Here is a 72,089-nt window from a genome sequence, read left to right as displayed (position 1 = left end):
AGTGCTTAATAAATACCATTGAATGAATGAATGAATGATTCCCCTGCCCTTGCCGACCTCTTCCATTTACACATGGTGGAGTGGGCATCACTGCAAAAGAGACCGAGAAAAGAGAGGAATTTCCAGGCATACTCTCCCAAGCATCATCATCATCAATCGTATTTATTGAGCGCTTACTGTGTGCAGAGCACTGTATTAAGCGCTTGGGAAGTACAAGTTGGCAACATATAGAGACAGTCCCTACCCAACAGTGGGCTCACAGTCTAAAAGTAGTCTAAAAGTGGTACAGTGCTCTGCCCACAGTAACTACTCAGTAAATACAATTGATGGATTGAATGGTAAGAGTATTGGAAGGAGCACACTGGAGTCATGTGATCCTTTTCCTCCCCTCCATCCTGTGGATACCCAGAATCCTCTAGGAGCAGAAGGGACCCAGCCTAACTGTCTCTGAGGGAGCCTCATCTGAACTTCACACTCCTCAGGATTTCAATCAGTGTGTCTGGCTTTGTGGTCTACCATCCCCAATCCCTCGATTCTGGAAAGATTCCCTTCACTCTGACTGCCTCTGGATTTGTATCTCAGACAGCTTTCCCCTGGTGACTTCTGTGGTTAGAATAGTTTTTGGAGAAAACAAGAGGGAGAAGAGCCACTCTCACCAAGGAACAGAGTCCAGACTGGGCCCTCAAAGGTACTAGAAAAAGTTAGGAGCTCTGTGTGACTGGACAATGACTGGAACAGAAAATTTAATTTTGGAGTGAACATAGGAAGAACGTACCTAAAGTACGTTCATTTTCATTAATTTAAGTAATCTATGCACATCTGTTTACTTTCAGGATGGGTTTTTCCTGATCAATCAATCAGTTGGATTTATTGAGCCTTACTGTGTGAAAAGCACTGAGCTAAGTGCTTGGGAGACTACAATATAACTTCATTGGTAGACAAAAGCAGCATAGCAAAGAGAAGCAGTGTGGTTCAGTGGATAGAGCACGGGCCTAGGAGTCAGAAGGACCTGGGTTCCAACCCCAGCTCCGCCACATGTCTGGTGTGTGACCTTGGGCAAGTCACTGGAGAAGCAGCATGGCTCAGTGGAAAGAGCACAGGCTTTGGAGTCAGAGGTCATTCGTTCAAATCCTGGCTCTGCCAATTGTCAGCTGTGTGACTTTGGGCAAGTCACTTAACTTCTCTGTGCCTCAGTTACCTCACCTGTAAAATGGAGATTAAGACTGTGAGCCCCACCGTGGGACAACCTGATCACCTTGTAACCTCCCCAGCACTTAAACAGTGCATTGCACATAGTAAGCACTTAATAAATGCCATTATTATTATTATTATATTATTATTATTCAAGTTCTCTGACCTCAGCTACCTCATCTGTAAAATGGGGATTAAGAGTGTGAGCCCATGGGGGGCAGGGACTTTGTCCAACCTGATGAACTTGTATCTTCCCCAGTGCTTAGAACAGTGTTTGGCACATAGTAAGCACTTAACAAATACCATAATTATTATTATTATCATTAGACACATTCCCTGCCCACAACAAGTTTTTCCCCCTTTTTTTAGATATTTGTTAAGCACACACCATGTATCAGGCATTGTAATACTGATTGCAGTATTTGTTAAGTACATACCATGTGTCAAGCACTGTACTAGGCTCTGGGGTAGATACAAGATAATCTGGTCAGGCATAGTCCACATCCCACCTGGGGCTCACAGTTTCAGTACAAGGGAGAATGGGTGTCAATTCCCCATTTGATTGTTGAAGAAACTGTGGCAAAGAGAAGTGAAGTGACATGCCCAAGGTCACACAGGAGACAAGTGGTAGAGTTAGGATTAGAACCTAGGTCCTGCTGACCAGCCCAGTGCTCTTTCCCCTAGGCCATACTACTTCTCTTGCAGTCTAGAGGAGGAGACAGACCTTAATATGAATAAATAAATTATAGATTTTTTATGTTATTTGTTAAGTGCTTATTATGTACCAAACACTGTACTAAACTCTTGGATAGATACAAGGTTATCAGGTTGGACACAGTCCCTGTCTGACATAGAGCTCACAGTCTTAATCCCCATTTTACAGATGAGTGAACTGAGGCACAGGAAAGTTAACTTACTTGCCCCAAGTCACACAGCAGGTACATGGTGGAGCTGGGATTAGAATATAATAAATACATAAGTGCTGTGGGACCGAAGGAGAGGTGAATGAAGAGTACAAATCCAAGAATAAATGTGACACAGAAGGGAGTGGGGGAAAAAGAAATGAGGGCCTAGTTGGGAAAGTGAGCCCATTGTTGGGTAGGGATTGTCTCTTTCTGTTGCTGAATTGTACTTTCCAACTGCTTAGTACAGTGCTCGGCACACACTAAGCGTTCAATAAATACAATTGAATAAATGAAAGGACCTTTGGAGGAGATGTGCCTTCAGTAAAGCTTTGAAGGTGAGCATAGTGATTGTCCATTGAGTTTGAAGAAGAGGGGTGTTTCAGGCCAGAGGCAAGATGTGGGTGGGAGCTAGGCAGTGAGATAGATGAGATTGAGGTGCAGTGACTAGGTTGGCATTAGAGGAGCAGAGTGTGATATAGGTTGTAGTAGGAAATTGGGGAGGTAAGGTAGGGCCAAGGTGATTGAGAGCTTTGAAGAAGATGGTAAGGAGTTTCTGTTTAATATGCAGGTGGATGGGCAACCACTGGAGGTTCTTGAGGTTCTGGTGAAACGTGGACTAAAAGTTGTAGAAAAATGATCAAAGCAGCAGAGTGAAGTATGGATTGGAGTGGGGAGAGACTGAAGGCAAGGAATCAGCAAGGAGGCTGATGCAGTAGTCAAGGTAGGAAAGGATAAGTGCTTGGATTAATGTGGTGGCAGTTTAGAGGAAAGAGAGGATTTTAATGATGTGAAGGTTGAGCCAGGAGGATTTGGTGATAGATTGAATATGTGGGTTGAATGATAGAAATGAGTCAAAGATAATGCCAACATTATGGGCTTGTGAGAGAAGGAGGTTGGTGGTGAGATCTGCAGGGACAGGAAAGTCAAGGGTAGGACAGGGTTTGGGTTCATTCATGGTATTGACTTATTCTGGACAAGGACCAGTGTCCCCATCCCTGCTGAGGGTCCTCCACTTCAGACAGACCAGGATGGCTGTAGCCAAAGGTTTTAATTCATTTTATATATCTTTGCCCTGATCAAGCCAATTTTGACTAGTTTGATGTGAGTCAGCTCCAAGTGAGGAGGACTACCTGGATTGACTCTCAAGAGAGTTGGCACCATGATGCATTGCACTAAGCGTTGTGAAGAATTTTTCTTTAATCCCAAGACAATCATTTTTTATTGGCATGGATTATTTCCCTACTAATCAGTTAGAAGCCAAACTAGATTGCAAAATGATAGGCATTCATTAAGACACCTACCCAAGGGCAGAGAACATTTTTGAGGATGAATTAATTGTACACATGTAGAGACATGATCCCAACTTGTCCCAAGACATGCTGAGAGAAGCCAGGAGCCCTAGACATTCCACAAATATGCATATGTTTCACCATCTAAGGTCTGGGGTGGAATACTCTCAAGGCCATGGAATATGGAATCTAATGCATGAACGGTGCAATTGGACAATCCTAGGGACAGCAGAATAATAATAATGCTGATGATGATTATAATAGTAATAATAATGTGTTTATTAAGCACTTACTCTGTGCCCAGCACTGTACAAAACACTGAGGTAGATACAAGATCGTCAAGTTGAACACAGTCCCTGTCCCACATGGGGCTCACAGTCTAACTAGGAGGGTTTAGGATTTAATATCCATTTTATAGATGAGGAAATTGAAGCACAGAGGAAGTGACTTGCCCAAGGTCACACAGCAGAGAAGTGGCAGTGCTGGAATTAGAACCTAGATCCTCTGACTCGCAGGCTTGTGCTCTTTCCACTAAGCCATGCTCCTTCCCAATGAAATGTACAGAGATAACTTGTAGAAGCCCGATGTTCTCCTTTAACCCCAACTCAGGATTATAGTTATATGGGACCAGTGAGAGATTTATGTCAGCCAGTCATTCAATCGTATTCATTGAGTGCTTACCATGTGCAGAGCTAAGGTAAGCTACTAGGCACTTGGCACCAGACTATGTTATTTTATGTCAGCCATGTCAGGTGGTTGGTGTCATTGACCCCATTTGGAAACAAGGCTGGTGGGGGTAAGGGAATCTTTGCCCAGCGCTCCAGTCATAGAGTTGCTCCCACTTTGCCTACCTGAAGCTCTCAATATCCAGGAATAGCAAGAGATTGTGACGGGTGATCCAAGGAATGGCATTGTGGAATTGGCAAGTCATCCCACTCTATAAACAATGCCCTCTCTCCCCTCAGAAATGAGCCTTGACATATATAATATCCTCCCCAACCCCTGGGAAACAAGCACAAAAGAAAGTGCTCTGCCAGGACCCCCCAACTCACTAGATTCAATCCCTGCTTGGATCAGACACTATTAACCTCAAATGATCTAAGAATATTTGAAGACACAAGTGAAAAGAAATCACCACATCCACCTCTTTCAAGGTGACTAATGTTGTAGTCAGAAAGAAAACAGAGGTTATCTAAGAGGAAAACCAAGCAACTTGGCTAGGAGATCTGGCTAGACTCCAGAATATCCCTGTTTGGATAAGGTTTATTTCTTTGGAATTTACAAGGGATCCTTTGTTTTCTGTTTAGTCCCACTAGGTCATATGCCTATGAATCATTAGAGGTTACATGAGGAGTAAATTCTGCACATATTGCCTTCTGTTGGATTGCCAGTCCTTTGTGCTGTTGGTCATTTTGGGCATTGCTGATCATTTAACCTGATACAGGGACATGAGGTACCTGTTCAGGTTCCTGTTGACATTCTGTAAGTTTTTCCTCTTCCGGATTCCTCTCTTTTCTACTCAGATGGCTAGCACTCTGGCCCAGGCACTTATTATGTTCAGGTTTGACTTCTGCATTTGCCTCCTTTCTTTTAATCAATGGTATTTGTTAAGCACTTACTGTGTGCCAGACACTGTACTAAGAGCCGGGGTAGATACAAGATAATTATGTCCCTTGTGGGGCTTACAGCTTGAATCCCCATTTTACAGATGGGGTAACTGAGGCACAGAGAAGTTAAGTGACTTGCCCAAGGTCACACGGCAGACAAGTTACAGAGCCAGGTTTAGATCCTAGGTCCTCTGACTCGCAGGCCCATGCTCTTTTCACTATGCCACGATGCTTCTTCTCACTGCTCTCCCTGCCTCCAGTCTTTCTCCTCTCCAGTCTATATGTCACTCTACTGTCTGGATCATTTATCTAAAAAGTAATTCTGCAATAAGTTTCCCCACTCCTGTACTGCCAACCCATTTCTCTTTCAATCAAGCAGAAAATCTTAACCGTTGACTTTAAAACACTCTCTCAGTCTCTTCCTCCTACTTATCCTCTTTCTTCTCTCACTACACTTACCTCCTCTCAGGCTCCCCTCCTCACAGTCTCATTCTCATCTTTGTGGCCACCAACCCCTTGGATTTTCTCCTCTTCTTGTCAGTAAAATTTGCAGATCTTCCAGTAATCCCCCCCATCTTCAAAGCTCTGCTGAAATCACATTTTCTTCAGAAGGCCTTCTCTGGTTAATCTCTTAACTCCCCAAGCTCTAGCCCCCAACTTCTGCTCCATCACTTCTCTCTTGGCTTAGGCTGTCGAGTCGTCTCCGACCCATAGCGACCCCATGGACACGTCTCTCCCAGAATGCCTCACCTCCATCTGCAATCATTCTGGTAGTGTATCCATACAGTTTTCCTGGTAAAAATACATAAGTGGTTTACTATTGTCTCCTTTCGCGCAGTAAACTTGAGTCTCCACCCATGACTCTCTCCCATGCTGCTGCTGCTGCCAAGCACAGGGCAGTTTTGACTTGTATCATATTGCCATCCACTCGTTAGCCACTGGCCAAGCTAGGAATGGAATGGGTATGTCTCTGCTTGACTCTCCCTCCTGTAGGTGAGACGGGTAGAGTAGTGGAAACTCTCCAGGCGCGACCCTGAGAGGGGCCATCACTTCTGTGCCACCTGGGAAATTGCAATAATAAATAATAATTATGATATCTATGAAGGATTACTCTGAGCCAAGTACTGTCCTAAATGTTGGGGTAGATAAAAGATAATCAGGTCAGAAACAGTTCCTCTCCCACATGGAGTCACAGTCCAAATAGAATGGAGAACAAGTATGGAATCCCCATTTTACAGATGAGGAGACTGAGGTACTGAGAAGTATGGTGATTTGCCCAAGGACACACAGCATGAAAGTGTCAGAGATAGGATTAGAATCCTGGTCCTCTGACCCCCAGGCCCTTGTTCTTTCCACCAGGCCACGCTGTGAACTCACAACCTCTTGTAGTACTTAGGTACAAATCTCTTGTACCCTAATTCTCAAGTACTAACTTAGGTATAATAATAATGATAATGATGGCATTTGTTAAGTGCTTACTATGTGCAAAGCACTGTTCAAAGAGATAGGGAGGATACAAGATGATCAGGTTGTCCCATGTGAGGCTCGCACTCTTAATCCCCATTTTACAGATGAGGTAACTGAGGCACAGAGAAGTGAAGTGACTTGCTCAAAGTCACACAGCTGACAATTGGCGGAGCTGGGATTAGAACCCATGACCTCTGACTCCCAAGCCTAGGCTCTTTCCACTGAGCCACACTGCTTCTCCTGTCTTTCCCTGTTACCCACCCCTTGTCTTTCTTCCTCATATTGGTAAATTATTCTAGTGTCTCTTTCTCCCCACAAAGACTGTAAGCACTCTGAGGTATCATTGTAGGCAGGGAACATGTCTACCAACTCTTTTGTATCGTACCCTCCCAAGCACTTAGTACAGTGTTCTGCACACAGTGATCACTGAACAGATAACATTGATCTGGGCACTTCTTGGGGGTGAAAGAGATGGGGAAAGAGCATAAGATCATATACAATGCCATTACTGACTGATCTCTTCAACTTTCCTGATGAGGGCATTTCATCAACCACCTCAGCCCTCAATTTTATTTATGTATTTATTTCTACCAATTTTATTTATCCTATTGTGAATAGTATCCTTGTTTTCTCCCATTTTTAACTATTGAGTCTTGATCTCTCTTATCTCTTTGATCTCTTTTCCCCATAGCAGCCTTCTACAAAAGCTGGAGGTTGGCATGTGGAATTTCATTAGCTCTTTCCTGTTTCTCATCCTCCACTTCATCTTCTAGCATGGCCATTATGCTGCCAGCTGGCAGGGAAGTGGCATTAGGGAAAGTTCCACCAATAACAACGGCTAAGTCAAGGGAAGCTCCTTGAGGGCAGGGATCATGTCTAGTTACTCTGTAGTATTCTCCCAAGTGCTAACTACAGTGGTCTGCACAACATAAGCACTTAATAAATGCTACTATGGATTGATTATCATGATGTAAAAATGTAGCCTATTTGCTCACTCGGAAAGTGGAAGGGATTTGATGGAAAAAGCACTCAGGGAAAGAGAGGAGACCAGGTCTTGCCTTACTTGTTACAGACCTGTCTTGGTGCTGAACTGTGGACGTCTTAGGGTTCAAATCCAGTTCAGTTTAGAGGGCAGTATGGCATAATGGAAAGAGCATGGGCCTGGGAGTCAGAAGGACTTGGGTTCTAATTGTGGCTCCTCCACTTGCCTGCTGTGTGACCTTGGGCAAGTCACTTCACTTCTCTGTGACTCAGTTCCCTCATTAGTAAAATGGGGATTTAAGACTGTGAGCCCCATGCAGGATATGGACTGTGTCCGACCTGAGTAATTTATAGATATCCCTGCACTTAGTACAGTGCCTGGCACATAATAAGCACTTAAATACCATAAGGAGCTGGGGGAGGGTACCGTACCTGTAGTCCCTCTCATTGTGGCAGTGACATGCTTCAATAACAAATCTTTACACAATGCAATCTAGAGCAAATTTTCATTCATTCATTCAATCTTATTTATTGAGCGATTACTATGTGCAGAGCACTGTACCACCAACACCTATCCTTCCTGGTGCCCTCTCTCTTTCATATGCCAAAATCATCTCTGTTCATATTCTGGTAAGGAGAGACTCACCCCTCTTTCCTAGCTTTGCTCATTTGGACATAACTTTCTTCACCTTTTATCTTCTAAGCTTCCTGTTGTGGAAAGCTGCGGGCAAAATTCAAAGAGATAATGGGTATTTCATTAGTGGGTGTGTCCACACCCTCATTCGGAGACACACGTTCAGCACATCTGTGGGACAGAAGAAATATTGCCTAATTTCCCTTAAATCCAATACCATGTCCTTGCATCAGATGTTTTAAACCAACTCAATAAAGCTGATCCCCAAATATCTCACCCAGAGAAATAATCCAAACAAATTACATTCAAAGTTCTGATGACTAATTAGTTCTTGAAGTGCTGCAGAAGCTTGGGCTGTTACACAGTCTCCTTGAGGAAACAGTGAGAAAACAATTATTGACAGCAATTCTCTTTTAGCCCCCTGGCTTTGGTTGCCCACTGAGTGTATTCTATTAGCTTCAGAAGCCCCCCTTCTCATGCAATGGTTTGCTCCATCCCTGGCACCCACAATCAGTTTGGGCTTCTGTAGTTTGGAAATGAGGTTTAGTATTGTGGATTAGAATTTGAGTGTTAAATGTACTGTTTGAATTTCTTTCTGAAATTAAGAGGATTAAACTTTTTGCTGTCATATTGTCTTGTTCTGGTTACACCTGCCTAATGGACTTTGACCATTCTCTTTTCAAGACTAGAGAACGCTTGGGTTATTACTAAACTATCTGTGACTGATTAAACATAAAACAAGAAACGTCTAGCAGCTGGGGTATTAATCCCTTAAAAGTACTTGGCTGAGAAACTCCAAACCCAGGAAAGTAAAATTTCTATGACTAAATGATTTAGCTACATGTCCTTTCTAATAGCTTTAAACTATTAGATCATTATACTGAGAGGAAGGTGGTAAGACAAAAGAAGAGAATTTACATCACTGATTTGAATACCTGACTAAAAATTCTAGGAAAGTTGCTGTTAGAGAGCTGTCGCTTCGTTATGGGCAAGGAACACATCTGATAATTCTGTTGTATTGTAATAATAGTAATAATAAGAAAATAATAATTGTGGTATTTGTTTAGTGCTTACTATATGCCAGAAATTGATATAAGCACTGGGGTAGTTACAAGATGATCAGATTGGACACAGTCCCTGTCCCGCATAGGGCTCACAGTCTTAATCCCCATTTTACAGATGAGGGAACTGAGGCATAGAGAAGTATAGTGACTGCCCAAGATCACACAGCAGGTAAGTGGCGGAGCCAGGACTAGAACCCGGGCTGACAGCCAGGACTAGAACCCGGGCTGACTCCCAGGCTTGTGCTCTATCCATTATGCCAAGCTACTTCCCATATTGTACTCCAAATGCTTAGTACAGTGCTCTGTACACAGTACTCAATAAATATGTTTTATTTAAAAGATCACTCCAAGTCAAAATCCTTGTTCTGATGAGAGACCTCTTCAAGGCAACAACATAAGGCTTCACCAAGTTGTGTGGTATCGATTCCACTCCCAGCCAACCAGTTACTATCGGGAGCCACTCTCTTTCTGGCAATGACCGTTCTCATCTTCATGTAACGCCCAATCAGAGAGGTACAATTTGGGAGTGACAATTGTATATAGTAGAGGAGTCGGATTGAAAATGTTAAAAAAACCTATTGCTAGAAATTAGAAGGGATTCAGTAATGGAAGTATCTGTTTGTGAGTCCCCTTACTTGCAAAGTATTTTATATCTGTCTCCAGTTAGATTGTAAGCTGCTTGTTTGGCAGCCATTGTGTCTTTATCTTTTGCATGTTCCCAAACACTTAGTACAGAGCTCTGCAAACAGTTGGTGATTAGTAAATAGTACTGATTGACTGATAGTATTGATACATTGATGAGCCCCAAAGACACCTTCATATTTTTTTCCTCCATGCTAGCCAGAAGCATGGGTCAGCCGAGCCACAATTTCCCACAATTCCCCTACCTTTTCCTGGGCTACATGAAGAGACATGATGGGCCTTAGAACAAGAAGCATGGAGAGTAAAGTGGCTTACCCTGTTTGGTGCCCTCTTGCTGTATTTAGCTGGGTCTCTTACCTATATAATAATAATAATAGTGACATTTTTAAGCATTTATTTTGTGTCATGATAAGCCCTGGGGTAAATACAATCTGAGCAGACCCAGTTTTTATCTTCATTAGCTTTCAGTCTAGTAGGGAGAAAGAACATGTATTTAACCCCCATTTTACAGATGTGGAAACAGGTGCAGAGAGGTTAAGATCCAGGACAGGAAAGTAGAAGAGCCAGCACTAGTTGAAAAAGGTGTATTTTTTCAGGTACAGCTATCTGTACCCATACTCAAAAAGGATAGATAAGTCTTTGACTAAATAAAAGATGGGAAAATTTAATTTCTCCCACCACTGATGAAGGTGCTAGACTGTAAGCTCATCCTCTAGACTGTAAGCTTGTTGAGGGCAGGGAATGTGTCTCATATTGTTATATTGTACTTTCCCAAGCAAGTAGTGCAATGCTCTACACACACTAAGTGCTCAATAAATATGATTGAATGATTTATGAAGGCTTAAGAAAGTATCATTGGAGGCAACAATCAGATAGTAATGGAGAAAAACCAGTGATGATTTTTCACAAATTGAGATCCTTCTAGATTTTCCATTAAGACCCAATTACAGAGTGAAGTAGCTGAGTCACTGTTTTGTCAATCTTAAAGCCTTTCAAATGAAATTGGACTAAGGTACACTGTATGCTGAATCAGATATCGACCACACCATGAAAAGAGAACTTCCTTTCTGCTCTCAAAATCTGCCATGATGAGGAGCTTCAAAGATGAATTGGGTAATAAAATTTCATATTTGCATACCATAATATCACTCTCACAATATTCACCTTCTTCCCCCTACCACTGTGACTCTGCCTGCTGCCAGCTCTGCAGCATTTGTCAAGGGAAATGTCTGGAGAAAAAATTTTCATCCAAGAACAAGAACTCCAGCTAGCTGTTCTGCCTCCTGTTCTGTGCATTCTGGTATTTTCCTTTACAACCAGAATGAGTTGCAACTTGTTCAAGTAAATGTTGTTTTCCTATTGGCCCAGCCAATAATGTGCTGGCTCTTAGATAGCACTAGTGAACCCTTTCCTTGTTTAGCGGACCACATACCCACTGGTCACTCCAGCCTACTTTCAAAACTCCTTGATCCGGGACCACTGGTAATAATAATAATTGTGGTATTCGTACTATGTGCTGTGGTGGACACAACCAAATTGGGTTGGACATAGTCCCTGTCCTATATTGGGCTCATAATCTCAATCCCCATTTTACAGATGAAGTAACTTAACCAAGGTCACACAGCAGGCAAGTGGCAGAGCTGGAATTAGAACTCATTACCTTCTGACTCCCAGGCTTGTGCTCTATCCATTAACCCACATCGCTTCTCAGCCGTTGATATGCCCAGAGGCTTTTTAAGTAACATAGTGGACACTCAATCTGCTATGTTATTCATTTCCAGTTCCACTATAAATTTAGATTCTTGAACAACTGAGAACATTGCAAAGCCTTTTGCCTAGTGAATATATAATACCAACCAATCTGTATTTGTGCAACATACAAAACCTTACTTCTCAGACCTGGAGAAGGAAGGGGTGGTAGACCAGCTCCATTTTGCATCCTGCAATTCAGTAATTATTTGTTATTACTGAGTAACAAATTAGGGGTAATAGAGTACTAATCCTGATTCGTGGGAGCAAATGAAAAAGAAATGATTAAATCTTTATCTGCACCTCATAAGGAATCCTGAACTTATCATAGAATGAAAGTTAATGTCAGAGTCAAACAAATGTGCAGGTTGGAGGATCAATTTGAGGTTTTCCAACCATGATTTTGAGCATCCCCACTTAATATTTGCTTTCCATTTTACCTAATCCAGGATGTGGCTGTGGGTAGCCACATTTTTTCCATGACGTGCACCAACCTGCCCTTTCAAGTCATCCATGCTTCTGCTCGTCATGATAGGGCTCCCATTTTGAACATTGGCTGGATGCCTGGGGAAGACCCAGCCTATGCCGATATAATCCACTTGTAATGCTCTGCATTTTCCTTCTTATTCCTTTGAAATTTTTGCCCCTATTCATGGCCTCTAAGGCCAAATTGAGCAAACAGTGTCGTTGGAGACCTAGGGGAGTTCATTTGTTTAACAGCAAATATACTACCATTTCTCCGGAGTAATTTCTACTTTCATTATGCATGCAAATAATTATTTGTAGTTGATATATGCTCTTTTATTAGTCAGATTTGTTTTGCTTAGAGCAGGCACAAAATGTTTACCTTTGATATGCCTTCTCAAATTTTGCCCAGTGTGGCTTAAAAATAATAATAATTATTATTATTATTGTTATGGTACTCGTTAAGTGCTTACTATGTGCCAAGCACTGTTCTAAGCACTGGGGTAGATACAAGTTAATCAGGTTGGGCAAAGTCCCTGTCCCACATGGGGCTCACACTTTTAATCCCCATTTTATAGATGAGGTAAGTGAGGCCCAGAGAAGTTAGGTGACTTGTCCAAGATCCCACAGCAGACATATGGCAGAGTAACCCAGGTCCTTCCTACTCCCAGGCCTGTGCTCTACCCACTAAGCCACACTTCTCCCCCCTCTATTATTAGTTGATCAGTCTTTAATCTTCCAGGGCTTGGCAAACCACAGGAAATTTCAGGAACCCCCATGGTTGGTGAGGAGGAAACTGTCTGTTAATGTGAAGCCAAGGAAAGCACTGAATTATGGCTGAGGCAAAAACCAATGAATTAATCAATGGGAGTCAGAAGGACCTGTCTCCTGTGTGACTTTGGGCAAGTCACTTAACTTCTCTGTGCCTGTTATCTCATCTGTAAAATGGAGATTAAAACTGAGAGCTCCATTTGGGACATGGACTGTGTCCAATCTGATTAGTTTATATTATACTGTTACATTGTGCTCTCCCAAGCACTTAGTACAGTGCTCTGCCCACAGTAAGCACTCAATAAATACAACTGACAGACTTACATATATATCTACCCCAATGCTTAGTCCAGTGACTGGCACATAGTAAGTGCCTAATATATACTATTTTAAAATAATATGTATTAAGCACTTTGTGCGGAGTATTGCATTTAAATGCTTAGGAGAGGACAATACAATAAAGTTGGAGACCAAATCCCTGCCCACAACAAGCTCACAAACTTGAGAAGTCTTTTATAGTCTGTTGGAAGATGTTACCCTTGATTTAGAAAATAATGTAGATGCCATTAGAGGGTTATTTCATAGTGGATACCTCAGATTCCAAATGACCCTAGGGGTTTTTAAATTACTGCATATGAAATTACTCACATTTTCATGTATTTGTGATTAACATGGCTTTTAATGACTATAATTTTTAGTGCACGAGCAATTTATGTTGCCATAAGCATGACGAATTAAAGTAGTTCCATTTGATCATGGTTTGCAATATTGTTAATATTTGAGATGGTTTAAAAAGCTGGCATGTTTCTTCAAGTTTTCAAAATCTCAATCATTCACTTTTTTTCATTTAAGACAGCTTTATGATGATAATTTGTGGTGGGGATACATTGACCCCATGTCATTGAACATGAAATTATTTAAATGGAACCTCCTCTGGGTTTTGAAGGATGCCAAGTTACTGAAGGTTAGGTAGAACATTCAACAAAATAACTGGGAGGTCAGACATCTGCCCTTATCCAATTCTGCCACCTACTGCCTTTTTGATTAGAGCATTATTGTGTTGGCCTAAGAAGCAGCATTCAAATGGGGCTGGGGAAGGTGTAGCCAGAATGCTTTCCCCACTCCATTTCTACCCTTTTTCCTCGTTTTTATAAACTTATTTCTTTAACTGAATATAAACTTCTTGTGAAGAAGAATGGAATTACAGCTGTCAGTTATGATAAATTGTCTTTCTCCTGGGTTGCTTTTGTTTGGATTTCAGAGGTTTGTTGGGTGTTCAGATTAGAGCTGAGTGAATTCCAAGGTGTGTTTGTTTGGACATTTCTTACCAAGGAGATTGATGATTGAAGGGAAGACCATGGGAGCCACTGCATTCCAACATGTCTGAAGAGAACTTGATACTCTGACTTGGTTGCCCCTCCAAACTCTCTTCTTAAAATGAGAGGACATCTTGAATTTCTTCTTTGTGGTGAAATCACCTTTACACTTGGAGAGAAAATGGGCAGCAGGCCATTATGGGAATTACATCTAATGCTTTTAAAGGCAAATTAAAGGTGGGCCAGAGTTCCTTGGGCCACTTCTAGTGATTAGGAAGAGGGCTTCTGGCCTAGAAGTCAGTTACTGAGCCAGGGATATTCAGAATATTGAACTAGTTTAAACTTTTTGGGTTTTTTTTTTTGGGAGGGGGGTTCGGGGGTGCTGGGGTGGGGGGGGAGTTGTGTTTGTTTATTTTCCACCCAGCACTCCATATGTGTTTGAGAAGATGCTCAGACATCCCATGCATTTCTTGTGCCCAAACTTATCAACTTGTACCTACTCCAGAGCTTAGAACAGTGCCTGATACACTGTAAACACTTAACAAATACCATTATCATTATTATTACAATGTGCCATAAAGTGACTGAAAGAGACCAACATGATTTTACTATAACAAATTAGAGAGTGGTTGTTTGATTTCCTGGAATATTAATCTTTGGAATGATTTCTGAAGTGAATTCCCAAACTCTTAGTTCTTTGCACACTGTAAATACACAATAAATACTAACTAATAAATAAAAACTCTTCACCCTGGGCTTCAAGGTTCTCCATCACCTCGCCCCCTCCTACCTCACCTCCCTTCTCTCCTCCTACAGCCCACCCCGCACCCTCCGCTCCTCTGCTGCTAATCTCTTCACCGTACCTCGTTCTCGCCTGTCCCGCCATCGACCCCCGGCCCACGTCATCCCCCGGGCCAGGAATGCCCTCCCTCTGCCCATCCGCCAAGCTAGCTCTCTTCCTCCCTTCAAGGCCCTACTGAGAGCTCACCTCCTCCAGGAGGCCTTCCCAGACTGAGCCCTTTCCTTCCTCTCCCCCTCGTCCCCCTCTCCATCCCCCACATCTCACCTCCTTCCCTTCCCCACTGCACCTGTATATATGTATATATGTTTGTACATATTTATTACTCTATTTATTTATTTTACTTGTACATATCTATTCTATTTATTTTATTTTGTTAGTATGTTTGGTTTTGTTCTCTGTCTCCCCCTTTTAGACTGTGAGCCCACTGTTGGGTAGGGACTGTCTCTATATGTTACCAACTTGTACTTCCCAAGCGCTTAGTACAGTGCTCTGCACACAGTAAGCGCTCAATAAATACAATTGATGATGATGATACTATTGATTGACTGAATTCTTGCACTACATATGATGGTGGTGAAGCCCAGTCAAATTATAGGTAGTACTGTTACCTCAAATCAAGACTTTCAAAGATAACACCCACAAGACTTGGCTCAAACAATTTGTACTTTTTTCCCCAAAGTGTGTACATGGGGGTAGAAAAGGACAGCAGAGAACTGTCCTTCATGTCTGAAGGTGACACAACTGACCAGTAATGAGATTAGAGCTTCTTGGTCTAATTATCACAATCACCTGAGAAGGTCTAGGTAGGCTTATTCTACAATAGAGTCCTGATGGGCTTCAAACAGGACTAGGGCTGCCTTGACCCACATCCCTCCATTCTCGCCCTCTGTGTGCTCTCATATATTCCCCTTTTTCAGATGCACAAAATGAAGAAGATGGAAAGATTTTCCAAGGCCTCTCAGTGAATTAATAGAAGAGGCAAGGATAGAAATCTGTTCTCTCACCTTGAATACCACGGTTTTCATCACCTTTCTCTATGGGGAAATGTTTAAAATGAATTTCACCAAAAATAACTTTTGGATGAATAACATACCAGCTGGATCCAAAAATGAGACTTGCCTAGTACTGTCAGAGATGTCCACCACAGAGCTGTGCTTTGCATAGGAAAAAGATACCAATTCTGAAATTCACCCAGAGTGGGTATGTGTGACTGAAAAGGGTAGTCCTTACCAACACACACTCTTTTTTTTTTTCTCTCTCTCTCTCTTTCTCCCCCCCCCCCCTTTCTCTCTCCCTCTCCCTCCCTCCCTCCACATGCTGCTATGTTTGTGGTTTGCAGCTTCTGGAGCTATTTTTGCACTTGCCTTCTTGTCTCCTGGTCCTAACAGAGCTTGCTCAAAAAGAGCTACTGCTTTTTTGTTTTCAGTGTGCCAGAGCCTAATGTTTTCATTAGCATAAGAAAAAGTAGCAGCTGAGACAGCTGATATTTTAATGACTTGACTCCTCTCTGCATTTATATCCAAAAATGAGTAAAGGGAATTAGAAATTGTTACCAAAGAACAAAGAAAACCTTAATTTTTTTCCCCGACTAGGTTTCTAGATTAAAAAAGCAGTTTAAATGTGTAAAGGAGAAGCGAGAGGGGAGCAGAGAGGAATATTAGTAAGGGAAGAAATGAAATAAAGGAGATTATTTGGTTACACCTTTAATCTTTCACTCCTTTCCAACCACGTGACTCTAACAAAGGATATTGAGACCCAAATTTACTATTTCCTTCTTGTTCAGCCAATCAAACAATCTTATTCACTGGGCTCTTACTATATGCAGAACACTATACTAAGAATTTAGCACTGTACTAAAATCATTCATTCTTAATGGAATGAGGCCTAATGTTTGACAAACTCCAAGGACAGTTTTCTTCTGACAAATGTGACTAAAACTCCTAAAGTGTTTCAGCATTTCTCGGAAAACCTCCAGCCTTCAGAAATTCTCTCCAGGTTTCTTTGCATTTCATGATATCTGGTTGCTTGCAGACTGGAGTCAGTGAATTGATGTCTCTTGGAGGAATGATCCCTTTCAGGATCACACCTGGAGAGTTTCCAGGACTGTACCAGTCTTGACTATGGGAGGGAGAGTCAAGCAGAGGCATATCCATTCCATTCCTAGAAAGAAAGGGGCTCATGGTTACGATTACTACTATTACTACTACCACTATACTACTACAATACTAAAAATAATAACAGTAATAGTAATGATGATATGTAGAAATTTTAGAGCACTTTCATAGTTCTAAAGCTATTTTTTCTCAATTATCTTACAACACCCCTGTGATGTAGGAAAGCACAGGCATTCCAATCTCCATTCCTGAGACAAGGAAACCAAGCTACAAGGAGGTTAAGTGACTTGCTGGAAATTCATTCAATGGTATTTATTGAGTGCTTACTATGTGCAGAGCACTGTACTAAGCACTTGGGAAGTACAAATTGGCAACATATAGAGATGGTCCCTACCCAACAATGGGCTGGAGGTCATAAGCAGAGGCTAGGGTTGGAACCCAGGTGTCCTGGTCTCAGGCAGATGCCTCTTTCTGCTAGGCCATACTATCTCTTGCTTGGGGTTGGGGTGGCAATCACAGAACATAAGGGAACAAAGGAACGAGGAATACACTTTTGTTCTCCAGCAACAGCACATCATCTGACTGAGAAGCAGTGTGGCTGAGTGGAAAGAGCACAGACTTGGGAGTCAGAGGTCGTGGGTTCTAATCCCACCTCCACCACTGATCAGCTGTGTGACTTTGGGCAAGTTACTTGACTTCTCTGTGCCTATTACCTCATCTGTAAAATGGGGATTAAGACTCTGAGCCCCACGTGGGACAACCTGATTACCTTGTATCTACCCCAGCACTTAGAACAGTGCTCGGCACATAGTAAGCACTTAACAAAAACTATTGATACTATTATTATTAGGGAGATGGTTGGGTCTTTTGGAAGTTATTATTATGATATTTGTTAAGTGTTTACTACATGTCAGGTACTGTTCTAATCACTGGGAAGTGAATAATATCTCCCCATGCCAACAATCAAGTTGGTGGTATCCAACCAATGCCCTCTGGTGGTATTCATCCTGCATTTCCTTCAAATATTTATGAAAATGCATTTTGGAGAGTAGAAGATCCACAAATAGTTTCCAAGTTGGTCACTAAAATGAAAATACCCCTGAAAACAGGACTAGATTTCCAAGCTTCCCAGTGGCCGACCATTGTTCACTTTTGCTAAGCTGATGTCGGAACTTTCACTGGGCAGATAGTAGACCCAAACAAAATGATGCAGATCTAGAAGTGCATTATTAGCCTAGTTCAACTCTGGCCTTGCTGTGAACTTTTGTGGATTGGTGACGCAGACAGTGAGGGGGTGAAAACCGATTGCTTAGTGTCAGTGATCCTTGACTTCTTTTTGTGGATTATGGTTTTACATTATATCCTTCCTGTAACAAAGCCATTTGGGTCACTGTAACTTCAATACTATTGCAAGTATTTGATTGGATAAAGTTTGAGACTCTAGGCTTTTTCTTGTGTTTGCATAGCAGCTGCAATGAGATTTCCTTAGGAGGCCAATGACAAGATTAGCATTTGCCAAATCTTCACGGATCTGTCAAGAAATTGGGCATCAATCAGATTACTGGGAGTTCAAGTTCTAATCCATGCTTCTAGCATTTAGTCATGAGCCTGCCAGCAACTGTCACCCTTAGGGAATATTGGCAGTTGAGACTGAGACAAATACTTCACAGTAAGAAATATTAAAGAAAAAACAACTTTTTCCAAATTTCATTTTTTTTTGGTTAGGGGTTAATAATGATGGCATTTGTTAAGCGCTTCCTATGTGTGAAGCACTGTTCTAAGCACTGAAGCACTGCTCTAAACGTGGGATGATTATTTAAATATCATGGTTATTGTATTGATTCATCCATTCAGTCATATTTATTGAGCACTTACTGTGTGCAGAGCACTGTACTAAACGCTTGGGAAAAGCGCTTAAAGAGAAACAGTGTGGCTCAGTGGAAAGAGCCCAGGCTTTGGAGTCAGAGGTCATGGGTTCAAATCCTGGCTCCACCAATTGTCAGCTGTGTGACTTTGGGCAAGTCACTTAACTTCTCTGTTCCTCAGTTACCTCATCTGTAAAATGGGGATTAAGACTGTGAGCCCCCCATGGGACAGCCTGATCACCTTGTAGCCTCCCCAGTGCTTAGAACAGTGCTTTGCACATAGTAAGAGCTTAACAAATGCCATCATTATTATTATTATTATTGGGAAGTACAAGTCGGCAACATATACAGACAGTCCCTACCCAACAACAGGCTCACAGTCTAGAAGGGGGAGACAGATAACAAAACAAAACATGTAGGCAGGTGTCAAAATCATCAGAACAAATAGAATTAAAGCTATATGCACATCATTAACAAAATAGAATAGTAAATATGTACAAGTAAAATAAATAGAGTAATAAATCTGCAAAATATATATATATACAAGTGCCGTGGGGAGGGGAAGGAGGTAGGGCGGGAGGGATGGGGGGGAGGAGAGGAAAAAGGGAGCTCAGTCTGGGAAGGCCTCCTGGAGGAGATGAGCTCTTGGTAGGGCTTTGAAGGGAGGAAGAGAGCTAGCTTGGCAGATGTGTGGACGAAGGGCATTCCAAGCCAGGGGGAGGACATGGGCTAGGGGTTGATGGTGTTACAGGTGAGAATGAGGTACAGTGAGGAGGTTAGCAGCAGTGGAGCATAGGGTGTGGGCTGGGCTATAGAAGGAGAGAAGGGAGGTGAGGTAGGAGGGGGTGGGGTGATGGAGAGCCTTGAAGCCGAGAGGGAAGAGGTTTTCCTTGATTCGTAGGTTGACGGGCAGCCACTGGAGATTTTTGAGGAAGGGAGTAACATGCCCAGAGTGTTTCTGCACAAAGGTAATCCAGGCAGCAGAGTGAAGTATAGACTGAAGATGGGGACAGGAGGATGAGATATCAGAGAGGAGACTGATGCAGTAATCCAGTCGGGATAGGATGAGAGATTGAACAGCAAGGTAGCGTTTTGGATGGAGAGGAAAGGGTGGATCTTGGCGATGTTGCGGAGGTGAGACCGGCAGGTTTTGGTGATGGATTGGATGTGTGGGGTGAACGAGAGAGGGGAGTCGAGGATGACACCAAGGTTGTGGGCTTGTGAGATGGGAAGGATGGTATTGCCGTCTACAGTGATGGGAAAGTCAGGGAGAGGGCAGGGTTTGGGAGGGAAGATAAGGAATTCAGTCTTGGACATATTGAGTTTTAGGTGGTGGGCAGACATCCAGATGGAGATGTCCTGAAGGCAGGAGAAGATACGAGCCTGAAGGGAGGGAGAGAGAGGAGGGGCAGAGATGTAGATTTGGGTGATGGTATTGATGAACCAACTTGTTTTAGAATGAGCTTTTATGTGTCAATATCAAATTCAGATTTCTTTTGGCGTCATCACCGGTACGGATTAAGAGACTATTCTGTGTAGAGCATATTCCTAGGTGTTCTGAAGAACAATTCCCCTTCTCAAGGAGCTTATAGTACAATGACATCTTCAGTGAGAACAGTATTTCAACGGTATTAGTGGTACACCAGGTGGAGAGCCAAAGTTTAGAGATGGGGTGGAAATGATCCGAAATTAATGTGTGCAGGGCCAGAGCTGAAGGAAGACCCCTTCTTTTCCATCTCTTAGAAAATCTGCAAGGCAGATGCTACCTATGCTTTGAAAGCATGCATGCAAAGAACATGTTTTTTGGAGGACCACTCTTTCATGGACCTATGTGGTAGAGACAATAAAGGGATTCCTTCTTACTTAGTTTTTTTAAAATCCTCCTGACTCTTCTGCAATATATAGAGAGTGGATACCTCCCTTATTTGACCTTTAGAGTTTAAATCAATTGAGATTGCCCCCACAGTAGTCGGCTTCCATGGCTTACTTAAAATTAACAAGGCGATTCAGAATACTTTTATTATAAAAAGTTCTGAAGAGACATTCTGGGAAGACAATGCTGTTCCAACATATGGAAGAAAGGAGGGTTTTTTTACTGGGAACAATAGGACCAGGTGACCTCTATTTCCACTGACAACCAATGAGAGGAACAGGATTTGAATTGCCACAAGAGGGAATTTGGTTAGATACAAATAAGAACTTTTGGGCTGCCAGGGTGTTTGAAGCAACATGGTCAAGTTACAAGAGCCCGGGCTTGGGAGTCAGAGGGCATGTGTTCTAATCCCAGCTCCACCACTGTCTGCTGTGTGACTTTGGGCAAGTCACTTAACTTCGCTGTGCCTCAGTTACCTCATCTGTAAAACAGGGATTAAGACTGTGACACCATGTGGGAAAAACTGATTACTTTGTATCTACCCCAGTGCTTAGAACAGTATTTGGCACATAGTAAGCGCTTGAACATGTACCATAATTATTATAATTTATTATTGGGAAATTACACTTTGTATTTGTTATTTATTTAAAAGGTTCAGGCACCCTTCTCTTACAGACGAGAGAGTTTTCTTTAAAGTTTAAGCCTTATTCTGCCTCAAGGCAGGGGGCTGGACCAGGTGACCCCTTTCAAAGGTATTTTCAACTCTTTAATTCTTTGATCAATGGATCCACTTTTAGACTGGAAGTTAGCTTCCCTGACCTGCTTGATTGACTCACTATGGAATTTTGAGTAAATCTTTTTAATCCTCTGTTTTTTTGTCTGCAAATTATGAGTAATACTGCAGCCTACCTGCCTGCCAGTCTGTTATATCCTAAAGATTAATCCTGTGGTGTCTGCAAAATTCCGGGATTGAGTCAGAGGAGGTTGCTCTTGATACACTATTTCAAGAATCATTGATGGCTTAATGGTCAAAGACTGGGACTTCATATTGGCAAGGACAAACAAGAAGGTACATCTTTCTGACTTTTTCATCTCCTTCCAGGCCTTTCCAATCCCTGATCCCAGTCCATTCCAAACCACTCAATTCCAATCCAGTTCATTGAATAAATTTGTTTTGTGGTAAGCTTCCTTTTGGCCAAGACATGGATCAATGTTTAGGGATGGGTGAGATTTGTATGAAATAGAGAAGTATCATGACCTAGTGCATAGACCATGGGCCTGGAAGTAAGAAGGTCCTGGTGTCTCATCCTGGCTTTACCATTTGTCTGCTAGGCGACCTTGGACAAGTCATTTAACTTATCTGCGCCACAGTTCTCATCTGTAAAATGATTATTAAGACTGTGAGCCCCACGTGGGACATGGACTGTGTCCAACCTGATTATCTTGTATCTACCCCAGTGTTAGTACAGTGACTGACACATAGTAAATGCTCAACAAATACCATTAAGAAAAAAATACATACAGGGCGATTGGGTATGATGAAATAACAAGTTCACCTGCAAGGAAGGAAACTGCAAGTCTGTCTATGATCTTTGTGAGATCACCATCGTGCATTCTAAATGATATTTTGCAAAGGTAGACAGAAAAGGCACTGCAGAAGCCTTTAGGACTGTCTTCCTTGAATTCCCATCTCAGTCTCTGCTTAGTGAACAAGGTTAAATGTTTGTCTCCCCCTACTGAGCCATTAGAGAGAGTCTCGTCATGCCGGCCAGCTCTGCACCTACAGATCTGTGTGCATATTTGGTTAAAAACTCAGCTGATGGTGTAGGACTTGAAATGTGCCATTTATAGACAATTTTTGATGAGGAAGGGTATGTCTGGAAAGGACCTGGATATGTCGATGGAGGGAGGTGTTGTAAGTCTGTTGGTTCTAAAGGAGCAAGTAAAACATACCGGTGAGCAGACACCCCCTTTATCACCCCCCACCCTCATCTCCTTTCCCTGTCTCTTCCACACTTTCTCTCCCTGAGCGAGCACCCTATAATCTTGGAGAACTCTAATTACATCTTGTTACATTGATCAGATGGAAACACATTCACAGTTCGGTTATTTGCTTCAACCTGAACAGAAAATTAACACAAAAAGACATAGCCTCGGTAAACTGTTGCATAAATGCAGAAAAAAAAATCTCTGGATTTACAAGCCGGGAAAATCCCAGAAGAGACAAGGAGCCAGAGAACCAGCTTTCTCACCCTTGACAATAACCTGAGGATGGGAGGATATGGCTGGGACATCTTGCAAGTTGGCAGCAAATCAAAACAGTATGATACATGCTGAGAATATCAAATCAGGGGAGGAATTAGTCTTAAACACTGGGCAAGCTGCTAGGGGATGGAAGAAGAATAAAATTTTGCCAGCCATTGTTATACACTGTCTACAGCTTAGTGTCAAATGTGCCAATCCCATCGGCATCTACGGCGCTGATATTTCTTTTGTAGAAAAATCATGCCAAGCCAGTTGGATCCAGTTGCACCTACCACTGGTGATGGACCACAGACAGACTACAGCTGGCCTCAGAGTGGCACTTTGACATTTTTATGAGGTTGGGTGTCAGTGTTTATCTTTCACAGCGAGTTATTAAGAAGGCAGGGCTGAAGGAGCAACCTGCTGGGTAGCTCCAGATCTGAACCTCTGTGATTAATTGCAAGACAGCCACCTCCAGGCTAAGAGTGGTTTAGCCTTGCTATCTTCATTCGCGTTAAAGATGCGTCTACGTCACGTTCATGGTCCACCATCCTGCTAGGCCAAGAGTTTGTCTCAGAATGGAGTGATGTCCGAGACTTAATGGGGTCAGGTGGCTTGGAGCAGCCATAGGTGATTTGGAGGATATGGGATCCCAGTCCTCTTCCCATCTGACCTCCTAGAAACATGAAAACATTATTTGATCTTGACCCAGAATGCAATTTATCTAGGTGCTTTTCAATCAGGCTAAAAGTAGCCAGAGGGAAAGAGAGTAGTCTTCTGAACACCAAAGTGCAAAAACCAGGAAGATGATAAATTATTAGGCAGCATACCAATCAATCAATCAATCAATCGTATTTATTGAGCGCTTACTATGTGCAGAGCACTGTACTAAGCGCTTGGGAAGTACAAATTGGCATCACATAGAGACAGTCCCTACCCGATAGTGGGCTCACAGTCTAAAAGGGGGAGACAGAGAACAGAACCAAACATACCAACAAAATAAAATAAGTAGGATAGAAATGTACAAGTAAAATAAATAAATAAATAAATAAACAGAGTAATACCAATTCCAAGTGGATTGAAAACATAGATTTGACATAATTATACTAACCACAAGAGACATGGTCTTTTAATGAGACTTGAATTTCTGCAATCCTATCACCATTTTCTTGCCTAGTGCCAATTTTCATGTATTTAAGCATGTTCTGTCCACATCTGATAGGTATTTTTTCTCTAAACGATGAGGTTAGGGCAGGGAGAGATGGATAATTCTGGAGGGATGTTTTCCTTTGGTGTTGGACGTTCTCTCTGGCTCCTGATCCTGTTGATGTCGGTCTTGCTGTCAGAGGAAAGTGCATCAGGCTTTGGGGGTTTGGTGTGCTGAACATTTTTATTCCAGCATTTCAGCATCAGTAGCAAACAGAAATTGTGAAGGGTGACTCAGGATCTGGAAACTGGATCCTGAGAATTCTAGATTTTGATTCAGAGAAGCATGCATGGCCTAGTAAAAGGACCACAGACCTAGGAGTCAGGAGACTTGGGTTCTAATCCTGACCACCACTTGCCTGCTGTGTGACCATGGGCAAGTCACTTAACTTCTCTGTGCCTCATCTTTCTTAAGTGATAAATGGGGATTAAACACCTGGTCTCCCCCAGCTCCATGTGGGACAGGGATTGGGTTTAATAAGCTTATATGGTTTCTAGTCCAGCACTTAGTACGGTGCTTGAAATATAGTGTTTAACAAACACCACAGTGATTATTATTATTGATCCATCAGGCAGGTGGTAAACAGGTACTTTTGATGTCTCACTGTTGCATTGCAGAGGATAAAAAAGCAGTGAGGGTGAAGCAGGGATTTGGTTGTCATGGCATTTGTCATTACAGTATATTTTGATTTGAACAGATTTTGGGAGAGCCTAGATTGCAATTTACTAATCTGAAATCTTGTTGTAATGGAATTCTAGCTTTATAGAGACAAGCAGGTTGTGGGTAGGGAATGTGTATGCCTTTTGTTATAGTGCACTGTCCCAAGTGCTTAGTACAGTGCTCTGCACACAGAAAGTTCTCAGTAAGTATTATTGAATGAATGAATAAATGCACATGTAGAGCCCAATTCCTCTACTTCTGGAGTGTTCTGTCCAGTCGCATATTCAGTACCCTCAAAGAGCATTTTCTCTTTCCTGTCATTCCAGATCAGCGTGGCAGTAACTGCCGGAGCATGCAGAAATGGGCAAAATTGGTCCTCAGGTGTTTTTAAAATTTTCAGACTTCTCCCACAGCATTTAATTGTTCCTGGGAAAATTGCTCCCCACTAAAAACTGTAAAACTCTTCTTGAAATAGAAAGGCTTTGTTACTATGGTGTTTGGTAAAAGGTGAAGTGACCTCAGAATCTTTCATTTTGCTTGCACATACCTAGTAATAGACCGTTGAAAATGGCACCCGACCAGCGGGGACTAGAGTGTAAGTGGCAATTGTGCACTCCTCAAACACCGCAATGAATTCCTGTGCTCAGTTTCTTAATTCTGAAAGGGCTCAGGCTTAACTGTCTTCCCTAAGGGCACACTCCATTATCCTTATCACAGTTTTAAAATGTCAGCTCAATTTTCCCGTTCTCAAACATATATGAGAAAAAAGCAGAAGGAGCAGGAAAATCATTGCTCCACTTAGCTCCAGGCAGAATATTCATTCAGTGGTACTTATTGAGTGCTTGATGCTTGCAGAGCACTGTACTAAGTGCTTGGGAGAGTACAATATAACAGCAAACATTCTAGACTGTGAGCCCGTAGTTGGGGATGGACCATCTCTATATGTTGACAATTTGTATTTCCCAAGTGCTTAGTACAGTGCTCTGCACACAGTAAGCACTCAATAAATATGACTGAATGACTGAATGAACAGACATATTCCCTGTCCACGGCTAGTTTACAGTCGAGAAGACAAGTATGTAGTCACAGCTACAATCACATTAGGGGTTTGCCCCAACCTTGAAGATGTTCTGGATGGATAAAACATTTCTAAAACATTTTGTAGCCCCTGGAAGTCTCTCTTCCCCCATTGTCCACCTTCTGTGCTTCCCCACAGTCTTCCCCATTCCAAACACAGAGATACCTTTGAACAGCTTTACTTTTTCCTGTGAGGTGCCTACAAAGGTTAGGAGAAATATGCCATAAACACCCACAGAAATATTCCAGAAACAACTTCAAGGAAATTGTTCCTGTCACAGATTCGCCAGATGCCATGAGGTGGGGGTGGCAGTAGGGGAGGATGCAGTTGGTTGGCCTGTCTGGCATTAAAATCCCTCAAGTGCCAGCGCTGAGTCTCCCACAATGTCCCTGCATGGGCTTGCTCTGCCACATGCTGTCGATGCCTGGCAAATATATTCAGGTGTTGGTTCCATCCGCTTCCCCACCTCTCTTCTGGGTGGATTGTCTTTCTTTATTGCAATATTGTACTTTCCAAGTGCTTAGTACAGTGCTCTGCACGTAGTAAGCACTCAGTAAATGCAATTTGAATGAATGAATGGAGAGGGCTATTGCATTTGGGAGAGAGTCCTGGCCACCAAACCTTTTTTGGAGTTTTCACCATACCCTGCGAATTGGGTATAGATGGTCAGGGTTTCAGGTCAAGCGGAAGCTCACTGCCACAGTAGATGTCAGGGCCCCACTTGGGTGGAAAGTACAGAAGGCTGGGGGCTCCAGGAAAGGATTTGAACCTGGGTTTTAATCCTGGCTCCACCTCTTGTCTGCTGTGTGAACTTTGACAAGTCACTTCACTGCTCTGTGACTCATTTTCCTCATCTGTGAAATGGAGGTTAAGATTGTGAGTCCTATGTGGGACAGGGACTGTGTCCAACCTGATTAGCTTGTACCTACCTCAGTGTTTAGTACAGTTCCTGGCACATAGGAAGAGCTTAACAAATACCATGAAAAAATATATGGTTTTGATAAGTAAGGAATGAATTGTTCCCTTCCTAACCTGCCCCAGTTGCCCAGACACCCTGGAACACTCCGCTCCTCTCAGTGGCACCTACCTGATGAGCCAATAGACCAATTTAAACCTGCTTGCAACCTGTTATTGGGGCTTGCAGCTCTGCTGGGATTACTGGGAATCCCCAATTTCACCCTGGGGAATCAGACTGAATCCCCCTGAGGCCTCTGGAGGTAGGGATTGGAGAGTCCATGGGGATCCTGATTGCTGCCCTAGTGTCATGGGAGTGGTCAGCTTTAGGAAATGGGATGAGGGGAATTTATCTTAATTGCCCCAGACATATCTTTTGTTGATCTGCTTTGTCCCATCTGTAGGCACCTCAACCATAAGACAAGTCAGAATCACGGATAATCACAGGCTCTGCTTCAAATAGTCCATGTGATGGGGTTGACGTGGTGTGGAATGTGAGAGAGTGCAGCATCTAATGCATGTCCTGTAACAAACCCTAGACCCTCTTGCTCCCCACTCTACCCTGCACCCCGGCTATAAGGAGAAGAATTGTAAAGTTTGCATTTTTCATTGATATATATAATATCATCTGTCACACAAAAGTTAAGAATAGCACATCTTTGCCCTGTGATGAAAAGAGGACACAGATGTTGCTATGGTGATTTATCATTCCCAGGAATCAGAGGACCAGAGGGATGAAGTGGCTTTGCCAATTTCACTGTGAGCATTGGTAGGGAAAAATGTGGAGTGTTAATCAGTCAATCAATCATATTTATTGAGCGCTTACTGTGTGCAAAGCACTGTACTAAGTGCTTTGGAGCATACAATATAACATAGAGGTAGGGTATAACCCTAACTGTTATGTCCAGCCTCATGTCTTTAGCTCAGAGTTCATGTGAATGGCACATTTCCTTACTGGAGTCATTTGCAGAAATCAGACTGGGACTATTAGGTATTAATTAATTGTAATAGCACCTACCATGTGCTATGTATTAGGCATTATGTAAAGTAAAAAAAAAAATAATCAGGAAGTCCATTGAATATACTGTTTTCAGATTGTGACCCTCCAGAGGACAGGGACCATGGCCACCTCTATGCTCCTTCTCAGCGCTTAATTCAGTGCTCTACACACACAGTAAGTGCTTAATAAATACTGTTAATCCTACTATTTTACTTTGTGATGTTTAAGAAGAACAGCCTACTAAACAAGTGCTTTCCAAGATGTACCTTTTTTTTTTACAGCATTTGTTAAGCATTTGTTATTTGTCAGGCACTGTACTAAGCGCTGGGTTGGATACAACTTAATCATATCTGAGAGGCCTTCCCAGACTATGCCCCACTTTTCCTCATCTCCCACTCCCTTCTGCATCACCCTGACTTGCTCCTAGGGCTCTTCCTCCCTCCCATCCCCACAGAACTTATGCATGTATCTGCTATTTTATTTATTTCTATTGATGTCTGCTTCCCACTCTAAACTATAAGACCGTTGTGGGCTGGGAATGCAACTGTTTACTGGTGTATTGTACTCTCCCAAGCACTTAGTATAGTGCTTTGCACACAGTAAGCTTTTATTAAATATGATTGAAAGAATGAATACTGAACACAGTCCATGTCCCACGTGGGACTCACAGTCTTAATCCCATTTTTACAGGTGAGGTAACTGAGGCACAGAGATGTTGTGACTTGCCCAAGGTCACACAGCAGACAAGTGGCAGAGTTAGGATTTGAACTCAGGCTCTCTGACTCCCAGGCCTTAGCTCTTCCCACTAGGCTGCTTAGCAACCTCTTTGTAACTAGCGCTTTGCAGATCATATCTGGAGAATGAGCTCTTATGCTCAGGAGTAGTAATAGTTGTTTTAGTAGTAGAAGTAGGAGTGGCAGTAATAGTAGTACTACTAGTAGTAGTAGTGACACTTATTGTTCACCCACTTGGTGTGGAACACTTTATTAGACACTTGGGATGTACAAAATGAAGAAGTGACACATTTCCCGCCTACAACCAGCTTCAATCAATCATATTTATTGAGGGCACTGTAATATGTGTTAGCACTGTAATAGAGGCACAAGGTCCCAGGTATCTCTTAGCAACTAGCAAAATTTAAGCAGTAGATTTTTTTTCTTGAATTTCTACACCGACAGTCAATTTATGGCCTGTCTCAGCATATTTTAATTTAGACTCTTCTGGTTTTCAATAAAATAGACAGTTTCTTGCCTCAGGAGGGATAAAATACATCATAAAAGGAGCCCATAAGTTGCATTTGAAATGTCATACATTTGCAGTTCACTGCCCTATATTCAAGGGATAAGCAAGGATTGATAAAGGCATGGTTTTGCCCTGAGGCAAAATAGGTCTAAAAACTTTCAAGCTGCATTTCCCTAAAAGAACACCAGAAAAAAGCCGGCAATCTATCATCTTTACAGCTTCTAAAGGTCCTGCTAACTGAACATAATCACTAATTGTTTAGAGGTTTCTGCGAAATTGTCCTCCCATCCATCCCACTAAGTTGTTATTCCGGTTGGAACTGAGTCTGTTTTTGAAAACGTTTAGCACGAAGGGCGGACAAGTTAAAGGATTCTTCCCCTTACCATCCTTTATCCATCAACGTTGTCGACTATGTGCAGAGCAGTGTACGAAGTGCTTCGAGCAAGATGTTGTTTTATTGGCTTTAGGGAAGCTGCATGGCTTAGTGAATAGAGCATGGGCCTAGGAGTCAGAAGCACCTGGCTTCTAATCATTCATTCATTCATTCATTCAATCGTATTTATTGAGCGCTTACTGTGTGCAGAGCACTGTACTAAGCGCTTGGGAAGTACAAGTTGGCAACATATAGAGAAGGTCCCTACCCAACAGTGGGCTCACAGTCTAGAAGTGGGAGAGATATCCTGGCTCCACCATTTGTCTGCTGTGGGATCTTGGGCAAGTCACTTCACTTCTCTCTGTCTCAATTACCTCATCTCTAAAATAGGGATAAAGACTGTAAGCCCAATGTGGTACAGGGACTGCGTCCAAACCAATTACTTTGTATCTACCTCAGTGCCTGGCACATAGTAAGCACGTAACATATACCACAGTTATTATTATTATTTCTCCTCATGTTTGTAGGGAGCTCCCCCTCCATGGAAGTTCAGCTACCCCCATAATCCCTTGGGGAAACCTCTCAATGGGTTTTCATGGAATGGAAGATGTAAATATATTCCTTCTTCTGTTTTAAAGTAATTCTGCCTTCTAGATCAGGGGCTGAGGGTGTGCAGGGTGAAATTAGATGTAGTTTCCAGATGGTTTATAAAAAGGCATGAGTGAGAGTCCATGAAATACTGCTAGAGAGAAAGTCAGTGATTTAGAAGGTGAACCTGGTGTAACATGTTAGATGGTGTATCCCACCTGTTAGTTCATTCAATTGTATTTACTTAGCACTTACTGTGTGAAGAGCACTCTACTTAGCACTTAGTTGGTACATTCTTTGCTGTTAGGCCCAGGAGAACAACTGTCACCTTTGTTTTTCCAAGGATCTTCCCACTGCTGCTGAAGACAGAATCCTGGAATCCCTTCTGCATTGCTCTGACTTGCTCCCTTTGCTTTTCCCTCCTCCCAGCCCCTTAGCACTTACGTACATAACTGTAATTTTTATTTATTTGTTTCAATGTCTGTCTCCCACTTCTCTGGTCTGTAAGTTTCTTGTGGGTAGGGAATGTCATTGTTTACTGTTGTTTTGTACTATCCCAAGCGCTTAGTACAGTGCTCGGCATACAGTAAATGCTCAATAAATATGATTGAATGAATGAGTGAATGAATGGAGTGGACAGGCCTGGTACTGTCCAGCCCTGGCATTGCTTATGACCATATGGAGGTGTAAATTGGAGAATTTGGGAGATTATTAATCAATAAGCAGTGTGGCCTAATGGATAGAGCACAGGATTGGGAGTCAGAAGGACCTGGGTTCTAATTCCAGCTTCACCACTTGTCTGCTGTGTGACTTTAGGCAAGTCACTTAACTTCTCTGGACCTCAGTTACTTCATCTGTAAAATGGGGATTAAGACTGTGAGCCCCACATCAGACATGGACCGTGTCCATCAGGCCATCAATCGATCATATTTAATTGTACAATTCCTGTGTGCAGAGCACTGTACTAAGTGCTTGGGAGAGTACAGTATTTCAGACACATTCCCTGTGTCCAACTTGATCAGCTTGTATCTCCCCCAGCACTTAGTACTGTGCCTGGTACATAATAATCACTTAAATACCGTAAAAAAGAAAAACATTTTACATGAATATTCATAGCCAATATATTGTTCAATTGCTGTGATTGGATTCTACTAGAATAACTTGCTTTTAAAAGCTCCCAAGTCCCACCTCCAATATGTCACCTAAACTATGACATCTTTTAAGATAAAGTTAGCCACAGATCACTGGTTAGAAACAAGTGTAATGATTGTTACGTATCCTACCCGAAATTTTACAGGTAGTAGGAAATTTTATTTTAATGCCTCCTCCAACTGTATTTCCTCAGCAGTTTGGGTCCTCTCTGAAAAGAAATAAGAAAAATAGAAATAACTTGATTGTAAACTCCGTGGGAGCATAGATCATGTCTTCTTTAATCTGTGCTCCTAAATGTTTATTACAATATTTTGCCTATAGGAAATGCTCAATAAATACCAATGATAATGGAGTTAATCTCTGGCTATAGGGCCCTACCTATCTTTGATGGCTTTTCTGCATTTAGACCCTGAAGTCTTTCCCAGAACTATTCACTCATTCATTCAGTCGAATTTATTGAGCACTGACTGTGTGCAGAGCACTGTACTAAGCTCTTGGGAGAGTACAATGCAACAATAAACAGACACATTCCCTGCCCACAGTGAGCTCACAGTCTAGAGCAGGGGAGACAGACATTAATATAAATAATAAATTACAGATATGTACATAAGTGCCATGGGGCTAGGAAGGGGGATGAATGAAGGGAGCAAGTCAGGGTGATGCAGAAAGCAGTGAGAGAAGAGGAAAAGGGGGCATAGTCAGGGAAGTCCTCTTGAAAGAGTTGTGCCCTCAATAAGGTTTTATTTTCCAGGGCTATAGACACATTATTAAAAAAAATCCCCCAAATTTCTAATAATGTTTGCTCCCTGCCCTCAGGGACTGGTAATTTAACAGATTAAAGGGTTTTTTTTTTTCTTTTTTTCTTCAAAACTCACACATGGATTTAGTGTTTAGTTCTTATTCAGCAGCTCCATACTAACAGTGCTTAGCTGCTGATCACCCTCTCTAGACTGTAAGCTCATTATGGACAGGGAACATGTATGCTAATTCTGTTATATTGTATCAATCAATCAATGGTATTTATTGAGCACTTACTATGTGCAGAGCACCATATTAAGCACTTGGGAGAGAACAATATAACTGAATTGGCAGACAAGTTCCCTGCCCATAATGAGTTGATAGTTTCAAGGGGGATACACATATTGATATGAATAAACTGTACTCTCCCGAGAGTTTAATTCAGGGTTCTGCACATAGTAAGCTCTCAATAAATACCACTGATTGATGGATCAGTTCCTTCAATGAATAGAGGGATTGATGGAATGCCCTTACTGAGTGCCCCTGGCACCTGTGAAACTGACAGATAATTATCAGATAATTGCTCTCTCCCACTTCAAAGCCTTATTGGAGGCACATCTCCTCCAAGAAGCCTTCCATAACTAAGCCCTCCTCTCCTCTTCCACTTTGGGAAGCAGCATGGCTCAGTGGAAAGAGCACGGGCTTAGGAGTCAGAGGTCATGGGTTCAAATCCTGACTCCGCCGCTTGTCAGCTCTGTGACTTTGGGCAAGTCACTTAACTTCTCTGTGCCTCAGTTCCCTCATCTGTAAAATAGGGTTTAAGATTGTGAGCCCCACATGGGACAACCTGATCACCTTGTACCCTCCCCCAGTGCTTAGAACAGTGCTTTGCACATAGTAAGCACTTAAATACCAAAATTATTATTCCTTCTGCCACTGCTTTTACTTGCTCCTTCATTCATCCTCCCTCCCATCCCCACGGCACATATGTGCATACACATATGTAATTTATTTATTAATTTCTATATATTAATGTCTATCTTCTCCTCCAGACTGTGAGCTTGTTGTGGGCAGAATGTAACTATTTGTTGTTATACTCTCCCAAGCATTAGTATGGTGCTTTGCACATAATAAGCACTCAATAAAATTGATTGAATGAATGAATGCATTTATTTATCTATGTATTTAGGTTAATGTCTATCTTCCCCTCTAGACTGTGAGCTCACTGTGGGCAGGAATGTATCTGTTGTTATATTGTATTCTCATTCATTCATTCATTCAATCGTATTTATTGAGCGCTTACTGTGTGCAGAGCACTGTACTAAGCGCTTGGGAAGTACTTGTCAGATAGAGAAGGTCCCTACCCAACAATGGGTTCACAGTCTAGAAGAGGGAGACAGACAACAAAACAAAACTTGTAGACAGGTGTCAAAACCATTAGAATAAATAGAATTATAGCTATATGCACATCAACTATTCTCCCAAGCACTTAGTACAATGCTTTGCACACAGTAAGCACTCAATAAATATGATTGAATGAATGAATGAATGAGCTGTTCCTTAGCATGGGTCAGCAGTACCCTCAGCAAATCCCTGGTTTTGGTGTCCCGGTCACCTGGGTGGTAACCATCAGCCTCTGTGGCAGCAACACAGACCTAGCCTGAATTTGGCTTGTGTCAGTCAGTGAGTCAGTCATATTTACTGAGCCCCTACTGTGTGCAGAGCACTTCACTAAGTGCTTGGGAGAGTACAGTATTCATTCATTCATTCAATCGTATTTATTGAGCACTTACTGTGTGCAGAACACTGTACTAAACGCTTGGGAAGTACAAGTTGGCGACATATAGAAACGGTCCCTACCCAACAACGGGCTCACAGTCTACAATATAACAATATAACAGACACATTCCCCTCCCACATTGAGCTAGCCAGATTAAATCATGTTTGGCAGGCAAAATTCAGTCCATGGGCAGTAAATTGCCTAGAGAAGCCTGATGGAAAGAGCCAGGCCCTGGAAGGCAGTGGATGTGGGTTCTAATCCCAGCTCTGTCACTTGCCTGCTGTGTGACCTAAGTCAAGTCAGTTAACTGCTCTGTGCCTCAGTTCCATGATCTGTAAAATGAGGATTCAATACCTACTGTCCTTCCTCCTTAGACTGTAAGCCCCGTGTGGGACCGGAAGTATTTCTAATCTGGTTGTATTGTATATGTCCTAGCATTTAGCTTGGTGTTTGGCACATAGTAAGCGCTTAACAAACATCCCAATTCATAATCCTATTCCCAGAGAAATTGAACTAAATCATTCCTGTTCTTGCCCCAGCCCATCAACACAGTTGAGCCACTTAAGATTTAGACTTTTGGTTTTATAAAAAATGACATCAGAATTATTCAATTATATTTTTTTCCTACCTAAATAACTTTATAGCCCATTGCTTTCTCTAAACCGTATGTTGTTCCTTCCTCTAAAGAGCAGACTAGAATCAGAAGCCACATGCTCCCTTACATGCCCTGGTGGGTGGGAAGTACTCCAGGATAATTAACATGAACTCCCACAAGAGTCAGAAGTAGGTTAGGAAAAAAAAATCATTTATAGAGTATGTGTTACTGAGGATAATGGATCTTTTGTCCTTTGACTATTGTTCCCACTCCCCGGGATGAATTTTCCACCCTGACAGTAGAGTTTTGAGGTGTCGTAAACCATCCAATGATGAAAAGCGCCCAGCAAAAGAGCACTAAACCTTGCTTGTCAGGATGGCAAGGAATCTAACCCCTCAGCATTGGAGCAAGCCCAGGAGTCCTTCAGAACTGAGATAACATCAAGGTTGGATTTTAGAGGGTTGGGAGGAACACCTGAGAGACAACTGGTGTAACCTGCCCAGCCCTGCAGGCAGACTCCTGCTCTAAAGAAAAGAAATGAGTAGTGCTGACAACTTCTCATTACCCCAACCCAGCTGCTCCTTCAAACTTTCTTGACTAATTCTCAGGCCTCACAGCCCAAGGCCCATTTTCATCTCAGTGAACTGCTAAGTCTAGACCATCCATGTGGCTTTATGATGTCTCAGAGCATAGGACTAGCTAGGCCTAAAACAAGAGCTTGGAAAACAAGAGAGTTGTGCTTTCTTGGTGAATCATAGGCTATCTGGCTCTCCCTTCACCAAATAGCAATGGCCACTTCTGATGGTTTTTGCTTTTTTCTTTAAAGTATTTTTTAAGTGCTTACTATGTGCCAGGCGCTTTAGTAAGCCCTGGGGTAGATACAAGCTAAACAGGTTGGACACAGTCCATATTCCACATGGGGCTTGGAGTCTCAATCCCCATTTTACAGATGAGGTAACTGTGGCACACAAAAAAATAAGGATGGTATGTGCTAAGCACTTACTATGTGTCAAGTGCTCTTCTGAGTGCTGGGGTAGATACAAGCTAATCAGGCTGGACACAGACCCTGTCCCACGTGGGGCTCGCAGTCTGAATCCCCATTTTACAAAGGAGGTAACTGAGGCTCAGAAGTGAAATGACTTACCCAAAGTCACACAGCGCAGAAAAGTGGCGGAGCCGGAATTAGAACCCAGGTCCTTCTGATTCCCAGGCCTCTGCTCTATCCACTCTGCCACTCTGCTTTGCTTTTGTGAAAGCACACCCACCTGGACCCAGACATTCTAATTCCTATGAGTTTCTACCTCCTCTGACATCATGAAGCCTACATCTACCCCCAATCTCACACTCAGTTTGGGGACTACAGAGCGATTGAGTATTGAGGATGGTGGTAGTCAGGCATGTCTGGCTAACCAGAGCCAGTTCTAGGTTGACTGAGGCCTGGAGTAGGCACTATCATAAAAACCCTCTCCTCCATGTGCCAACACAGAATGACAATAGTGGCAGCCAGGGGCTCCCTCTACTCAACCACTTAAGATCCTTGCTTCCCCCTGATGAGGCAGTGGACACTACTGATTTTTCAGTCCATCAGTACCCTGGCCAGCAGGACAGAGGCTGGGCTCTGCCTGAGGCATCAATAAGGCCCAGAGGGACCTGCTAGCTAGCTGGGTACCTTCTTTGCTGGCCATTTAGTCTAAACAGCACAAGCATCCCACTTAGCATTGGGTCCATGAAAGTGTACAGTGTACTTCCCTCGTGGTCCAGCCTTACACTCACCACAAATTAACTGTTGGTCATTGAGCATATGGTAAACGTACCTCTGGGGTGTTACTCAAACCTGTTGCCATTGTGTTGATTTGGTCTATTCCATATTCTTCTGTTTCTATAAGGGTCTCTCATGCCTGTAGAATAAGGAAAATATGAATCTCCCTTTCTGCTGCACTTTAGTGCCAAAGAGTATCTATCACCCAGGAAAACAGTCATTGTAGGAAACTGAGTGGCAAACCTAAAGAGAATCAGGGAGCAGGCTCCATGAGAAATGTAATATAGTTTGTCTCTACTTTCTATTCCCTTTAAATTTGTTTTTCAGGGGATTCTGCAGTGGGATAAAAGCAGTGCTCTAGGTATATTTGTTGAGGCATATACTGGCCAGTATGACAGCAATGCCACGACTGAGACCAAAACAAATTTTGTGTTCTAAAACTTACTTTTGAGAGACTTATGGTTTTTCAAAACTACTTGCAATGAAGTCCCTGACATCATTTTGCGTCTAGTTTTACTAGATGCAATGTGTTAAAATGTGTTAAAATAATTCAGATATCTTACTAGCCAGTTTCAAATCATGAAGAAAATGTGCTCCTAAATGTCATCTAACAGAAATGCTATCTGTCTAGCATGCTACACAGTCTACGATAGGATACTGCACTTAACTTTTTTTTTCATTTTCAAACGGAGATAGAAATAATTCCAGCTACTACCTCTCATAAGGCCATGAAGTCTGACAAAATGCAACAGGCTAAAACAGTAGAGGAAAACAAGAGGCTGCCATTTGGGAAATGAATGATCACCAAACTTTTTGGCTGACACTCAGAAAGGACCACACTCATCTCACTTCTGACCTCTCTCCTGGAACACCCTCTCTTTTCATATATGACAGAACATTACTCTCCCTACCTTCAAAGCCTTATTGAAGGCACATCTCCAAGAGGCCTTCCCTGACTTAGTATGTATATAGGCTAGGCCAATTCTTATCTATATCCACTGAAGATCAAATAAGAGTGAATAGTCTTAGAGATAAATATGTTGTAATTATGTTGTAATGTTGTAATCTCTCAGCACTGTAAATTACCTGTCTAGCTGTGCCCATGCATTGTAGTCAGGAATGGCAATACAATCCCAAATGGTGTTCAGCAAAAATCTTGGTTTAATGATTCTAAGGACAGGGAGTTGCTGAAGAAACATTAATTCCCAGGGGCCCAAAATCCAAGTCAGTATCCAAGAAAAGCAAAATGCATCGACAAAGTTCAGAGGTAAAGGCAAGAAGTAAGAGGCTTCATGTACTCACACGACTACCCTAAACACCAAACTTGGTCCAGGTCCACCCAAGCTGGGTCTCGTTTACTATGCAATTAATCAATCAGTGGTATTCATTCAATCATATTTATTGAGCGCTTACTGTGTGCAGAGCACTGTACTAAGCGCTTGGGAAGTACAAGTTGGCAACATGTAGAGACGGTCCCTACCCAACAGTGGGCTCACAGTCTAGAAGTATTAATTGCTTTTCTACAAAAATGTTCAATCCATGTTTCCCCACTCCTCAAGAACATGCATCCACCTCTGTATCAAATAGAAACTCCAAACTATGAGCTCCTTGTGGACAGGGATTGTCTCTATTGCTGTATTGTACTTTCCCAAGCCTTAAGTACAGTGCCTTGTACACAGTAAGCACTCAGTAAATGATTGAATGAATAAATGAATAGAACACTCAATAGCCTTGCTCCCTCCTACCTCACCTAGCTACTCTCTTACTACAACCCAGCCTTCACATTTCACTCCTTTAATACCAACTTACTTAATTGTACCTCAGTCTTTCAATCTCACCTCCTACCTCTCACCCATGCCCTGCCTCTGGGCTGGAATGCCCCTCTCTTTTCATATTTGACCTTCCTCACCTTCCCTAAGAGGCCTTCCCTGACTATGCCCTCATTTCCTCTTTTCCCACTCCCTTCTGCCTCCCTCTGACTTGCTCCCTTTATTCACCACCCCTGCTCCCAGCCCCACAGCACTTATGTACATATCTGTAATTTATTTATTTATATTGATGTGTGTCTCCCTCTCTAGACTGTAAGCTCATTGTGGGTAAGGAATGTGCCCGTTATATTGTTAAGTTGTACTCTCCTAAACTCTTAATACAGTAATCTGTACACAATAAGCATTCAATAAATACAATCGATTGATTTATTGAGCATTTACTGTGTACAGAGCACTGTACATTTCGGTGAGTACAATGCAGTGGAGTTGGGAGGCAAATTTTCTGCCCACAAGTAGCTTACAGCAACCAAGCTGTGTGGTTGCTATATATACTTGCCAGTATGACAGCAATGCCACGACTGAGACCAAAACAAATTTTGTGTTCTAAAACTTACTTTTGAGAGACTTATGGTTTTTCAAAACTACTTGCAATGCAGTCCCTGACATCATTTTGCATCTAATTTTACTAGATGCAATGTGTTAAAATGTGTTAAAATAATTCAGATATCTTACTAGCCAGTTTCAAATCATGAAGAAAATGTGCTCCTAAATGTCATCTAACAGAAATGCTATCTGTCTAGCATGCTACACAGTCTATGATAGGATACTGCACTTAACTTTTTTTTTCATTTTCAAACAGAGATAGGAATAATTCCAGCTATTACCTCTCATAAGTCCATGAAATCTGACAAAATGCAGCAGGCTAAAACAGTAGAGGAAAACAAGAGGCTGCCATTTGGGAAATGAATGATCACCAAACTTTTTGGCTGACACTCAGAAAGGACCACACTCATCTCACCTCTGACCTCTCTCCTGGAACACCCTCTCTTTTCATATATGACAGACCATTACTCTCCCTACCTTCAAAGCCTTATTGAAGGCACATCTCCAAGAGGCCTTCCCTGACAAGTATGTATATAGGCTAGGCCAATTCTTATCTATATCCACTGAAGATCAATTAAAAGTGAATAGTCTTAGAGATAAATATGTTGTAATTATGTTGTAATGTAATCTCTCAGCACTGTAAATTACCTGTCTAGCTGTGCCCATGCATTGTAGTCAGGAATGGCAATACAATCCCAAATGGTGTTCAGCAAAAATCTTGGTTTAATGATTCTAAGGACAGGGAGTTGCTGAAGAAACATTAATTCCCAGGGGCCCAAAATCCAAGTCGGTATCCAAGAAAAGCAAAATGCATCGACAAAGTTCAGAGGTAAAGGCAAGAAGTAAGAGGCTTCGTGTACTCACACGACTACCCTAAACACCCAACTAGGTCCAGGTCACACAAGCTGGGTCTCATTTACTATGCAATTAATCAATCAATGGTATTCATTCAATCATATTTGTTGAGCGCTTATTGTGTGCAGAGCACTATACTAAGCACTTGGGAAGTACAAGTTGGCAACATGTAGAGGCGGTCCCTATCCAACAGTGGGCTCACAGTCTAGAAGTATTAATTGCTTTTCTACAAAAATGTTCAATCCATGTTTCCCCACTCCTCAAGAACATGCATCCACCTCCGTTTCAAATAGAAACTCCAGACTGTGAGCTCCTTGTGGACAGGGATTGTCTCTATTGTTGTATTGTACTTTCCCAAGCCCTAAGTACACTGCCTTGTACACAGTAAGCACTCAGTAAATGATTGAATGAATAAATGAATAGAACGCTCAATAGCCTTGCTCCCTCCTACCTCACCTAGCTACTCTCTTACTACAACCCAGCCTTCACATTTCACTCCTTTAATACCAACTTACTTAATTGTACCTCAATCTTTCAATCTCACCTCCTACCTCTCACCCATGCCCTGCCTCTGGGCTGGAATGTCCTCCCTTTTCATATTCGACCTTCCTCACCTTCCCTAAGAGGCCTTCCCTGACTATGCCCTCATTTCCTCTTTTCCCACTCCCTTCTGCCTCCCTCTGACTTGCTCCCTTTATTCACCACCCCTGCTCCCAGCCCCACAGCACTTATGTACATATCTGTAATTTATTTATTTATATTGATGTCTGTCTCCCTCTCTAGACTGTAAGCTCATTTTGGGTAGGGAATGTGCCTGTTATATTGTTAAGTTGTACTCCCCTAAACTCTTAATACAGTAATCTGTACACAGTAAGCATTCAATAAATACAATCGATTGATTTATTGAGCATTTACTGTGTACAGAGCACTATACATTTGGGTGAGTACAATGCAGTGGAGTTGGGAGGCAAATTTTCTGCCCACAAGTAGCTTACAGCAACCAAGCTGTGTGGTTGCTATATATACTTGCCAGTATAACAGCAATGCCATGACTGAGACCAAAACAAATTTTGTGTTATAAAACTTACTTTTGAGAGACTTATGGTTTTTCAAAACTACTTGCAACGCAGTCCCTGACATCATTTTGCATCTAATTTTACTAGATGCAATGTGTTAAAATAATTCAGATATCTTACTAGCAAGTATATAGAGCATGGGCCTGAGAGTCAGAAGGCCTTAGGTTCTAATCCGGGCTCTGCCACTTGTCTGCTGTGTGACAATTGGACAAGTCAGTTTTTTCTGTGTACCTCAGTTACTTCATCTATAAAAAACAGATTAGCTTGTATCTACCCCAGCATTTACTACAGTGCCAGGCCCATAGTAAGCAATTAACAAATACCATAAAAAAGGCATTATTTCCAAAATAGGCTCTTCAGACATTAAAAAGCAAACCCTCCATCCTCCTCTCACCTGCCATGTAACTGTTCCTTCTTCTGTTTGCCGCCAATATTTCTCTGAAAATCATCTAAAAAATACAAACGCCTGTGTAAATTGGCATGAGCAGAGAAACGTTTTTAAAAAGGATTTAGCTACAAAATCATTAGAGATTATTTCAGGTTGTCCCTTGTGAGCTTTTTTAGGAGATGAACTCTAATCAGCAATTATAGAGTCCTTCAAACTAAGCTTATTCTATCTCTAGTAATAAAAATAAAACAAGATAGAACAACAAAGAATTTACCTGCTTTCCTTACACTGAAAGCAAATTAGTAGGTTGGAAAATGTTCTGGATTTGCCTTAGGGCACATTGCACCCAGCCTCAAAAACACACTGAAACGAAGATGGGATTTGTTTGTGTGGAATATGTCTCTAAGGAGAGAACTCATAGCAGGTCACTCAAGTCCTCTGGTATAAACCCCTGACAACACAATGATGACAAGCTTTACTTGTCTTTCTTTCAGAGGCATCAGTGCTCCAGCCAGAGAAATGAAAGGATTACCAACTAATTGCCACTCTGCATTAGGCTCTTTCCAAGTTCCTTTCCTTAATTCTCCTCTGTTTACTTGGCTTTGTTGATGTGGGACTCTGTGCTTAAAGTCACAGAAGAACAAAATCGTTCATCCATCAGGAAAGCAGCCCCCCACCCCTACAAAGGCAACCCAGCAATGTACTCGGAGAGGCATGAGCTGAGTATTTTTTAATGGTATTTGTTAAGTGTTTACTGTGTGCCAGGCACTGTACCAAGCGCTGGGGTGGGTACAAGCGAATTAGGTTGGACATTGTCCCTGTCCCACATGGGGCTCAAAGTCTTAATCCCCATTTTGCAAATGAGGTAACAGACACAGAGAAGATAAGTGATTTGCCCAAGGTAACACAGCAGACAAGTAGCAGTGCTGGGATTAATAATCATCATCATAATAATAATAGTAGTAAAAATAATAATAAAAAATTATTCTGGTATTTGTTAAGATGTTACTATGTGCCAGGCACTGTATTAAGCCCTGGGATGGAAACAAGCAAATCAGGTTGGACACAGCCCCTGTCCCATGTGGGGCTCACAGTCTCAATCCCCATTTTACAGATGAGTTAACCGAGGCTCAGAGAAGTGCAGTGACTTGCCTAAGGTCACACAGCAGGTAAGTGGCAGAGCTGGGATTAGAACCCTTGACCTTCTGATTCTCAAGCCCATGCGCTATCCACTAGACCATGCTGCTTTTCTTTTTGAAATTTGAAATGATGAGAAGAAATATGTCAGTTTGAGACCACTAAGGACTCTGCCTAAGGTAGGAGACCATGCCAATAGTCAAGGACACTGAACGAAAAGTCCAAGACACGACCACCATAATTGCTACGGTGAGCAAAACACCACACTAATGGCGTTACTTATAATAGAAGCAGCAGAGCATAGCAGATAGACCACAGGCCTGGGAATCAGAAGGTCATGAGTTCTAATTTAGGCTTGTCCACTTGTCTGCTGTGTGGCATTGGGCAAGTCACTTCACTTCTCTGTGACTCATTTACCTCATCTGTAAAATGGGGATTAAGACTGTGAGCCCCATGTGGGTTAGGGACTGTGTCCAACCCTACTTGTATCCACCCCAGCATTATACACTGCCTGGCACATAGTAAGTGCTTAACAAATACCACAATTGTTATTATTTTGGGTAGCACATTCTAGCGCATGCAAAATGAAAGGGCAAGATTCCCTGTTTACCATTGACTCTAGGATTTGTTCTTCACTACTGCCAGATCTTTGTCAATGAAATTGGGGATAACTAGAGCCAAGCATATCCTCTGGTTTCAGTTTGTCAGATATCCAAGGTGAAAGAGCAATGATTTCATTTTTATATTTGAGGAAAAAATTTATGAATAAGGATTCTTTTACACAAAATCTGGGTCTCCTTATGTCATTTAGGAGAACATCTTTTTATTTCCCACCTTTTCGTACACATCTATTTCTAAAGTAATTATCCTCACAGATTTTCAGAAGTGAGAATTTGGGGAGTGGAGCAGAGAAAAAGAGATGGTGTTGGATTATTTTGGTTTTCTGGAAGGAAAACTACTTTGAAAGGAATGAATTAAAATCCTTAAAATCCTGATGGAGACATTAGCTCACTATTAGAGTAAAATTTCTACTGTTTTCTTAAAAATTTGGAAACGATTTGAGGCAGGGACGAGACCTGATGATCTCTTGAGGTCCAGTTTCTGACCCTAGGATTTTATTATTCTATTTTGTATGACTGAAGAGGCAGGGGGAAATTCCCTTTTGAAAGTTGGATCTTGGGAAATCATGCTTGCTTTTCCAGATACTGAGGGCCTTTGTGGAATTCAGTTTAGTGTGCTTTCAGATTAGTTTTTTAGAAGGTTCCAAAAGTCCTTTCCTTTGTTTGCACCCCATTCTGGAGGACAAAAAAGCATGTAGTTGGGCCATCTTGTGCACACTGGGCCCTTTCTCACAATTTTTAATTATGGGGTGAGGAGTGCAGCAGAAACCAAGATTCCTCAAGGACGGAAATTCCTCTGCGGAAGTTCTCTGAAGTTTGGCACAAGGCAGGTCCATCTCCAAGTGGATAGGGCCAGCAACAGAGCTTCTGCAAGAATGGGGGGAAATGTTGTCGAGATGGCTGAGGGTATTGAATTCTGGAAAAATGAATGGTGTGGCTAAGAACAAAGCTGTAAAGAACTTTGCAAAGATCAAAGTCTCCCATGAAGGGTCATTTCCTGCCCCACACTCCTGGTGAGCTTGTTGTGTATTGCACAGTGTAACCCAACCTCATCGAGGTCTGAGCTGAGAATTGGGGATTACCTCTTCACTGCTCTGCGATTCAGAACTAGAGAAGTCCTGGCGGCAGTCCACCCACACGTTCTGCACCTCCTCCCCGGAGATCTGTACGCTGCTCCTGCAGTGAGCCGATTGCTGGGAAACAAGAAAGGAAAGGATTTAATGTATTAAAATGATTCTATCACTCAATCAAGGATATTTATTGAGTGCATACTGTGAGCAGAGTACCATACTAAGCACTTGGGAGACTAGAATCTAAAATTCCCCACCCAGAAAGAGCTTGCAGTCTAGAGGGGGAGAAATGCATTAATATAAATTAATAAATTACAGATGTGTACGTAAGTGCTGGGGTGCTGAGGCTGGAGTGAATATCAGGTCATTGGGTCAGGGAGTCATTTGTCCATTGTCACTGTGGAACATGGGACATGTCTTCCACTCTCTGAAGCATTTCTGTGACTAGTAGGCCCAGAAACACTTGAGGCATAATGGGCCATTCACAGATCCTTCCTAGAATCCACTTAAGATGGGTTCCATGATTTCAAAGTTTCCTCAGAGCCTCTGGTTCCCTCTCTCCAAATAGTGGTCCCTTCCCACCCAGTTGTCATGAACCCTAGCTCTGGCACTCTTACTAGGCAAAGGGACAAGGATGGGTGCAGTGGGGATAAGGGGGTAATTATCTTGGCAGTAACTACTATGCAGCATGGTCCTGTGAAGATGCAGCATGACCTAGAGCACAGGACTGGGAGTCAGAGGACCTGGGTTCTAATCCCGGCTCTGCCAATTGCTTACTTTGTGACCTTGGGCAAGTCACTTAACTTCTGTGTGCCTCAGTTCACCCTCCTACTTAGACTGTGAGCCCCATGTGGGACAGAGACTGTTTCCAACTCTAATTAGCCTGTATCTGCCCCAGTGCTTAGAATAGTGTTTGACACATAGTAAGCATTTGACAAATGGCATTACTATATATATATATATATATATATATATAAATACTTATATGTGTGCATATATATATACACATACATATATACATATATATGTGTGTCTGTGTGTATAATGAGTGGCACATTGATTCCTTGAAAAGAAGAAAGGCCACTAATTCCTCAAAATTGTACAATCAATTAGCTAATCATATTTATTGAGCACTTATTGTCTTTCCCTTTTGGGCATTGTTAGAAGAATACATTTATACAGTGACCTACTTAAAACCTGACCTTTTTCAAATCAGCCTCCTCATCCTCAAGGCTTACCTTGTAGGGCCAAGTTCATTTTTATGTGACAGCTTGACTGCCAATCCGAACAACACATTAGAAAATAAACTTGACTCCTTGGTGTGTTTTTATCATCAGTCACCATAAATGCCCCACTGAAAACGATGATTGATTTAGCATAATGACTCACATGACGGGCAGCCTCTTGGGACCCTAACAAAACCTACACATGATTGAATTACAGATGACAGCCATTTCTTTGCCATGTTAATCTTCAGGTTACAGGATTACTAACAAAGAGGCCTTAGAATGTAGTCCATCCATCAACAAAGACAAGATCTTGCTCTCAGTTCACCTTTGAGGGGCGGCCCTTATATGGAGGATGGATGTGGAGCACAGCCCTGGGAGTCAGAGGACATGAGTTCTAATCCCAGCTCAGCCACATGTCTGCTGTGTGACCTTGGGCCAATCATTTACTTCTCTGGTCCTGTTACTTCACCTGTAAAATGGGGATTGAGACTATGAGCTCCATGTGGGACAGAGACTGTGTCCAGCCTAATTATCTTGTATCTACCCCAGCACTTAGATCAGTGCTTGGCCCATAGTAAGTGCTTAATAAATATCATTATTATTATTATTATTATTATTATGGCAGTAGGTTACTGCTTTGTGGGGACCTGAAGAAGAGGGGTTGGAAGAGAGAGCTGGGCTAAAGGCATATTCTGAGGGTCCACTGAAGCAGATCCAAAAGCAATGGCGAATGGATTCTACATACTGGGAAACAACAGCTGATGAGTGTGTATCAATCAAAGATATTATATCTCTTTAGGAACAAAGAGATCATGGAGACCATGAGATAAAAAATGGCAGAGGCAAACAGAAATATTTAGTCACAAGCCACAAGACCACAACCGTGGATTCTCAATGTGAAAAGCACTGGCCGTTAGTCAATTAATCAATCATATTTACTGAACACTTACTTTGTGCTGAGCACTTTACTAAGGGCTTAGAAGAGTAAAATATGACATATATAAAATATAACCTATAAAATGCATATATGAATGCATATATATATATATATAAATACATATACACAAACATATATGTTAGACACAAGTGAATAAATCAACTGATAACAAATAAACCAACCAACATAAATACATGAGTGACAAGACTGCTGATGGATGGCATGTTTGAGAAGGTGAGGAGCTTATTCAGGGTATACTTCATGCAGAAAAGCTCCATGTCTGTATTCCTATGTAGAGCGGGTTGGCTTCAATAATAATAATTATAATAGTATTTGTTAAGCACTTACTGTAATAATAATAATAACTGTGGTATTTGTTAAGCACTTATTATGTGCCAAGCACTGTTCTAAATGCTGGGGTAGTTACAAGTAATCAGGTTGGACATAGTCCCTCTCCCACATGAGGCTCACAGTCTCGATCCCCTTTTTACAGATGAGGGAACCGAAGCACTGAGAAGTGAAATGACTTGCTTAAGGTCACAGAGCAGAAAAGTCGAGCCAGGATTAGAACGCATGACTCCCAGACCTGTGCTCTATCCACTGGGCCATGCTGGTGAATGAGGCCTCAGGGTGAGAAGGATGAGGGGGTTATGGGGTAGCCACTGGCATTGAATATTAAAAATTTGAAAATGATCAGCCTAAATTGGAAATGATGTCCTGTGTGATCAGAGACCTCGAGGGGTAATACCAATGATAATAATAATAATACTTGTGGTATTTATTAAGCACTTACTATGTGCCAGACACTGTATTAAGCGCTGGGATAGATACAAACAAAGCAGGATGGACACAGTCCCTGTTCCACATCCGGCTCACAGTCTTAATCCACATTTTACAGATGAGGTAACTGAGGCACAGAGAAGTGAAGTGACTTGCCCAAAATTACAGAGCAGACAAGTGGCAGAGCTGGAAGTAGATCTCAGGTCCTTCTGACTCCCAACCTGTGCTCTCTCCACTAGGCCATGCTGCTTCATAATGACTCTGAAGCTACGGGGTATGGGAGAGTTAGGAGAACTTCTGTAGAAATGCTCTAGATTTGGGGATGTGAATCAATCATGGTATTTACTGAGCACTTATTGTGTGCAGAGCACAGTACTAAGCACTTGAGGGAAGACAGTAAAACACAATTGGTAGACATGATCTCTGCTCATGGGGAGCTAACAGTCTACAGGAGAACCCATATGTTGTTAGGTGGAAAGGAGAGGGGCAACCCTGATATAGAGGCTTCATAATTTTAGGATGTACCATGTGCAGAATGCTCCTTATGCACTGACTAAACATGGCCTAGAGAAAAGACCTCAGGCGTGGGAATGACAGGATATGGATTCTAATCCTGCTTCTGCCACTTGCCTATTTGGGCAACTCACTTAACTTATTTGTGCCTCAAGCCCTTCATCTGTCAAACGGAGGTCAAATGTATGTTTCCCCCCTCATAGACTGTAAACCCCGTAGTGGATGAGGACTATTCCCGACCTGATTGTACTGTAGCTACCCCAGATCTTGTACAAGGTCTGTCGTGTATTAAGACCTTAATGAAATAGCACAAATATCATTATTATTATTATCATTATGTCTGTTGCCCAAGATTAGCCAGTATCTTCAGTGGGGCTTCTATGCAGTTCATAGAAACAGAGGTTTATTGTTATATTGTACTCTCCCAAGCACTTAATACAGCATTCGGCATACAGTAAGTGCTCAGTAAATACAACAAGGAATAGCCCATACCCAGCACACACTGAAAATATAGCTCGCTGTGGGTGGAGAATGTGTCTGTTATGTTGTACTCTCCCAAGTGCAGAACTGTGCATACAGTAAAAGCTCAATAAATACAAATGATTATTGGTTGATTGAAATGAAGCCTCCAAATCAATTACTGTATGCGAAAACCTTAAGCAGCAGCATATGTGTATGTGACTGTGTTTGTGGCAGGGAATATGTCTGTTTATTGTTGTATTGTACTCTCCCAAGCACTTAAAGCGTTCTGCACACAATAAGCACTCAGTAAATACCAGTGACTGAATGAATGAATTTAAATGTAACCTTGTTAGTGCTACTTAAAGACACTGTAAATATTTGGTGTAATGCTTTCTATTCATTTATTCAATCATTTATTGAGTGCTTATTGTATGCAGAACACTGTACTAAATGCTTGGAAAGTACAATTCAGTAATAGAGACTTGAATGCCTGCCCACACTGGGCTATCTCAATTATTCCACATACTTACTACATGACGCCCCCTTTTGAAGCTGCACATGGTTGGATTTTTCCCAGAATCTTTCCTGCATTCAGTTTCTCGGACCCTGAAATCTATGTCCATGTCGTAGTCATTCTCATCCAAAAAGTTGATCTGAAATACAAATGCAGTGCATCTATTATTGTCCGATTTGGTATTGCAACATAAAAACACAAAATCTGGAATCAAAATCAACTTTATAAAATCATGGGATACTGTGATGGATTTGCTTCTCTGGAAAGCTTGAGGTTGTTACATATGTCCAAGAATTCCCTTGAAAGAAATAGATTGCACCTTGACAACCAGCATGAATTAAACTATAATAAAAATGTACTTTCTCTGGCAAGTGGATATATGAACTAAGCATAAAACTTCAGTTCTCTAAAATCATATATCATTCCCTTTCAGAATGTGACTCTCGTCTTAGACTGCCAGTTGTAACAATCCACAAAGTTTTGTTTTATCCATTTAAGATTGTACCACATATTTTCCCCACCAAACCTGGAGAAACTGTTCAACGAGCTTACAGCTTTCACAAGTACATATTCTATGAGCATCACACTGCCAGCATGATAAAGGATGAGTCATTGGAAACTTAACAGGCAAACAATGTAGCTTAGTGGAAAGAGCACAGACTTGGGAGTCAGAGGTCATGGGTTCCAAGCCCAACTCTGCCACTTAGCTGTGTGACTTTGGGCAAGTCACTTAACTTCTCTGTGCCTCAGTTACCTCATCTGTAAAATGGGGATGAAGACTGTGAGGCCCACATGGGACAGCCTGATCACCTTGTATCTACCCTAGCACTTAGAATAGTGTGTGGCACATGACAAGAACTTAACAAATACCATCATTATTATTATTATTATTATAAGGGTGGCACTCTATCTCATAAGGGGACAATAAGTACAAATAATCACATGTACTGCAATTATTGGGTCAAACTAATGTTCTACCCAGTCTGATACTAGGTCTCCATGATTGACAGCAGGATGTGGGGAGGAATCATGATGGCTGCCCTCCTTGATCCATGCAAATTTTAAGTTTGTACCTTCTCATACCCCTAATCTTTCCTCTAGTTCCTCATTATATATCCCTCCTCCGTGAATTTATCCAAATGGCTCCTCAAACTACTTTCATTTTTGTCTTTGATAATGACCTGTGGTAATGCATTCTGTAAGCTGTCTTCCTGCTATATGAAGAAAATATTTTCTTTTATTTATTTTGAACATAAGACCCTCAAAATATTAATTATTATGGTATTTGTAAAGGTTTTCCCCATATGGCAAGCACTAGAGTGTTGTTGTTGCAAGATAATCAGATCAGATGCATTCCCTGTCCCGCATGAGGCTCACAATCTAATGGGGAGGGAGAACCATTATTCAACAGGTAAAGAAACTGAGGCACTGATAAGTTAAGTCTCTTGCCCAAGGTCAAACAACAGGCAAGTAGTATTTGTTAAGCACTTACTATGTGCCAGGCACTGTACTAAGTGCTGGGGGAGATACAAATAGGTAGATACAAGACAGTCCCTGTCCCACATGTGGCTCATATACTTAATCCACGTTTTACAGATGAAGAAACTGGAGGTGCAGAGAAGTTTAGTGACTTGCCCAAGGAGCCATCTTGGAGCTCCTTGTATCTTGGAGCCAGGATTAGAACCCAGGTCCTTCTGACTCCCAGTCCCATTGAGCCATGCTGCTTCGTCTCAAACATTATTGGAGCTCACCTCATCCAGAAGTTATTATCCTTCTAACTTTAGGGGAGGGGAAAGGTGAGAAAAGCAAAGATGAGGCACTGACAGTGCTGAAGTGAGGGGTGAAGGGGCTAGGGAGAGACTGATTGATTATCCAGGAAGTGTAAAGACTAGGAGATTGATGGTCTGGAAACTTCTAGTTAAAGACTCTGAAGATGAAATAATTCTAGTATCCTGAGGTGAAAACAGAGACAGTCCTTCAGCAGGATTTGTAAGATATACCTCCCTTTCATCTTAAACTGGTGTTTACTGGGCTTTTTTTTAATCATTTGTTGCTGCAGTTCATTTAGAGAGGACCAGATGGTGTCCCCTTTGGAAGCTGCACAAGATTGGATTATTTCCAGAAACTTTCCTGTATTCAATTTCTAGAACCCTGAAATCAGTCTCCATGTTGGGTCACTCCAAGGAGAAAATGTGGGAAAATTAGCTTTGGGGATTTGATTGTTACCATGTTATTGTTTTGTTATTGAAGTCCTGTGTTCCCTTCCCTTGTTAGCTTTTTTGTCAGACAATCATCAGTGCTATTTTTTTGAGTGATTACTGTGTACAGAGCACTGCATTAAGTGGTTTGGAGAGTACACCATAACAGTCGGTAGACATATTTCCTGCTCACCACGAGCTGACAGACTAGAGGGGGAGACATACATTAATATAAATAAATTACCAATATGTAGATAAGTGTGGTGGGGATGAGGGAGGGGTGAATAAAGGGTGCAAAGCCAAGTTCAAGGGTGACAAAGAAGGGAGTGGAAGAAGTGGAAATGAGAGGTTAGTCAGGGAAGGCCTCTTAGAGGAGATGTGCTTTTAACAAGGAAACAGCATGGCGTAGTGGATAGAGCCCGGGAATGGAAGTCAGAGGTCATGGGTTCTAATGCCGCTCCACCACTTGTCTGCTGTGTGACCTTGGGCAAGTCACTTCATTTCTTTGGCCTCAGTTTCCTCATTTGCAGAGTGCGGATTGAGGCTGTGAACCCCACATGGGAAAGGGACTGTGTCCAACCTGATCTGCTTATATCCACTCCAGTGCTGAATACTGTGCCTGGAACATAATAAGTGCTTAACAAATACCATAATTCTGGGAAGCAGCATGGCATAGAGGCAGGAGCACAGACTTGGGAGTCAGAGGATATGGGCTCTAATCCTGACCCCGCCTCTTTTCTGCTATGTGATCTTGGGCAAGTCTGTAAAATGGAGATTAATACTTGTGAGCCCAAAGTGGGACAGGGACTGTATCCAACCTGATTTCCCTGTATTTACTCCAGCACTTAGAACAGGGCTTGGCATGTAATAAGCACGTAACAAATACCATTATTATTATTATTATTAGGGTTTGGAAGGAGGGGAGAATGATGGCTTGGTGGTGTGTGGGGGGAGGGAGAATTGCTTTAGGGTTGAGAAGATACCCCCATCTGCCTCCTCAGAGATAGGAAATGGTGTACAAATGGTAATTGACAGAGCTGTGACCCCAGGTTACTGCCTTTAAAAAAAATGTGCAAGAGCAAATTTTTTGTGTTCAAGGACATAACCATGTTCACTCTGCTGTACGGAACCATAAGGCTCTTCTGAACAACAGCAGTTTGGATGCTCCAGGATTCATTACACTTCCCTTAGAAAACCCATTTCAGCCAGGAGAAATGGTTTCGCATTGGCAATGAGTAGAAAGCAAATTGATCCACCTCAGTGAACAGTTATTTGGGCTATCTTTAACTCATTTCTCTTAGTGCCCGTTTTATAACCTACATTTTCCCATGTTTGGCAGGGGCTAAATTGAAGATAAATAAAATATCTGATCCTTAAGGGCATGTTGGGTCGAAGACATTAAATCCCTAATACAACCATAGAGTACAAGAGAAACAAACACAGGAAGGTGGCATCAAAGAACAAAGGTATCCTTTCCACAGACTTATCCATTCTAGGAAGTAACTGAACCTGCCGTCTTTGAATTCAAGAATATTTAGGTTACCAACTAAGGGAAAGAAAATCTGCCTTTTGTGTCCCAAAATAAAGCCAAAAGCTTTGCCTTTCAACAAACATCATCGCAAGGGTCATCATTATATACCATGGACCCCCTAGTTGCTGAGGGGTATTTCAACGAAAGATAAAAGACTAGTTTACCATTAAATCAGTTTTCAATTCCACTGGGGAGAAGCAAAAGCCCACTTGTTCCATTAGATAAAATTGGGCAATTGCCAGAGGGCTTCAACTTAAGAGTACAAATAGCAGAAATGTATGTGGTAAACATACGTGGAGCAACCATCACAGATGACACCCCCAACCTCCCCATCTCTGAAACACGAAACCTTGGCATTTTTCTTCGCTCATGTCTCCCTTTCAAACCCCAAATTCAATCTATTGCCTAATCCCCTCAGTTTTTCCTTAACATCCACCCCTAGCTCTCCATCCAAACAGCCACCACACTGGTTCAGGCACTTGTCATATCCCAGTTTAGCAACTCGTCAACCTCTTCATGGATCTTCCTGCCTCCAGATTATCCCCTCTCCAGTCTATACGTCACTCAGCTATCTGGATCATTTTTCTAGAAAGCTATTTGGCCTGTCACTCTGCACTCCTCAAAGACTTGTAGTGATTAGCCATTCACCCCCACATGAAAGCAGCAACTCTTGGCCATTGGCTTCAAAGCCCTTCAGCAGCTCTCCCTCTCCTATCATCCACTCTCTCCAACCACATCACACTCATACTTCCTTTTTTTAAAAAATGGTATTTGTTAAGCATTTACTATATGCCAGGCAGTGTACTAAGCATGGGGTAGTACAAGATAGGTTGAATACAGTCCATATCCAAGAAGGGGCTCACCGTCTTAAGCCCTCTTTTACAGATGAGGTAACTGAGGCACAGAGAAGTGAAGTGACTTGCCCAATGTCACAGCAAACAACAGAATCAGCATGGCCTAGTGGATAGAGCATGGGCCTGGGAGTCAGAAGGACATGGATTCTAATCACAGCTCTGCCACTTGCCAGCTGTGTGACCTTGAGCAGGTCACTTCACTTCTCTGTGCCTCAGTTACCTCATCTGTAAAATGAGGATTAAAACCGTGAGCCCTATGTGGGACATGGACTATGTCCAACCTCATTATCAGCGTGGCTCAGTGGAAAGAGCACGGGCTTTGGAGTCAGAGGTCATGGGTTCAAATCCCGGCTCCGCCCCTTGTCAGCTGTGTGACTTCAGGCAAGTCACTTAACTTCTCTGTGCCTCAGTTACCTCATCTGTAAAAGGGGGTTGACTGTGAGCCCCACATGGGACAACCTGATCACCTTGTAACCTCCCCAGCGCTTAGAACAGTGCTTTGCACATAGTAAGCGCTTAATAAATGCCATCATCATTATTATTATTATTATCATGTATTTATCTCAGAGTTTAGTACGGTGCCTGACACATTTCCTCTCAATCAAAACCGCTACCTTGCTGGTTCAATCTCTCATCCTATCCCGACTGGATTACTGCATCAGCCTCCTCTCTGATCTCCCATCCTCCTGTCTCTCCCCACTTCAGTCTTTATTTCACGCTGCTGCCCGGATTATCTTTGTACAGAAACGCTCTGGGCATGCCACTCCCCTCCTCAAAAATCTCCAGTGGCTGCCTGTCAACCTACGAATCAAGCAAAAACTCCTCACTCTTGGCTTCAAGGCTGTCCATCACCTTGCCCTCTCCTACATCACCTCCCTTCTCTCCTTCTGTAGCCCAGCCCGCACCTTCCACTCCTCTGCTGCTAACCTCCTCACTGTGCCTCGTTCTCGCCTGTCCCACCCTTGACCCCCAGTCCACGTCCTTCTCCTGGCCTGGAATGCCCTCCGTCCACACATCTGCCAAGCTAGCTCTCTTCCTCCCATCAAAGCCCTACTGAGAGCTAACCTCCTCCAGGAGGCCTTCTCAGACTGAGCCCCCTTTTTCCTCTCTTCTTCCCCATTCCCCCTACCCTACCTCCTTCCCCTCCCCACAGCACTGGTATATATTTGTACAGATTTATTACTCTATTCATTTTACTTGTACATATTTACTAGCCTCGCCCCCTCCTACCTCACCTCCCTTCTCTCCTTCTACAGCCCACCCCGCACCGTCCGCTCCTCTGCCGCTAATCTCCTCACCGTACCTCGTTCTCGCCTGTCCCGCCATCGACCCCCGGCCCATGTCATCCCCCGGGCCTGGAATGCCCTCCCTCTGCCCATCCGCCAAGCTAGCTCTCTTCCTCCCTTCAAGGCCCTACTGAGAGCTCACCTCCTCCAGGAGGTCTTCCCAGACTGAGCCCCTTCCTTCCTCTCCCCCTCGTCCCCCCTCCATCCCCCGATCTTACCTCCTACCCTTCCCCACTGCACATGTATATGTACATATGTTTGTACATATGTGTTACTCTATTTATTTATTTTACTTGTACATATCTATTCTATTTATTTTATTTTGTTAGTATGTTTGGCTTTGTTCTCTGTCTCCCCCTTTTAGACTGTGAGCCCACTGTTGGGTAGGGACTGTCTCTATATGTTGCCAACTTGTACTTCCCAAGTGCTTAGTACAGTGCTCTGCACACAGTAAGCGCTCAATAAATACGATTGATGATGATGATGAAAAAAAAAGAAGTGGCAGAGCCGGGATTAGAACCAGCTCATGGTCACTTAATCACAGTATTTTGTTTGTCTTTCCTGCCATGACCTCTTGCTCATCTCTTGTCTATGCCTGGAACTACTCCTCATTTTATATCTGACAGACTTCAGTTCTCCCTATCTTTATAGCCCTACTGAATTCACATCTCCCAATTAATTTATAATCTCCTCTCTTTTATATTCTCCAAATTCCACCTAAACAAGTACATGCCACTTAAATTCTTAGGTACTCTATTTTACATACTCTATCACTGCTTCCTATCTCCAATTTACTTTAGTGTCTGTTTACTCTCCCCTCACCTCCCTACCTGATTGCAAAACTCATTAGACAGGGATTTTGTTTATCACTCCCAAATTCTGGGTGTAATACTGAACATACAATGGCAGTAAATATATCCCAATGATTGATTGATGGATCGATTAATGGGGGAATTTATCTGAAAGGTTTCATGCATGGAGTTTTGATAGACGTTAGAAGTAAGATTGAGCAAAGCAGAGTTGGAAGGATATTACAGGAAGAGAAAGTTAGAAGGCAATGAAGGTTTAGTGTTCAGTTGCTTATAGGATTGAGGCAGGGTAAGACCACTTAAATGGGGGTGTTCCAGAGAAGACGGAAATGTGTAGAAGTGACCCAGATTTCTGTGGGCTGTCCCAAACAATATGAGAACAATATACAAATGCCCCCAAATTAAGGTTCTCCTAGGTTATCTGATCTGCTTCCCTTGCACTGAAGCCCAGCTACTTTCATTCACTTAAAAATCTGGGATTTCCATAATCGGACTTGGATTTGTACCCTCTGAGCACTCAATGTTCACCCCATCCTCAGCCTTGCAGCACTTATCAACATATAATTTATTTTAATGTCTGTCTCCCTATCACAATTGTAAGCTCCTTTTGGGCAGGGAGCATGTCTACCAACTCTCTTATAATGTACTCTTCCAAGCATTTATTACAGTGTTCTGCACACAGTAAGTCTCAGTAAATATGATTGATTGATTGGAGTGGAGCAGGCTTAGTATTTGCTCAGTTCAGGTTCCAAAGCATTCCGGGATAGTAGCAATATCACAGAATGCTGGAAGATATTAACCACAAAAGCTTGGGATGGTGACCCAGTGTTTTAATTTTCAAGAAGAAAAACATGGTCAGGCTAGTATTATAAACTCTGGGCAATGAACATAACAATAATTGAGCATTTGTTAAGTGCTATGTGCCAAGCCCTGAACTGAGCACTGAGGCAGGTAGTAGATACTCAGTTTGGACACAGTCCCTATCCCACATGGGGCTTTCATTCTAAGTAGGAAGGTGGACAGATATTGAACCCCCATTTTGCAGATGAGGAAATTGAGGCACAAAGTCAACCAGCAGGCAAGAGGCAGAGGCAGAATTAGAACCCAGGTCCTCTGATTCCCAGGCTTGTGATCCTTCCAGAACATGTCTCATGCTTCTGGTAATGCACAAAGTGGAAGCTCAATAAACACCCTTAGTGATATTAGAGTGCAGGTGGAAGATAAGGGCTGGGAATTCATATCTGAGGAACACAGAGGGGATACTGGAAATCACCATAGCAAGCAAGCTACCTAAAACAGAGAATCAGGTGAGAGGAGCAAGGGCCACAGAATGAGAAAGGAGAGCCTGGGAGTTTGGAGGGGAGCCAGGAAAGGACTGAATCCATGCAACTAAAGCCAGAAAGAGTTTCAAAGAGAAGAGGATGAAAGCAATTTCAAAAGGACAGAGAAGTCAAGAAGGATTAGACTAGAGAATTGATTTAAACTAGAAAAGAAGGTCACTGAATACTTTTTTGAGAGAAATTTCAGTCGAAAAAAAGAGGTGGAGATTGTAGGGAGCCAAGGAAAAATGGTCACAAAGTTCAAATCAGTCCAGCTTGGAATTACAAGCACTTTGATGCCTATGATCAATCAGTTAATCAATAACACTCTTATCACTACTAAGCACTTGCCAGAGTGCAATAGGGTCAGTAGAATTGATCCCTGCCCTAAAAGAGTTTACAGTCTATCAGGGGAGACAGACACTAAAATACATTAAAGATAGAGAAAGCAAACTTGTATAAAGAAATATACTGGGTGCTGAGGAAGAAGGGAGTGAATGTGTATCTAAGTGCTTAAAGGGTAATAACCATGATAGTAGTGGTATTCCTTAAGCATTTACTATATGCTAGGGACTGTACTAAGCCCTGGGAAGTAGATACAAGGTCACTGGGTTGGACACAATCCCTGTCCCACACTGGGCTCAGAGTATTCATTCCCATTTTATAGATGAGGTAACTGATGCACAGAGAAGTTAAGTGACTTGCCCAAGGTCACACAGCAGACAAGTGAAGGAGTTAGAACTAGAACTCAGGGCCTTCCAACTCCCAGGCCCGTGCTCTGTCCACTAGGCCATACAAGGGCAAAGGTGATGCAGAAGGAAGGGAGAATTGGATAGGGAGATGATAGTTTAGTCAAGGAAGATTTTGTAGAGGAGATGTGATTTTAGTGGAGCTTAGAAGATGGGGAGAGTGGTTGTCTGTTACATCTTGAGAGGCTGAGAGTTCCAGGCTGGAGGGAGAGTGTTAGCAAGGGGGACAGTGAGAGCGACAAGAGCGATCTACAGTGAGTAGGTTGACATTAGGTGAATGAAGTGGGCCAGTTGGGTTGTAGTCAAATTGTAGTGAGGATAAGTAGAGGGGAGAGAGCTGACTGAATTCCTTAAAGTCAGTGGGCAGGAGTTTCATTTTTGAGGTGGAGATGAATAGGCAACCATTGGAGGTTCTTGAGAGTCAAGGGACTTATTTATTTCAGGAGGACCTGATTTGTTATAGAATTCTCAGTGGGTTGTATCATTAAATTTATCCTTTCCTGCCTTAACTGTGCCCTCTCCTCTGCCAGACAAAACTATTTTTCTTCCCTTATTGACACCCATGCCCATCACCCCCGTCAGCTGTTTGAGAAATTTAACTCCCTTCTCAGGCCCCCTGTTCTTCCCACTCCTCCATCCCTCACCCCCAATGATCTGGCCTCCTACTTTATTAGTAAAATTAACACCATCAGGTCTGAGCTCCCCACAGTCACCCCTCCCCCTTCTCCATGCCCCCCGCTCCTCTCCCATCCTTCCCAGAACTATCTTCAGATGAGATCTCCTCCCCCATCTCAAGTGCCACCCCATCCACCTGTGCATTGAAACCCATTCCCTCTCATTTTATGACAATTCTTGCCCCTTCCCTCCTCCCCTCCTTAACTTCCATCTTCAATCGCTCACTCTCCACAGGTTCCTTGCCCTCTGCCTTCAAACATGCCCAGGTCTCCCCCATCCTAAAAAAAAACCCTTTCTTGACCCCACTGTCCCTTCTAGTTATCGCCTTATCTCCCTCCTACCCTTCCTTTCCAAACTCCTAGAACGAGTCGTCTACACTCGCTGTCTCAAATTCCTCAACTCCAACTCTCTCCTAGACCTCCTCCAATCTGGCTTCAATCCCCTACACTCCACCGAAACTGCCCTCTCAAAGGTCACCAATGACCTCCTCCTTCTTGCCAAATTCAATGGCTCCTACTCTATCCCAATCCTCCTCAACCTCTCGGCTGCCTTCAAAACTGTGGACCAACCCTTTCTCCTCAACATGCTACCCAACCTAGGCTTCACAGACTCTGTCCTCTCCTGGTTCTACTCTTAGCTCTCAGGCCATTCATTCTCAGTCTCCTTTGCGGGCTCCTCCTCCCCCTCCTATCCCCTTACTGTTAGGGTTCCTCAAGGGTCAGTTTTTGGTCACCTTCTGTTCTCTATCTATATTCACTCCCTTGTTGAACTCATTCACTCCTACAGCTTCAACTATCATCTCTATACTGATGACACCCAAATCTTCATCTCCACCCCTGTTCTCTCTCCAAGCTCGTATCTCCTCCTACCTTCAGGACATCTCCATCTGGATTTCTGTCCACCATCTAAACCTCAATATGTCCAAGACTGAACTCCTCATCTTCCCTCCCAAACCCTGTCCTCTACCTGACTTTCCCGGTACTGTAGATGGCACTACCATCCTTCCCATCTCACAAGCCTACAACCTTGGTGTCATCCTCAGGAGACCTGGGAGGCCTTTCCAGACTGAGCCCCCTCCTTCCTTTCCCACTCCTCCCCCTCCCTATCCCCCCTGTCTTACCTCCTTCCCCTCCTCGCAGCACCTGTGTATATGTATATATGTTTGTACGCATTTATTACTCTATTTTATTTGTACATATTTATTCTATTTATTTTGTTTTGTTAATATATTTTGTTTTGGTCTCTGTCTCCCCCTTATAGACTGTGAGCCCACTGTTGGGTAGGGACCATCTCCATATGTTGCCAACTTGTACTTCCCAAGCGCTTAGTACAGTGCTCTGCACACAGTAAGCGCTCAATAAATACAATTGAATGAATGAATCCTCGATTCCGCTCTCTCATTCACCCCACACATCCAATCCGTCACCAAAACCTGTCGGTCTCATCGCCACAAAATTGCCAAGATCCACCCTTTCCTCTCCATCTAAACTGCTGCCTTTCTGGTTCAATCTCTCATCCTATCTGGACTGGATTACTGCATCAGCCTCCTTTCTGATCTCCCATCCTCCTGCCTCTCCCCACTTCAGTCTATACTTCACTCTGCTGCCCAGATTATCTTTGTACAGAAACACTCTGGGCATGTCACTCCCCTCCTCAAAATCTCCAGTGGTTGCTTATCAACCTTTGAATCAAGCAAAAACTTCTCACTCTTGGCTTCAGGGCTCTCCATCATCTAGCCCCCTCCTACCTCACCCCCTTCTCTCCTTCTACAGCCCAGCCCACACACTCCATTCCTCTGCCACTAACCTCCTCGCTGTGCCTCATTCTTGCCTGTCAGGCCGTCGACCCCTGGCCCACATCCTTCCTCTGGCCTGGAATGCCCTCCCTCCACACATCTGCCAAACTAGATCTCTTCCTCCCTTCAAAGCCCTACTGAGAGCTCACCTCCTCTAAGAGGCCTTCCCAGACTGAGCCCCCCTTTTTCCTCTCCTCCTCTTCCCCACCGCTCCCCCCACCCTACCTCCTTCCCCTCCCTACAGCACTTATATATCTGTACGTATTTATTACTCTATTTTATTTGTACATATCTACTAGACTTATTTTATTAACGATGTGTATATAGCTATAACTATTTATTCTGATGGTATTGACACCTGTCTACTTGTTTTGTTTTGTTGTCTGTCTCCCCTTTCTAGACTGTGAGCCCATTGTTGGGTAGGGACCGTCTCTCTATGTTGCTGATTTGTACTTCTCAAGCACTTAGTACAGTGCTTTGCACACAGTAAGTGCTCAATAAATGTGATTGAATGAATGAATAAATTTAAAATTCTAAATCCGGGAGAGTACACTACTTTGTGAGACGACATAAAGTGCAGAACAGAAAAAAACAAGAAAAAACCCTCTGAGTCAGGTATGGAGTCAAATACTCTATAAAGTGGATAGAGTTCAAGCCACTTTACCTCTTTATGGCTCAGTTTCTTTGTCTGTAAAATTGAGATCAAACACCTTCCCTTATCACCCCTTACATTTGAGCACCAAGTGGGACAGGGCTTAGCACACAGAATGCTCTTAATAAATACCACAAAAAAACCCCAGAATATCGAATTAATTCCACTTACCCCTTTAACCAGGCTCCCGAATGCTCTAAACAGGCTTAGGCCAAATGATTGGGAATTCACTTCGGCAAGAGAGGCACTAAGTGCTTTTTCTTTTATTCCTGGGTCATAATCATATACAGGGAAACCTGGGAAAAGAATATACCCAAGGGTCTTATTACAAAAAAGAACTATAAACTGAGCCACAATGACCACTAAAGAAAGATGCTGACTACTTCCTTTAAGAGTTCCTTACCTGAACCGGACCAGATGTTCACACTGAAGACAAGTATTGCAAACACCTTCATGTTCTTTTCCACCTTAGGAAATAGTAATTGGATTCTGACCCAGAAGAAATCCGTTAAATCTTCAGACTACAATTCCACCAGTCAGTGGATAGTCTTCATTAACTGGTCTTGTTACTGGGTTTGATTTATCCTTATGTTGCAGCTTTGGAACAAACATTACAACTTAAACAGGAATAATTGACCAAGAAGTAAATATTGGTCTTGGCCGATTTTCCTCATCTCCACTAAAATTTCTCCACAAAAATACTATAGTAAAATATACCTTTGGAGTTTAGACTCCTGATAAATTCAGTCCCTTTCATGAGAGAGATTTATTTAGATTCTTCACTGATTATTTGTATGTTTGCTTTAGGATGGTAAGGGTCATGAACATTTGGAGGAGATAGTCAATGAAAAGGGTCAAACAAATGTATTTCATCTTATGCTAACTCCAGTTTTATACTCTCTTAATAACTCCACAAGAAAATTCTTAGATACCATTATTCCCTGAAATATTAAGGCTAACTAAAGGCCAGTTCTTTGCAAGCAATCATGATAGCAGCACGAGACAAGCTCATAAATAAGAGTTGGAGAACTCCTGAACAGTAAACTTGTTATTTTCTGTCTCACTGGAAAGACTTCCAATTCACCATTTAATGATATTTTCCCAAAGTAAAAAACCAAAGCAATGGTATGACTGTCTGACTTACTCCCAATTCATTCATTCAATCGTATTTATTGAGCGCTTACTGTGTGCAGAGCACTGTACTAAGCACTTGGTAAGTACAAGTTGTCAACATATAGAGACGGTCCCTACCCAACAGTGGGCTCACAGTCTAGAAGGGGGAGACAGAGAACAAAACATATTAACAAAATAAAATAAATAGAATAAACATGTACAAATAAAATAGAGTAATAAATACATACAAACATATATGCATATATACAGGTGCTGTGGGGAGGGGAAGGAGGTAAGGCGGGGGGATGGAGAGGGGGTAAAGGGGGAGAGGAAGGAGGGGGCTCAGTCTGGGAAGGCCTCCTGGAGGAGGTGAGCTCTCAGTAGGGCCTTGAATGAATAGGACTCATTACCACCATCCTGTTGATTTCAGCAGTGAGAATTTGAAGAGAAGGCTTGTAAGAAATGCCAGCTGTTGGAAATAATGTGAAAATGAATGGGCAAGTGGAAAAATGTCTGAAGTCAATCACTTCTTATGACTCAGCTTCCATCTCAAACCATGCCACCTTGGACTCCCCATTTCCCTAATTTATTAAGAGAACACAACAGAGGGAGGAGCCAGGACAGGTTGCCTGGTGGAGCTCTACCCCAAATTAAAGTCTTCTCACAGAGTATCACTCCTACCTGACACATCCATCTGTCATATTCATTGAGCACTTATTGTTCAGAGCACTGTATTAAGTGCTTAGGAGAGCACCATATTACAGAGTTGGTAGGCCGGTTTCTTGCTACTGGAATAAATGTTAGTTGTTGAGCTACCACAACAAGAGGTAAAATAGAACAAGAACAGGTGGCTGCTTTTTAGTGATTGAGGTTAATTGGCAATCTAATTAGAATTGCTGAAGAACTGTCCAAATGGCTATCAGAAGCAGGTGACTGGAGCAGTTGCATCATTTGCTCAAAGGTGAAAAGCACTGAGCTGCCTGTACCATAGATGCATAGAGCTAGAGCAGGTACAGGTAGGTCTTCTTTCTAGTTTACCTTCAAAACCTGCTACAGAGACATAGGAAAAATGACTGTTAGTAATTGCTATATATGAAGCATTGTACTATGTTCTGGTATTGGTGCAAGACAGAGTTCCTGTCCCACATGGGACAGTCTAAGGGGAGGAGGGAACTCCCTTTTCCAGACATAATCCCCATTTTCCAGATGAGGATACTGAGGCACAGAGAAGTTTGGTGACTTGACCATGGTCACGCAGCAGGAGAGTGGTGGAGTTGGCTTTAAAACCCAGATCCTCTGACACACAGGCCAGAGAATCACATGAAGAAAAAGAAGTAAAAAATTATATTCTTTTCCCAAGAGATAAAGGTATTATGTAATACCATAGATTAATTTCTGAATTTGTGTTATACCCTTAGATAAAACTGTAGATAATGTAATGATTTTTTACTGAGGTAATCAATGGCATAATTTAAGTTATTGAACTAAAAATTCTTTATGGTTCTTCATTAGTAACTGCCACATGGTTTAATTTAACCATTGTATTAAAATTATTTATGGTTTTTTCAATATTGACTGATACTCAATGTGGTAAGAACAGATTATTTCTGAATTCAAACTTTTTTCTGAAATTTATGACCAAATTTTTAAATGTAGTAAACTATCACACATTCAGATCCCACTAAACTTCTGTGACAATTAATTGAGACTTTATTTTGAAAGACTTTTTAAAATGGTATTTGTTCAATGTTTACCATGTGCCAGACACTGTATTAAGTGCTGGGGTAGGTACACGTTAATCACATTGGACATAGAACTCACAGTCTTAATCCCCATTTTATAGATGCAGTAACTGAGGCCCAGAGAAGTTAAGAGACTTGCCCATGGTCACACAGCAGACAAGAGAGAGACGTGGGATCAGAACCCAGATTCTTCTGACTTCCAGGCCTGTGTTCTATCCAATAAGCCACTCTGCTATCTGAATACCTTAGAGTACTCCAACAGAAACTGGCCACAGTCTAATTAGGAGGGAGAACAGGTATTGAATCACCATTTTACATGTGAGGAAACTGAGACACAGATAAATTCAGGGACCTGCCCAAGTTCACAATAGGAAAGTGGAGGAGCCAAGATTCTTGAGAATTCCCCTTTGTGAAAGACTTCTTGAGTGTATTTACTTAGTGTGGATGCTTGTTTAAATAGTAAACACCTTGAGGAAAAAGTCACAGGGCTTTTATTTCAATTGGTTCCATTTCAAGTGCCTAGTAAAAATAATAACTGTGGTATTTGTTAAGCACTTACTAGGTACCAAGCAGTGTTCTAATTCACTGGGTAGAAATAAGATAATATCAGGTCCCACATGGGGGTTATAGTCTAAGTAGCAGGGAGAACATGTATTGAATCCTCATTTTGTAGATGAGGAAACTGAGGCCCAGAGAGTTAACTGACTTGCCCAAGGTCACACAGCAGGTATGTGGCAGAGTGGGATTAGAACCCAGGTCCTCTGACTCACAGGCCTGTGCTCTTTCCACTAAGTCATGGTGCTTATTGATACACTGAACCTAGCAAACAGTGGGCTCTCAATATTTTCAAGTTGATGTTGTTGAAGCTTCTTTCTGGTTAACCGTTTGATGCGTGGAAGGGGTAAAATGTTATAAGGATGGGGAGAAAATGGCATTGAAAAGTGTTGACGAGACCAAAGAAAATTTTACGATCACCTAGGCTTTTGCAGGCCTAGTGAGTTGTGGAGATGAGTATGCCGTATTGGAACCTAAATGTACAAAGCTGTGTTAACGTTTTTGATGGTGTTCCAAATTGTAAGGATCTCAGGGCAAGACATCTCCATGGACAAGAATTCAAAATGACCTAAACCCTGGCCATTGACTACTTTACTCCACAACCTCCCAAGAAAACCTCCAGTCTTAACAGGTGAATCTCCCGGCCTTTACCAGAGAGAGGGAACTGCTCTCTGGTTCTCAGGTAACACCTTAAAATGGCTGCTGAATGCACTTATCTCTACGTCTGGCACCAGCAAAAACCCTGCACTGGAAGCTGGGGAACTAGGGCTCATAGATCCGAGAGTGGAAGGAGTTGCCCCCACACCAAGTACAGAAATTGTAGACTGCTATCTCAGAGGGCCCAGTGGAATATATATTTACAATCCTAGGGGTTCTGGCTGAAACCATGCTGTTCTATTTTACACAAGGACCAAATGGTGAATAAAGACTCCTAGGAGTTTCTTCCTACCAGTCCCAAATCATCCTAGTCCCACTATCCCCTTGTTCTGTGTCAGATCCAGAAAGATCATTGCTGGGGAATGGCAACCTCTGGACCACCATCCTTGGGGAATCAGAGAAGGAAATGAGGACAGTCATGCCAAATTTACCCCACAGTTCTTCCCTTATTGATTTATTTATTTTAATGTCTGCATCCTCCTTTAGATTCTAAACTCATTTTTTGTTTGTTTTTGTTTTCTTATGCTATTTAAGTGCTTATTATGTCCCAGGCACTGTTCTAAGTGCTGGGGTAGCTACAAGATTGGTATCAGGTTGAACACGGTCCCTGCCTGTGTGGAGCTCACAATTTTAATTCCCATTTTACAGATGAGGTAACTGAGGCCCGGGGAAGTGAAGTGACTTGCTCAAAGTCACACAACAGATACGCTGTGGGCAAGGATCATGTCTGCCAACTCTATGTTGTACCCTCCCAAGTGCTTAGTACAGTGCTCTGCACACAGTAAACACTCAAAAAGTATAACTGATTGACTGAATCCCTTTCTTCCCACTCAGGGATGATAGGATACTCAATGCCACTTCCCAGAAAATTATTGGACACTGGCATTTCAAATATGAAAGTAAAAGTAAAAAAGACATTTTAGATGCAAATGCAACGTAACTGTGAAGATCTAACTGTTGTTCAGTATAACCCCAGTAGACGGCTCTTTTCCTTAAGTCTGTTATGGCCTCATAGCAGTTTTATTAGCTTTTTCAGTACAGCACAGTAAGTTACTAGGCCTTGGACTTGGGCCAAGTCTTGCCAGCCTCAATCAGAACCCGCTTTCCTGCTCCACAATTTATGGGATTTACTGAGTTGAGCACCTACTGAGTGCAAAGAACTGAACTAAGTACATTTTTTCATTTGTTTTTAGTGGTAATTGTTAAGCATTTACTATATGTCAAGCACTGTTTTAAGCACTGGAGTAATTACAAGGTAATCACGTTGGACAAAGTCCCTGTCTCACATTCCAAATATTTGGGAGAGTATCAGAATCAGGACATGTGTTTCCTGGCCTTTGTATCTTCCCCTAATTCTTACCACCCTGTGCATCCCTGTGTTCTTTTTTAATATTCTCCAAACTCTCCCCAGTTTTCTCAGCTGTAGAATTTTCATCTCCCTATACGGCATTCTTTACAACTTTTTAAAAATAGTGTTTGTTAAGCGTTTATTATGAGCCAAGCACTCCCATAAGCATTAAGATAGATATAAAATAATCAGATTGGATACTGCCCTGTCTCATATGGGGCTCACAGTCTGCTGGGGAGGGAGAACCAATATTTAATCCCCATTATACAGATGAGGAAACTGAGGCACAGGGAAGTTAAGTGACTTGTCTAAGGTCACACAGCAAGCAAAGTGGCAGAGATAGGATTAGCTCTGACTCCCAGACCCACACTTTTTCCACTAGGATGACGTTGTTGCCCCTACCTTGAACCTGATTCCTACTTCTCTCTACAGCTGGGACAACAGCTGCGATTTTTTTTTTTAAAGGAAGACTGTTGCACTCTGAAGCACTTTCACTGTAAGGTGATCTTCACAAACATTCACTATTCTGTTACTTTTTAACTTGGTTTGAACTCAATTCCATCAGAGCTCTCTAGATTCAACCAAGTGCCCCACATTCTAGCTCCCCAACACCATGGTCTCATTAAATCAAGTATGATAATAAAAGTAATTGCAAGAGAATGGAAGAGGAGATTTGGCAGATAACTATAAAATAATGTCTTGAACACAGGTCTATTGATTGTTTTGCTTGCTGGTGCTGAGCTAGAAAATTCCTTTCTTTGCTTCTCCTGGCTCCAATTAAGCCCTGACAGCAGAGCTATAGAGTAAGCACTGATCATTGCTAAAAAGTAATTATCTTTAAAATACCATTGTGGAGCTCTGTCATGTCTAATAAACCTAGAAGGTTTAATATAAGCGATCTATCTAAGCCTGTGCTTATTGGCTCTATAATGATCTTTTTAGCTATTCCTATTGCAGCTGCTGAAGTATGTATACCATGTGTCTCAATGTGTTTAGCTGTTTCATCCAAAATTTATTTTTGGGAAGACAGTAAAAATCAGATACTGTTAAATTAAATGTTATTGTTTTCAAGAGTCCCTGAGTAAAAGTCATTTATCTCCATGCATTGAAGAGGAATCTCCAATTGAAGGCTAAGAAGAAATATGCTCTCATCTGCCTCATCATCAGAAATGTCTCTATGAGGTAAATTGGAAGATTGTACACCATCAAAATAATTGTGATATTTGTTAAAAGCTTACTATGTGCCAGGCACTGTAGTAAGAGCTGAGGTGGTTACAAGAAAATTGGATTGGACACAGTCCCTATCCCAGGTGGGGCTCATGGTCTTGTTCCCCATTTTACAGATGAGGTAACAGAGGCACAGAGAATTGAAGTGACTTGCTCCAGGTCACACAAAGTGGATCGTTCCAAGTATTTCATTCAAGGACAGAGCTAGCAGCCTCTTTTCAAAATGGTAGACACACAATCTAACTTTTCCCAGCAGTGTCAACCCCATTTCAGTATGGTAGAAACTAAATTCTTCATCTCTCCCAAACTAAATCTTCTCTTCCTAACTTCCCCAGCACTGTCATCATCATTAGCAGTCCTCCCTGTCCCAGGAGATTGCAACATTAGTGTCATTACCAACTTTCATTATTTGCCTCTAAATTGGGCTGGTTCTTATTTTGTAATATTTTATGGCCTAGTGGATAGAGCACGGTTCTGGGAGTCAGGAGGTCATGGGTTCTAATCCAAGCTCTGCCACTTGTCTGCTGTGTGACTTTTGGCAAGTCACTTCACTTCCTTGTGCCTCAGTTCCCTCATCTATAAAATGTGAGCCCCATGTGGGACAGGAGCTATGTCTACCCCAGCACCTAGTACAATACCTTGCACAAAATAAGTGCTTAACAATTACCACAATTATTATTATTAATATTATATCTCTGTCCTTACTTCCCCAACCTATGCATGCCTACCTGACACTAGTAGGCTAATGTGAGTTGCAAGTCCCAATGTTAGCAGCAAGTTCTCTTTGCTTCATTCATTCATTCAATTGTATTGAGTGCTTACTGTGTGCAGAGCACTGTACTAAGCACTTGGGAAGTACAAGTCAGCAACATATACAGATGGTCCCTACCCAAAAACGGGCTCACATGGCTGGATTTCTGTTCTTCCTTTTTAAATGGTCTCCTCATCTCAAGATTTTCTCCTTCTTAGTCTTCCCTTAGCTGTGCATATCTTTTGAAAATGCTGTTCAGAAAACATGACCCTGCTCAAGACCCTCCAGTGGTCACCCATGTCTTTCTCCGTAAGACACAAATGTCTAAACATTGTCTTCAGGGTTCTTCCATCAGTTCTCTTCCCCCTTATTTCTCTTCTGCTGTTTCACCCCAGCTCATGACCTCAACTCCTTCTAAACAACTGTACCTCACTGAACAACTTATCCCAACAATAGCAGAATGCCCATCCTTATTCTCTGGCTGGAATTCCTTCCTAGCTCAGTTTTGCCAAACTATGTCCCTTCCTACCCCTAAAGCCTCATAATATCTCACTTCCTCCAATAAATATTCCCTGACAAACCTCCACCTCTCTCACAATGGTGCCCCATTAGTTACTCTTACCAATCTGTAAAATGGGGATTCAGTACCTGTTTGCTGTCCTACTTAGACTGTAAGCCCCATGTGGAACAGGGACTGTGTCCAACCTAATTATCTTGTCTCTATCCCGGTGCTTAGTTCAGTATCTGGCATATAGTTAGCAATTAATGAAAGTTATTATTATTATTTTAATGGTATTTGTTAAGCTCTTAGTATGTGCCAGACACTGTACTAAGGTCTGGGTAGATACAAACTAAACAGGTTGGACACAGTCCATACCCCACATGGGGCTCAGAGTCTTAATCCCCATTTTATTTATTCATTCATTCAATCATATTTATTGAGTGCTTACTGTGTGCAGAGCACTGTACTTAAGCACTTGGGAAGTACAAGTTGGCAACAGATAGAGACAGTCCCTACCCAACAGTGGACTCATAGTCTAGAAGGAGGAGACAGACAACAAAACAAAACATATTAATAAAATAAATAGAATAGTAAATATGTACAAGTAAAATAGAGCAATAAATATGCACAAACATATATACAGGTGCTATGGGGAGGAGACGGAGGTAAGGTGGGGGGGATGGGAAGGGGGCGGAGGGGGAGAGGAAGGAGGGGGCTCAGTCTGGGAAGGCCTCCTGGGGGAGGTGAGCTCTCAGTAGGGCTTTGAAGGAGGAAGAGAGATAGAGATTTTACAGATGAGATAACTGAAGTACAGAGAAGTGAAATGACTTGCCCAAGGTCACACAGCAGAAAAGTGGCAGAGTCAGGATTAGAACCCAGATCCTCTGACACCCAGGCTTTAATTACTAGGCCACATTGGTTCCCTATTATTATTATTATTATCATTATTCAGTCGTGTATTTCCACTTACTAACTTAATTTACGTCTGTTTCATAGTGAGTAATAATATTTATTAAACACATCCTGAGTACACAGCACTGTACTAAGCACTGAGAGTACACAAGTGGGAATTAGACACAGACCCTGTCCCTCGAGGGGCTCATAATCTATGATTTCTACCATAAATACCTATGTCTGTACTTTTTTTTACCAACTGTATATTCAGCAGTTTGGTCTGCTTACCTACCCCATAAAGTCCTTTATGGCAAAGAAAGTGGCCATTAAATCATCTGCATTCATCTCAAGTGCTATGTACAGTGCTTGGGCCTGTGTAACGAGTAAACACTGGTGATGATTCCACATGCCCTGAAAGGATTGTGCATACCACTTAAGTCAGAGGTCATGGGTTCAAATCCCATCTCCACCAATTGTCAGCTGTATGACTTTGAACAAGTCACTTCACTTCTCTATTCCTGTTACCTCATCTGTAAAATGGGGATTAAGACTGTGAGCCCCACGTGGGACAACCAGATCACCTTGTATCCTCCACAGCACTTAGAACAGTGCTTTGCACATAGCGCTTAACAAATGCCATCATTATTATTCTCCCCCTTCTAGACTGTGAGCTTGTTGTAGGGACCGTCTCTATATGTTGCCGACTTGTACTTCCCAAGAGCTTAGTGCAGTGTTCTGCACACAGTAAGCGCTCAGTAAATACGATTGAATGAATGAATCACTGAAGACTCTAAACTCCTGGTGAGCAACGAATGTGTTTGTTTATTGTCACATTGTACTCTCCCAAGTGCTTAGTGCTTTGCACGTAGTAAGCACTCAATACATACGATTGAATAAATGAGTGAAAATACAATTTACAGGATATGAGCCTTAGGGTAGGGATTTGGGCTCCTTCCTACCGCAAGGGTGGGGCCTCAGAACTCAGGGGATTCTTTGTGTCTGCTCTAATTGCCATGACAAGCAGATAGGCTCCATTTAATAGCAGAGGAAATTAAGAAATGCAATAACATTCAGTTAGATGTTAATTTGCAGACCATTTTACTTCAGGACAATCAAGTCTTTTCTGTGTTAACTCACTAGAAAGAACCATCCTTCTCTTTATGACTGAAATGCAGATAATTAAAAAATACATTTTCATTAAAACATGAAAATCCTAAACCGCTATTGCATAATTAACCCCTGAAAGCACTTCCAAACCTCTTTTTTTTAATGGCATTTATTAAGCACTTACTATGTGCAAAGCACTGTTCTAAGAGCTGGGGAGGTTACAAGGTGATGATTCCACATGCCCTGAAAGGATTGTGCATACCACTTAAGTCAGAGGTTGTCCCACGGGGGGAGCTCGCAATCTTAGTCCGCATTTTACAGATGAGGTAACTGAGGCACAAAGAAGTTAACTGACTTGCCCAAAGTCACACAGCTGACAATTGGTGGAGCTGGGATTTGAACCTCTGACTCCAAAGCCCGTGCTCTTTCCACTGAGTCACACTGCTTTTGAAGGCTTGTAGATGACCTTACAATTCTGAATATCCTTATCCCTTCCTGTCGCTTGATTCAAATAGGTTCAATTTATTTTTCAGTTGGAGGCAGATAGTACACACCTGTACAACTTCCTGCCATATTAGAAATGGAAGAAATCCTTTCAATAAAAGTTAAGTTATTTTCTCTGCAGCAGGTTAGATTGGAACTTCATGGTGAATGTAGTTAATATTGTTGTGCTGAACAAAGATTTATTGCTTTCAATTATGTTCTTTAAGAAAAAAGACTAGACAACAGGGTATTTCCTAGTACCATGTTTTATTGTTGCAGGCAATCTGACAAAACTGCAGAAAATCCTGCAAACACATTTCACCTCATTTTCTTTGAAAAGAGTTGACTTTGAAACTTAAATATTTATATTTGCTAGTACCACCGGTCTGGAATGTATCTGTTTAAGCCCACATATTGGCTGGAGGGATTTCAACTTTGCTGCAGTAAGTAATCCATTAACCAGGATCTCATATTGGTTTAGGACATACAGATTTTTCATTTAGAGAATTAATGTATCTGAATCACCACAGAGATAGAGTTCCTTGTATTCAAAGACAAAGCTATTGAAAGTGAGATTCTTGTGTGTGTGTGTGTGTGTGTGTGTGTGTGTGTGTGTGTGCGCGCCTGCGTGGTGGTGGTTGGGGGGGAGATGAAAAAAGACTGTTGTGTGACCAATGACCCCATTGTAGACTTCAAGCATATTCACAGAGCTGGCTCCTCTTCTCATGTTGTAAGAAGCAGCATGGCTCATAAGAAAGAGCACAGGCCTGAAAGTCAGTAGACCCCCTTTTTATGGTATTTGTTACAAGTTAATCAGGTTGGACACAGTTCCCTGTCCCACCGAGGGCTCACAGTCTTAATCTCCATTTTACAGATGAGGTAACTGAAGCACAGATATGTTAAGTGACTTGCCCAAAGTCACACAGCCCACTGTGAGCCTGTTGTTGGGTAGGGGCCGTCTCTATATGTTGCCAATTTGTACTTCCAAAGTGTTTAGTACAGTGCTCTGCACACAGTAAGCACTTAATAAATACGATTGAATAATAATGATGGCATTTATTAAGCGCTTACTATGTGCAAAGCACTGTTCTAAGTGCTGGATGAATGAATGAACAAGTGGCAGAGTCGGGACTAGAATCCACGTCCTTCTGACTGCCAGGTCTGTGCTCTATCCATTAGCCCATGCTGCTCTACTCCCAGCTCTGCGGCTTGCCTTCTGCATGATTTTGAGCAAGGCCCTTAATTTCTCTGGCCTCAGTTTCCTCATTTGTAAAGCAGATATTATATCTATTCTTCCTTCTATTTAAATTGTGAGCCCCATGTGAGGCAGGGACTGTATCTGATCTGCCTACATATTACCTACCCCAGTCCTTGGCACATAGTAAATGTTTAACAAATGCCATCACTATTATTATTAGGATTTCAGGTGTGAAGAAGTGAGGGTGGTTCCTTTACTTCTACTCTGTCAATCTCCTGCCCTGCTCTGAGTAACTCCTTGTCTTAGAACCATTTAGATCAGAGGAAGTGGTGGAACTTCCAGGAGCTGCTCAGAGAAGCACCCAGCCCATACCAACATCTGTCCATTTTAATCCCTATGAGCCCTGGTTCACTAGAATGTTTTTTCCCAGAATCACAGGAGGATAGTCCAGTGCTGATTTGTTAACCACTTGCTGCCTCAATTGTTGTATTGGAAATTGACTTGGGCTTGGAAGGCCGAGGACCTGGGTTCTAATTTGACTTCTGCCACTTATTTGCTGTGTGACCCTGGGCAAGCCATTTAACTT

General features: G+C 42.2%; 1 protein-coding gene across 2 annotated transcripts; it reads right to left on the bottom strand.

Annotated features, from left to right (window-relative positions):
• Positions 1–31,108: 31,108 nt before the first annotated feature.
• Positions 31,109–60,482, bottom strand: SPP2 (secreted phosphoprotein 2). 2 transcript variants are annotated; one of them, XM_038749576.1, is made up of 7 exons: positions 60,330–60,478; positions 60,098–60,222; positions 48,075–48,197; positions 43,636–43,746; positions 40,803–40,857; positions 36,161–36,244; positions 31,109–31,441 (listed from the first exon to the last, which is right to left on the bottom strand). In XM_038749576.1, exons 1-6 carry the CDS (start codon positions 60,379–60,381, stop codon positions 36,171–36,173), a joined length of 540 nt encoding a protein of 179 aa, XP_038605504.1. In that variant the 5' UTR covers positions 60,382–60,478; the 3' UTR covers positions 31,109–31,441; positions 36,161–36,170. The 2 variants fall into 2 exon arrangements, with proteins under 2 accessions (XP_038605504.1, XP_038605506.1); XM_038749578.1 differs by lacking the exon at positions 36,161–36,244 and having other exon boundaries at positions 60,330–60,482.
• Between the last annotated feature and the right edge of the window lie 11,607 nt (positions 60,483–72,089).

This window comes from Tachyglossus aculeatus, chromosome 7 (assembly GCF_015852505.1).
Source record: "Tachyglossus aculeatus isolate mTacAcu1 chromosome 7, mTacAcu1.pri, whole genome shotgun sequence".
NCBI classification, from domain to species: domain Eukaryota; kingdom Metazoa; phylum Chordata; class Mammalia; order Monotremata; family Tachyglossidae; genus Tachyglossus; species Tachyglossus aculeatus.
This window is presented reverse-complemented; position numbering and strand designations above follow the sequence as displayed.

Bases quoted from the DNA above. Each gene is read 5' to 3' on its own strand.
- SPP2 (XM_038749576.1), bottom strand. From the start codon at position 60,381: ATGAAGGTGTTTGCAATACTTGTCTTCAGTGTGAACATCTGGTCCGGT. The intron at 60,223-60,329 runs GTAAGGAACTCT...TTCTTTTCCCAG, and splicing joins GAACATCTGGTCCGGTTCAG to GTTTCCCTGTATATGATTAT. The intron at 43,747-48,074 runs GTAAGTATGTGG...CTTGTTTCCCAG, and splicing joins TCAAAAGGGGGCGTCATGTA to CAATCGGCTCACTGCAGGAG.